Source organism: Aethalodelphis obliquidens, unplaced genomic scaffold (genome assembly GCF_003676395.1).
Source record: "Aethalodelphis obliquidens isolate GAN/ISIS:26980383/991018 unplaced genomic scaffold, ASM367639v1 scaffold16, whole genome shotgun sequence".
NCBI classification, from domain to species: domain Eukaryota; kingdom Metazoa; phylum Chordata; class Mammalia; order Artiodactyla; family Delphinidae; genus Aethalodelphis; species Aethalodelphis obliquidens.
The window spans coordinates 26,686,494-26,758,582 of record NW_020837960.1 but is presented as its reverse complement, the minus strand read 5'-3'; the positions used below and the strand labels follow the sequence as shown (position 1 = coordinate 26,758,582).

General features: G+C 46.1%; 1 pseudogene; it reads left to right on the top strand.

The window, feature by feature from the left end:
• The first annotated feature begins 18,121 nt into the window (after positions 1–18,121).
• On the top strand, positions 18,122–65,162 carry LOC113625555 (WD repeat-containing protein 49-like; annotated as a pseudogene).
• The last annotated feature ends 6,927 nt before the right edge of the window (positions 65,163–72,089 follow it).

The window sequence follows — 72,089 nt, the reverse complement described above, 5'->3', positions numbered from 1 at the left end:
TGGGATCTTCCTGGACCAGGGCTCGAACCCGTGTCCCCTGCATTGGCAGGCGGATTCTTAACCACTGCGCCACCAGGGAAGCCCCTAGGTTCATCTTTGAGTGGGTATCCTACAGGCCTTTCAAAACTGAAGTGTCAAAATACAACAGCCCTCCCCCCCTCCCCCACCCCACCCAGATTCTGCGGTGTTTCCTATGTTTTCTGTCCTGATTACAGCCTCCATCTCATCATTCAAATTGAGAACCTTGGAATTCCCTGTGGTTGCTTCCTCTCTTCCTCATCTTTTACTTCCAATCACTAATGAATTCTTGTCCCTTTTCTCCTCTCATTTCTGTAGTCACTGCCCCAGTGTGGGTGGGAGCAGTTGCTTGCATGTTCTAGTTGATTGGCTCACAGCCTCCAGTCTCTCCTCTTTGCAACTTGGCCCACAAACTCTAGACAGCTTTGATTATGCTCTGCTTACACTCTTGAACAAATATCAATGATATTGGGCCCGTATCCCAGTGGGTCGAGGCCTTTTTGGACACTGATGCTTGTCACATGATCTGCACTCCCTCCCAGCTTCTTTGAAGTACGAAAGTGATCAGAATCACCATTGTTTTCTGGGTTTCATCCAGGTTGATGTTAAGACATGCCTGGCTCTCTCAAGATATGGTTCATCCCATAATGGCATCCCCATGATGCCGCAGATGAGACTTCTCACATAAGTGACAGAATCCCAGCCACCCTTCAGTGCCTTAGTACAATCCACTGGTCCAGGTCAAGCATGCACTGAGTATAAACAGCTGCCTTCTTTCCTGAGCTGAGTTATGAATTGGGAGCCTTGATGATCCACTTATTTTATTCCTGGAAGGCTGATATCTAGAGAGGAAGAATCTAACGTCAATAACTAGGGACACGTTCAGTGTGATCTCTTATCTTACTGGCCTTTCTCTCTTTTGTCACCTAAAAACAGAAACACTGATGAGCCCTTGTGGACAGCTGTCATTGGCCTCAGTCTCCCCATCACCTTTCATAACTGGACTCCACAATCCTCTCCATTTTGAAGGGGGAAACCAGGAGATGTATTCTACGCTTTAGCTCACTGTGATCCGGACGGAAAAAATATGGAGATGGTAAGGTCATTAGGATTTAGAATACTAAGACTTGTCAGAAATTGACTCACTTATCACAATGCTTTGCAATTTAGAAAGGTTCAAAGAAATGAAATCTGGAGCCAGTCCAAGCCCTGCTGGGTGCTTCCAATTTCCTGGCCCCCCTGTTCTTTCCAGCGGCATATGCTGAGTACGCCCTGGGTCTGGGGCCCTGTCCTAAGCACTGTATGAAAGCTTCAGGTTATTAGATGTGAAAAAATGCTCTCCTGAATCCCTGGGCTGCAGCTAGTTGGATAAGATTCCTCTAAACCTAACTCTTAAATGAGATGAGAGCCTTGCTGCCCTTACTGAGATTAAAACATACAGATTAGCTAGAGAGATTTCTGAAGAAGGGAGGAAATTATCAGTCCTAAATTGGACCTTTTTTCATCTTAAAAAAAATCAAAGATAGTCCCTCTGAAAAACTCAATCCTTCTAGATTGTTATCGCCCATGTCTATCGCTGTTACTGAGGCACAATGAAATGATTCGGATGCCTCGAATTCCAGGAATTTGGTCTCTTGCCAGAGCTGCAGAGTGATATGAATAATTTCTGGGCTCTGATATTCAGGATGGATGTATTTCTGGGATTTTCTTTCTTTCTTTTTTTTTTTTTTTTTGGCAGAAATACCACTGGAGTCTCTCTCTTAGAGAAGCTGGCGATTTCGCACTTTGAGGCAGGCTCGGAGCCTCCTTCCAGGGTAAGCCACAGCAGAGCAGAGATCTCCACTTCAGGCAACTCTCTCCATTCTTTAAAGTCTTGTTGTAAGAAAAATATGCCAACATCCAAGGGCAACAATTTGTGAAAGATAAGCCAGCGGTGCACGACACTTTGTTTCCCCTGATCTTAATGTACTTAGAATAACGGAGCAAGTGTGAATCTTAGTCTGTAACCTTGGATGTGCAAGAAGGATAACTTACTTTAGTTTCCAAAACTCGAGTTCAATTCTGTTCTGAGCACCCACCATAATATCAGTCACTGCAGGGGTTCCCCCACCCACATAGTGCCAGAGTTCGGGGGGCGCACTGGTGGGAAGCCGTCACCAAGGCCCCTTCACGCCTGAGGCTGTCTCGTACACAAGACTGCACCAGGTGGCACGTCTGTCTGGAGCTCCACGCAGCCACTTTTCTCACGTTCCTGGGGAACCACTGCTCCCCAGGCAGCCCCTCTGGGAAGCTGGGCTGCGTGCCCACTAGGACCCTCAGCCCTCTCTTCCTGCCCCTCCCTTGTGGTTCTTTTGCTCTTACTCTTCCCCCAGCCCAAGGAGGCTCTCCTTCGGCTCTGGGGGAAATCCTCCTCCCTTTACTCTGTCCCCACTAGGACCCTCCTGCTTGCCCACCCTGCTCCAGGTCTCTGCATGCCTTACTGCTCTTTGCACACCCCAAGCACACGTGCACCTCAGGGCCTTTGCATTTGCCATCATCACCCCCAGGAGTGACCTTCTTTTCTGAAATCCACGTGGTTCAATCCAGTGTCACCCACTTCTCCGAGAGGCCTCTCTGACCATGAAAATACACTCTCCCACCCCCAGACCCAAATTTGCTTATTCCTTCACCCTGCTTTATTTATCTCCATAGCAATTAGCATTATCTGACACGTGATATATTGATGTGGCTGTTTGTTTATTATCTCCTGCCCATTAGAATATGAGCTCCACAACGGCAAGACCTTCTCTATTATATTCCATCAGCCTAGAACAGCACTGGGCACCTGGCATATAGCCAATAACTATTTGAAGAATGAAGGAATGAATGGCGTGGGGGGAGTGCCTAGCCAGTGACAGACACTGGGCTGGTCACCAACATTCATTCAACAGGATGACAGAGTCGAGGGCGGGCGAGAGGCTGCCCTGAGTTTGGCTGGGTGACGGAGGTCCAGAAATCAAGGAGGCCACGGGCAGTGGGGAGTGTGTGCTGGGAGCCCTGTGACGTCCAGGTGAGGCTGCGATATTGGCTGAGGCTTGGAGACAAAGCAGGCGAGGGTGAATGAGGGCCGCCCTGAGGACCGTGGGTGCAGAGTGCAGGCCAACCCACGGCATCCAGTAGTGCTGGACAGTGTTCTAGTCTAGGCTCACGGTGACAAGTGTGGGGGCTGATCACAGAGAACTCTGTAAAGGGTGCCTTCTAAGGAAGTCCCATCCACACATGCGCGCCAGGCATTGTTTGGGTGCTGGGAACCCAGCAGGAAAAGAAACAGATAAAAGCTCTGCTCTCAGGGGACTTCCATCCTCGTGGAAGGAGACAGGCAATGTACAAGCTCAATAAGGAGTGAGTTAGGGAGTGAGGGCCAAGGAGAACAAATATAGCATGGAAGGTACTAGAAAGTTCGTGGGTGGGGGGATAGGCAACGCTCACTAGACACTGCTGGGGGAGGGAAAAACACAGTGAGCCACAGGGGTTGCAGGCAAGGATGTATGACTCAGGAAGCAAGATCCTCATCTGAGAATGGACATTGGGAAGAAGCGTTGGAGATTTTCAGAGAAAAGAGGAAGTGTGACATGGTCTTGGAGAGTGGGAGATGAGGGATGGCCGCCAGGAAGCACTAAGAACTTATTTGTGGTTTGTGGTCATGGATTTGAAGTCGGACCACTCAGCACAGCGGTGTGGTTCGTCTCCAGCCACATTTTCACATGCGTGCATGCAGAGGGTGGGTGGAAAGTCAGGTTGAATCAGGGGTGTACTTTTGCCAAGAAAGAACGGCAACAACAAAAGAGAGAGTTGGGGCTATATAGAGGAAGTGGTTATAACTGACCATGGAATTTAAGCCAGATATGAAGGAAAATGAGGCATGGAAGGGTCAGGGGCAGTGAAAATGTGTTAGGATCAATGGATTGAAAGTCCTAAGTTAAAGCTGGAGTATAGTGCGAATACATTAGAAAGACTGGAGGTAGGATGTTTGAAATGGAGATCCTGGAGGGGTTCCAGGTATTACTAACAAAATCAAGGGTACGACCGTGGCAGTGAGTGGCTGAAATACGGTAGAAGATGAGACTATTAAAAGGTAGGTCAAGCAAATGAGAAACCAGTAGACTGGGCAGATTATTTATGATATTCAAATCCCAAGAATTATGAAACGTGTTGTGCTGGGGAGAATGGCAATGTGTGCAAGGAGTTGAATTTTATATTTTAAATCTTCTATAAAAATATAAGGGGCTTCCCTGGTGGCGCAGTGGTTGAGAGTCCGCCTGCCAATGCAGGGGACACGGGTTCGTGCCCCGGTACGGGAAGATCCCACATGCCGCGGAGCGGCTGGGCCCGTGAGCCATGGCTGCTGAGCCTGCGCGTCTGGAGCCTGTGCTCCGCAACGGGAGAGGCCACAACAGCGAGAGGCCCGCGTACCGAAAAAAAAAAAAAAAAAAAAAGGTATAGAGAAAAATTGGGGGCCCAAACAGGTCCTTCTGATAGCTTGGAGAGCCTCTGATCTTGGTCTTCTTGAGGGACGTGTAGGATTTATTTGTAAAATTTGTTTGTAATTTATTCAACTGCCAGTAGTTCTTAGATAGTATTTCCAACATTGTACATGGGCTGAACTGGTCTTTGCTGGGAAAAGGTATGACAAACCTTTGCAGGTGAATATGGCGTCATAACAGGAATATCTTGGCTGTGAGGAACTTGACTCTTTATACTATCTTTCTCACTTCCTCTCTGTCTAAGGAAGAAATTGACTGGTAGACCATTGATTATTCCCAGAAATAACCTTAACAAGAAATGTGTGAGATATATCTAGAGCAATAACAACCTTTCTAAAAAGAGTAAAAGAAAGCCCAAATAAAAGGGAAGCAACGGGCTTCCCTGGTGGCGCAGTGGTTGAGAGTCTGCCTGCCGATGCAGGGGACACAGGTTCGTGCCCCGGTCCGGAAAGATCCCACGTGCCGCGGAGCGGCTGGGCCCGTGAGCCATGGCCGCTGAGCCTGCGCGTCCGGAGCCTGTGCTCCGCGACGGGAGAGGCCAGAACAGTGAGAGGCCCGCGTACCGCAAAAAAAAAAAAAAAAAAAAAAGGGGGGGGAAGGAACTAGGTTCCTCAATGGGAAATTTTAATATTGTGAAGATTTTACCTCTCCCCAAATTAAATGTCAACTTCAGTGGAATTTCAATCAAAATATCTGAGATTGCTTTGAAGCTCAACAAGTTGATTCTAAAGTTCATCTGGAAGAGTAAATATGTGAAAACAGCCAAGAAAATGTTGAAAAAGAATAAGGAGAAAAGACTGGAATTACTGGGTATCAAAGCAAGCTGTTAAGTTAAAGTAAATGAAAGAGAAAAGATACTGGTACAAAGGAGAGACAAATGAGTCGATGACAGACCTATGTATAAAGGGAAGGTAGTATTTGATTAAACAAACATTTCAGATTAGTGGGAGAACAGTCTAACAGATAATTTTTAGCTTTTTGTTAAGGGAAAAAATTAAGTCCTTAAATTACAGTATACATAAAAATAGATTCCGAATAAAAATCTAAATATTTTTAAAGTAGATACTAGAAGAAAATATAAGAGAACATCTTAATAAAATGAGGGTGAAGCAAAGTCTTTTGCAAAAGCAGAACTCTAAGGACAGAAGTCCAGAAAAGATTAACCAACAGATATGAGAGCAAAACTTGAGGAAAGTTCTGTGCAATAAAAGATTAAAGTGTAAGAACTTCCAGGATAGGCAAAAATCTATTCATTTGTGTTTTTGTTTATTAATAACTGCATTGTCTAAAAGAGGATTTGGGGACACTTTCAGCAATGGATAGAGAATAGAATAAAATGTAATACGCATGCACACAGATGAATGAAGGTGAAGGGAAAAAATATATATAGGAAGACAGAGTCAATGAACAAAATATACTTCATAATACCCTAAACAATGTTTTTAAACGAAGAGCATCTTTTTCTTTGAGTTTCCTAGAAGCTAGAACAAAGAGGAAGACGGCATTCATTGGCCACTTCACAGTGTCCATAAGACAACAACTAAGGTGTTTAAGACACATACAGATTTCTGATACTGACACTGGAAAGAAATGTGTCTAGTAGGTCCCTTCTGTCTTTGGAAATAAAAAGAGCAATAAATTAAATCTAATGCAAAGTGACAAATTATTTGTCAAATTTAATGTAGCCATGTATGGGGACAGATGGTTATTAGACTTCTGGTGATCATTTCATAATGTATGCAAGTGTCAAGTCATTATGCAGTACACCTGAAACTAACATCATATTGTACATCAACTATACTCCTCAAAAAAAATGTAACGTAGCCACATAATGTCAAACAAGCCTTGTAGCTGTAGTGTTGATACTTCCCAGACACTGGCAGGCCTTCACCTCTTGTATCTACCAGGCCACTTTACTGGCTTTGACAAGAAACCCAACCACACCAAGCATTTAATGATTTTTGTAGATACTGAGATTTGAGGGGTCGCTGGGAAAGGTCACCCAGTCAAGGTCTTGCCACTTCGCTGCCCACTGTCCCCACCCCCTCCTTCTACTCTTTCTTGGCCCCTTCATCCCCTCTCCCAGCCAACTCCACCCATGCTCAAGTCTTCTTCCGTCCGCAGCTGTTTCCCTCCCTCTGGTCCTGGCACCAGCCAGTGGGCACCCTACCCGTGGAGCCAGCCATTTACCCAAAGTGGGGTGGTGTAGCATTTCCCCATGAAAATCTGGCCGCTCTCCATCTTGTACACTAGGATCGGGAAGCCAGTCTCTCCTTCCTCACTCCCTCCATCTCCCGTCTGGCAAGGGAGATGCTGACCATGTCAGGGAAGTCCCTGCCTCTCCTTCCAGGCTGGTCGATGCAGTTTGGGGTCTACGTGACAGAGGGTTCATCAGCCTAAGCATCTCTTTATGTAGTTAGCTCTCAGCTCCAGCACTGGTTTTATAAATAAATTTCTTATTTTAATTATGAACCTGCACAGTGGAAGGAGATGATTAAACGAAGAGAAATCTGAAATCACTTCTGATCTGGGCGAAGTAAACAAGTGCCTATTTGCAAGACTGTTCTGCAAATAGAACACAGACGTGACATAAAGGACACTCGTCAGATCTCCCCCTCCCCTGCGCTGTTGTTGTTCTTGATGTCTGAAGATGATTTCTTTTTTCGTTCTTTGCTTTAGTTACGAGGATCCTGACAAGTGCCTGCTTCTCTATGGTGATGATCAGGTAGGTGTGCGGGGGGCAGGAGAGGGCAGGAGGGGGCAGTCGGCACTGATTCAGAGGCCAGAAGACCATCTGCCATCCTTTCAGGGAGAAGCAAGGGGGAGGGAAGCGGGTGGGAGCATCTGTGTCTTGAAGCCGAGGTGCAAGAAGAGGAAAGAGAAGAGGAAATACTGCATTATGGCAAATATACAAAACACTGAGAAGTTAACACGTACGGCGTGCTGGCCTCTGCCCGGTGCTGTGCTCGGTGCCTTCAATCCTCACACCACCGCCACCAGGCGATGTTCTTACTGCCCTCTGTGAGAACGGAGGCAGTGAGGCACAGAGCAGTCATGCAATTTCCCGTTTACATGCTGCTAGGAGGTGACAGAGCTGGGATTTGAACCCAAGCAGTCTGATCTGAACCTGCATTTAAGCACTGTGCTTTACTGGTTTTTAAGTAAAACGAAAGGGATGTTCCAGGTACATGTGTGGAGAAATGGGGCTGGGAATGAAGGAATAACTCGGAAAGCTTTAAAGCGGGAGCACAGGGGGAAACGCACGTTTGGTTTGCCTCCCATTGGGCAGGGGAGGCTCCTGTTAATCAAGGCCAGCAGGAAAGGGGCCAGGAGGGAGGAATCCTTCTCTGGATCTTGCTTCACAATTAGAAGTAAGGTTTAAATGCAAATTCTGGTGGAAGAGGAGACAGAGTGATGTAAATGCAACTGAAGTTGACGGTGTGATGTCCTAGAATCTTTTTGAAGAGCACATTGGAACAGGAAAAAGACAAACCATCAGGACGGCGCCAGATTCTTGGATCAGAGAGTGGGACAGAGGAAGAAGGAAGAGGGACCGTGGCAGACACTGGAATGCACTGGTCCCAATTTCTGATTTTGCTCGGGTGTCACCTTTCTATTTTCCCTAGAGCCCTTTAAGGCAGGTTTTTAAAATTGAGGAGCCGTGAGAGGGCAGATGGGCACTCCTACAGAGACCCACAGTCCAGGGCCCTGCACAGCGGGAGCAGGGAATCTGCGCTCACTGCCCAACTCCAGGGGGCGCCACTCACACAGGCTGCGACATGAATGGTGTCCCTGGATGTGTGTTGTGCAGCGTCCAGGCCTGGAATTTGCCCCCAGTGGACGCTGGCACCGGGATGGGATGGGAGAGGGAAACCCACCCCATCCCCGCAGGGTCATTCGTGCCCCTGTGGTCACCAGCCCCAGGCGACTGTTAAATCCGGCTCCCGGGCTCTGTCTGTCCCCCGCGCTCTAGTCCTGGGTGCCGTCCAGCCTGGTGACTGGCGGCGGTCCAGCAGAAGCCAGGGAGGCGACGCCAGGGCCCATCCGGGCGACACTGCCTGTTCATTATAATGCAAGTTCATTGGCAAAAAATGCAAATGATTCATTTCACTTCATCCTTCTGACAGACTGTGCTGGTAGCAGTAGCTGGATGCTCCCTGCACCTGTCATCGCTGCCGCACTGCTCACTTTGCGTAGAAGGCCTGCCACACTTCAGGTGCATATATAGCAACCGTCGTGAAAGCCGCCTGGGGGAAACTCGATCATTCACTGCCCCCTAGTGGACCGGAAGTGGATGAGCCCGTACACCGTGTTCCTTTGATTTAGGTTCTAAGCAAGTCAAGAGTTGTGCTTTTGTTTCAGGAATAGTTTGCGGGGTCTGCGGCTTTCGTCGCTTTTGCTCGTGGCTGTGGTTCTTAATTAACAGCACTTTAATAAGATAAAATGTCAATCATGGGTCGCTCTTTTGTGCAGCTATATTTGAATGTTAAAAAGTCTCGACATTTTCAAACAGTATTGAGCCTTCATATGATGCTCATTTTAAAAACCAAATATTCTTTAGGCTGCAGAAAGGCTTACAGTGAAGGTAGCGTTCGAGAGCTCATGTTGCCATCTAGCAAAGTTATGAGTTGTGCCTCAGAGAGAAGTAACTTTATTTATCGAGTAGAAGCACCGGCTCTGCCTGTCTGATCACCTAAGGTCACCTAACCACCCTTTGGCAGCTTTCAAGGCCTTCACAATTTGCATATTTCTTGACGGGTGCATATCCCTGGAATCGGGGACATGCTCAGCATAAGGGAAGCTACACTGGCGACCTGCTGGCAAAGACAAGGGAAACTTGATTCATCATCGTCGTACCACAAAAGGCTGTCTCGATGAGTGACTATCCTTGGGCTTCTTTCTTTATTGCATCTGGCCCAGGATTACACACTTAAAGATCATTTGATAATACTCATCAGTGTTGCATTCAGCATACTAAGAAATCTGATTTTTTTTTTAATTTTTAAAAATTGAAGTATAGTTGCTTTACAATGTTGTACCAATCTCTGCTGTACAGCAAAGTGACTCAGTTATACACACGTATAGTCATTCTTTTTTCACATTCTTTTCCATTATTGTTTATCACAGGATATTGAATACAGTTCCCTGTGCTATACAGTAGGACCTTGTTGTTTATCCATCCTGTGTATAATAGTTTACATCTGCTAATCCCAAACTCCCAGTCATTCCTTTCCATCCCCCACTTCAAACCCCTTGGCAACCACGTCTGTTCTCTCTGTCCATGAGTCTGAAGAAACCTGTTTCTTAAGAAGGTTAATAATCTACTTTTATACCCTTTCTAAGCTATTTGCACATTGCAAGGACCTGAACAGATGTGTAACTATTTCAGAGTTAAGTGACATCATTGTTCTGATCTTTTGGCATATCTACCACTAGAATATTGTAGATACTAGAATAACTCCCTTTCCATAGCCTGGACTCTTGCCACAAAGACCTCAGTTAATAAGGTCTAGGCCAGTCACGTCCAGAGCATCCCTTGTATGGAGGGATTAGCTTTTCACCTGTGCATCTAGAATGATGCTAGCTATGTGCCATTCTTGGGAGAACTGAAAAAAAAAAAAAAGTCCCTCGAATTATTTTCGGTGCTTAGTGGTACAGATGAGGAAACTGGGCAGAGATGGTTACATAAGAAGTGGTACCTGGGTGAGATTAGCATGGGGGTAGTGCTATATTCCCCCTAGGACAGCCCTGTTCATTTAATTCATTTATTTCGGGCTGACTATAGGGTAGACATAGTCCTGATGATAGGAAACTTCTAAGAGAGAAAAATATTGGTGAGAGAGCTTTGGTGTGTCAGCATAGAGCAGAACTCAAATTTTTCCACGTCTGTGTAGATCAGAAACCGCAGTAAGTGAATGCTTCTGAGTTCCTCCTAAGCAAACTGTAGTTTTCCCCCAGAATGTCACAGGAAGTTCTGCCGCTGATTCAACAGGTTAAACTTTTCCTCCTTAGTCAGAAAAAAACGAAGCTGCTGTCCAGTGTGAAGGCCCAGTGGGTTCTGGGCCCTGGGGATGGGGTGGGGTGCAGGGGGAGCAGGAAGCAGGCTTGTTTACTGACCGGTCAGAACATTCCAGCCGTGAGACTTGAATGGCTGCTGAAGAACATAGTGAAAGCCTCAACCCATGGAAATTTTCAATCCAATAATAAAAATTAAATAGGCGCGGGGTACAACTTATCAGAGAGAAATAGGTCAGTAGAGCTGCCTTCCTGTAGGTCCTCATACCAGCCCAATGAAGCTCTGTGGCCGCCTGGTTTTTAAAGTTGGGCAAGACGCCCATCAGATGGCTCCATTTTGCCTGACCTAGTTTAAGTCAGTCAGTCAACGTGTCTCATGGACCCAGAAGCCCCAGAACTGAGTGGTCATCTGGTCTACCCCCGGCCTCCTCAGCCAATATCTCTGAGGTATCATCTCTAAGGAGGTGCCGGAGTAGGACTGAATTAGGTGCTAGAGGCAAGGAGAAGGGAAAACAAATTGGGGTCGTAGGCAAAGCTCAGAAGATTCTTTCAGCCATGTTGGGAACTTGACAACCTAACCAGAAGAACCAAGGCAAAAGACATGGGAAATGATTGAAAAGTACACCTAAAGAAGGCACATAGAACACAACCACTATTTCTGCTTTCTGACCTTATCCTGATGCTTCCTCCTATTAAGATCACCGGCCTCCCTGCACGTGGGAGGTGGGCGCAGTGGTACAGCAGGCGGAGGGGCACAGAGAGGAGCCCCCGTCCCGATCTGGCCATCATTCAGCAGAGAAGCTGGCTTTCCGTGAGGCTGCACGCACGCCATGCTGCAGACTCCTCTCCAGCTGGTCTCCGGCCAAGCTGCCTCATTGGTGATACTGAGCAGGTTTTATGTAAGAGTTTCAAAGCTGCTGCAGCAGCAGCAAGTATAACCTGGCCTTTCACGTCTCAGTCTAGACAGATGCAGGGCTGAATAAAGGCTTCCTCCAAGCCCCGTGTCACGTTGGCCATCTGGAACGGAGCCGACCACTCATTTAGCAAATTGCTCTGTTTAAATGCAGCTGCTGTGTCTCAGTGTTTGCTGCTACCAAGACAGATCGCATGATTCCTCTGCTTTCATTTATCTAAGCCGTTCCTCTCAATCTGCCTGGGAACTTAAAAAGCCTGTTAATGCATGACAAGGCACTTGACCTGCATGATTTCAAGCCCGGAAGGAGCATTCGTCTTGTGCTGGGCCGTCCTTTCCTCAAAAGCAAGGGCACCTTGCCTGTGCTCCCCGTCTTAATGAAAGCCTCCTTTATTAAGAATCCCATTAAGCTCCACCATGCCCAGCCATCCAACACTGTAAATATTACCCTTTAGAAATGCACCCAGAGGCCTGGCAGCAAGTAGGGAGGTGACCTCAGACCTCTGTGGACAGAAAGGTGTTGCTTAACAGCTTGGTGCCTCTCTCCTTTTGGAAAGAGGGATTACAGTCATTAGCAGATAATGTCAACAAAGCCCCTGGGACGGTTCGAATAAGAGTCGGAAGCAAAATGATTTCAGATGAGCAATGAGCACTCAGGTTTGGTTTTGTTTTCTTCTACGTTGGTTTTCTTTTTTTCCAAAGGAAAAGGAAAAAGGGGAACCACCACGGCTAAGCACTTTATTGTCAGGATGTCACTGGTCACCGTGGCCTGGTCTTGATTATCATCTGCAGTTTATGAAGCAAATAACCCTGCTGTGACCACTGGTTTCACCAACTGCTTAACTCATTTGGGGTCACAGTATCTTTAAGTCTAGAAGTCAGAAGCCAAAAAAGTGAGTGTTTATTAAATAAATACCATGTGCTCCACCCTTAGCTAGGCCCAGTGGAAAAGAAAAAAAAAAAAGTACAGTAAATGATCTTTGCCATCGAATCCTTTAGGAGACAAAAAGAAACAAATACAGAGTATTCAGCACAGGGCAATCTGGAGGTATGTGGGCTTTGGAGTCAAATTTCCTGGGTTCAAATCCCAGATGCAGTTTGGGGCAAATTCACCTTCTGCACCTCAGTTTTCTCATCTGCAAAACTGGGTGGACATTTATTTATCTATTGGAGTTAGTTTTAGTAGAGATTGAATCAATTTTGTACACTGTAGGAATTCAACAAACCCTACTAATGGTAGTTAAAGGATGCACAGTCTGGACCATAAATGCTAGAGGAATTCAGAGGGAATGAAGAACATTTTGGACTGGGAGAGACAAGGCAATCAATGGATGGGCGAGATCCTGAAGGAAATATAAACTCTGGGTAGAGGAAGAGATCTGATATGAGCAAGACATAGAGACGGGGCAGATCAGGAGGCGGGGCAGCTGGGCGGACTGGAGGGAAGAGCTCCCACTTTGGGGTGTAGGGGTGGAAATGTTGAATGAACGAGGAGCCCCACTGATGGAGAATCTTAAGATCAAGCTAAAGGGTTTTTACCTAATCTAATTGGTAACGGGGAACCATCGTGATTTCTTCAGCAGGAAAGTGGCCGAGGGAGAGCCGTGGGTTAGAAAGACTTAGCTGGTGCCAGGGAATAGGGTGGTTAACTGGAGAAACCGGGGCTGGGAGGCAGGGTCCAAGCCCCGCACTGTTCCAGGCCCGATGGATGAGGGGTTAAGTGGAGGTGGCCCCAGGGTGGATGGGGTAGAATAAGGCTGGTACTCCCTTCCCCACAAGACTGCCTGACGCCTAGGTAAACGCTGGGAGGGAGGGAGGGGGCGAGGGGGAAGGAAAGTGCAAGAACACCGTTTTTGTGGAGCACCCTTTACGAGCCGGGCTTCCTCAGCCCTTCTCATTTCATCCAGACCCAACCGTAGGTCCTCAAGATGCCAAGAGACTAGCAGGCCCCAGGGGCTACGGAGCCTCTCAGAAGGGGAGCTGTGTTCCAGCCCGATGGGCTAATCGGTGTGGCTTATACATGTGGAGGATGTGACGTCCTACACATGCAGGGTCGTGTGGGAAACTGCAATCCCAGCTCGGGATTCAGGGCAGAGCTGCAGTCGTGGGCACCACTAGCTTAGGGAAGACAGCTCAGCTATGATACTATAGGAGCATGAGAGAAAGAGAGAGCGTGTGTTTTGGAAGAAAAGAGCAGAGGGCTAAGACCCCAACCTTAGAGGCACAAGGAAGGAGCTGAGAGGGGCAAGGAACCAGAAGAAGCCATGGGAGGAGAGGTGTCCGGAGGAAAGAGCTCATTAGTAGCTGAACACCCAGGGAACTCGGGGACGATGAGAGACTGAGACAACTGCATTTGATGTATTAGAAATGGAGCCTGTAGCGAGAAAAATGTCAGTGGAGGAACAGGGAGACAAGCCAGATTGCAGGGCTCTGAGGAGGGAACGTGGGGGAAGAAAATGACACATTGACTAGGAGAGATGTGGAAAGAGGGCAAGAGTATACCGCGATTTCCTGAAATAAAATGAGTTTCTAAATGGTACTGTAATCGCAGGAAAAAGTGACAGAACCCAGTGACACTAATGTAATTCTCATTAATAGACTATGCACTGGAAAAATATTACAAAAGACACATGACGCAGAATTTTGGGTGTATGTCATACTAAGGTTAAAAAAAAACAAAAAAAACAACACACTGAGATGCCTTTTGTATCCAGCAAGAAAATGACATGACCTACTGTGAACTCCACAGACTGTGAACTCAGCTAAGACCATAGCTCGATCCAGCACTGATCCACCTGAGCTCAGAGACCCCGTGAAATGTAACAAGCCCAGAGCTTATACCACTTAAGACTTCTGTTACCTTGGGCATGCCATTCAAGCTCTTTCTGCCTCAGTCTTCTCATCTGTAAAATGGAAGTAATAAAATCGCCTACCCCAGAGGATTCTTGTGAAGATTTAATGAGATAAGGCATGCAAAGCAGCTCATTAGAGCAGTGCCTGGCACTTATTCAAGGAGATATTTCATCATGGGACACCATCCACAAACTAGCAGTGTTGATTTCATATGAGAGACAGCAAGCTCTGCTATTCTACACGCCTGCTGTTATGCAAGTGTTTTTCTCTGTGTCAAATGCTGTTCCAAGTGCAGGCCGCTGGGAGAAGTGTCCCAGAGTGATCAAGGTCCTCCAAGTGCATGGTCACATGCAATACGGAGCTCCCTGTGACCCCGGTCTGAGCATTTGGACAGGGCGGCCTGTCCAAGCTCATGTTCCACTCAAGGTTATGGCAGCTCCACTTGCTGGATATGAAGGCCCAGCTGTTTGGCGAGAAACAGAGACACCTGAAAACTATCTACTCCCTTTTAAATGGAAAATGATTGCTTGTTGTTTCTGCCGAGGGAACACAAGCATTTAGTGTGCAGGAAATAAATGGAATGTGTTGGCTTTTTACTTCTGAAGGGAATTTATTTTTCTTTTCTTTTTTAAACTGTGTTGCAGGGATGTGTGAACATTCTGTTTTTGGCTTCTGTCGGTGAACTATTAAGGTAAATATTGAAGTTTAAGTCTAATTTCTAAATGAAGGAGAATAGCACTTTTTTTTTTTAAAGCAAGGACATAATCTCTTTATGTAACTGTTGCCATGGGGTAAAAGAATAAACCCAGAAAATGCTCTTACATTAGCTTAGGGGTTGGCTTTGCTTTCTCTTCTTCTTTCTAATTTTCCCATTCCCACCCCCTGCTGTACTCATTTGCCTGCTCTGCTCTGATGTTCCCCTCTCCTGGATACCACTACGGACCTCCAAAGTTGGTACATTTATTCATTCATTCAAGAAACGTTTTCTGAGGATGGATCAGATCATTCTGCTGTGTTCAGAGGATAGAGCGGTGAAACCAACACTAGTCACAGAAAGTCAGGATGGACATTGCAACTAAACATAAAATCTTCAGAGTATCGGATAAAACATCATCCGCCTGTGTCAGTCAGGGTGGACACGCTGCTGTAACAAACAAGCCCCTACATTCAGTGGCTTCTCACATTAGAAATGTATTTCCGGCTCATGTAACAGCTCACTGCCTGTACTTGTGGATGGCTTCCATGTGGTGATGCAGGGACCCAGGCTTCCCTTGGGCCTTGGACCCTCTGCACCCAGGCAGCATTTGAGGAAGAGGTTGGGTCCCGTGGGGGATGGTTTGGGCTATGCCCGGAAGTGCTGTGGATCGCTTCTGCCCAGATTCCCAAAATCAGGCACGTGCCACCCCGATTGCCGTGGAGGTCAGGAAGGGTGAACAAGCACAGAGGGAGACGGGTTTGGTGAGGCGTCAGCCTGTCATTGCCAAGTAGCCTGAGAAGGAGGTACCAGAAAACAACACACCGTATGTCTCCTGGAACATTTCTGCTGCTGGCAGCGAATCCCCTGTCACCAGGGATTTCTCTCTTCCCATCACCTCTCCCTTTGCCTCTCTTTCTGCCCCTCTTTGCCACTGGCGGGCCCGCTGAGTCCATCTCCTCGCAGCCTCTGGTAGAGGTCATATTTGCCTGGCTACAAACGTCACGTTGGGAATGTGTCCTTCCCTCCATCCCAGCTTTTCAAATCCCTCTCCCACCTTCAGCGCTCAGATCAAACCCCGCCTCTTCCACGAGGCCTCCCCGATTGCCGCCCAAAGCCCTCCCTCTGCAACATCACCACCTGTCCCTGACCTGGGCCTTTCTTCTTCACCTCCTCATTGGGAGCTTTTATAGATACGCCTCATCTTTCCAACAGACTTAACGCCACTAGAGAGGATAGCACCTGCCACCCAGCAGGAGCTCAAGACATGGTTGCGAGAGAGGAGAGTGAGGTGATGGGACGCAGCAGTCTGAGCTCTGTCCTCCGAGGCTTGGCTGTAGTGAGACCCCACGGCTGCCCCCGTGTCCTCATCCAAAACCCAGAGACAGTAATGTCTGCACCACCTTTCCTCCCAGAGGGGCTCTGAGGTTCGGATGAGGTCGTTCAGGTGTATCCAGAAGGAGGGCAAGGAAGGTTAGTCCCCAGGTGATCTGACCGAGAGGCAAATGCGAAGTGTCCTGGGGGGAGGGGCGGGCTCAGGTGGGTCCCAGCACCTGCCAGGGAGCAACAAACCCCATGTGTGAGTGAGACAAGGAGGTGAAGGGGTGGCCGTCTGTGGGGCTTCTGGGAAACAGGTGTACTCTGACGTCAGTGGGAAGGGCTAAGGCCGGAAGGAACACCCCGGCTTCTGGCACTGAAGTTAGCAACGCAACAGCTTTTGCAAACAAAAGAAAGAGTCGGACATCCTAAAGACGAGCACAGGTGCGCCCAGGACCCAGACTTAAGGAAACCCGGTCACGCTCCCCTGCCAGTTTCGCCTCTGCCCCAGCCTCTGGCTCCCCTCTGGGATGTCACTCAACCTAAAGGGCGGCTCCAGGCTCGGGCAGGGAAGGGCCTGCTGAGTCCCATGCTGACCCAGCATCTGTGAGATGTGGGGCGGAGGGAGCTGCGGAGGAGAGAGGCCTTCCCCCGCTTGAAAACGTGGGAGCAAACGCAAGCGGCAGCCCAGACTTCCAGAAAAGGCTTAGAGTTAACACTGAGCCCAACACCACGGCTTAAATGTAAATCCCACCCCGCCCCCCATGGCCTCACGATGAGGCGACATGGATTCCTCTGAATGGATGTAACACTGGTTGATTTTAAACTTCTGGGGTAACGAGAAAACCACAGTCTCTACAGAACATTTCATTTCTGCTTAAGCAGAAGCCAAGTGGATTGAAATCCAAGCATCTTTGCTCTTTTGCTCATTTTTGGAAACTGCCAGAAAGAGAGGTGCCGGACGTGCCTCCTCTTGACCCCCCCCCCCCCACCACCAGTTAGTCCTAGAGATGACAAGTGTGAGCTGTGGTAAGTGGAGAATCCCAGGTGTGTGGGTGAGACCCCTGGATGGGGTGAGACCTCACGGCCATGTCCACACAGGCAGCAGTCAGCAAGACCTGGCCAGCTCCCGCTTAAGGGAGGTCACACACCCCACTCCCTCTCAGGGGATGTCACACCCCACGTCCCTCTCTGGGGGAGGTCACACACCAGGGCCCCTAAACCTGAGGTCCTTCTCAGAGGGAAGGTCACACCCCGGTTCCTTTTAGGGGGAAGGTCCCACCCCAGGTCTCCCTCAGGGGAGGTCACACCCCGGGTTCCGCTCGGGGAGGGCATATCCCGGGTTCATCTCAGGGGGAGGTCACAACTCAGGTCCCTCTCAGGAGTGAGGTCGCACCCCAGGTCCCTCTCAGGAATGTCACAGCCCAGGTCCCTCTCAGGGGAAGGTCGCACACCACACCCTCCATCGCTCAGGGAAGACGTCACTCCGGGTCACTGTGCTGTCACTCTTCGTGACTGTGGGCCCTCAGTAGATAGCTGTCTTCGGCCTGTCACAGCGACACTGGGGACACAGAAGCACGGAGGTGAGGGCCGTCCTGGTGAAGCATTCAGAGCCCATCTCACTTTCAGGTGTGGTGAATCCTGACACACGAGCTGCAGCGCAGGCACACGGAGATCTGCGGAGGCTCCCAGACACCAGCAAGCCCTCCACCGACACTCGGCACAGACGCCCCAGAGACACCCCCCAAGATTCCCGCGGGTAAACGTGCAGACACTCGTGAATGCGCCATGGTCCTCCACACCTGCAGAGACATCTTCACGTTCACCCCGCAGACGCCCTACAGATACTGTCTCACGCTCACGCACGCCACGCCTTCCCCACTGTCGCCACACAGGCGCTTTACAGACACCCACACATCCTCCACAGACACCTCAAAGTATACCCCAAGCCCCCTGCGACAGCGCTCCACAGGTCTCCCCCAGATTCCCACACTGGTCTCCCAATTGCATCCCACCGTCTCCCAACGCAGACACTCACAGACGCCCTAGAAAGCGTTCCCCGCCTCGCTGTGCACTGCGCAGGCCCAGCACTGTCACCTCCAGCACAGTCACACGCCAGGGGCACACACAGTGCCCCCCGACGCCGCGCACGTGGGCAGCCACACACCCAGGCCCTGTGCACACGCACGCACAGAGCCGTGTCCACACCCAGACACAACTCAGACACCCAAGCGTGTCCGCCCCCTCCCTGAGCTACGGCACCATCCCCTCAGACAGGCTCTCAGCCAGACCTCACAGACCTCGCAGAAACACCCCGTCAGACACGTGAACGTGGAAGCTCACAGGCCCAACAAACGCAGACGAAGACACAGACGCCTGAGCTTCATTTCTTCCATTTGTCATTTCAAGCAGTCTTCCGGCTGTCATCTTGAAAATCACTAACAGTCCTTTAAAAGCTGTTTAAAGACAACTGAGAATATGGTGCGACACTCTCTGGTCCTGGGGAAGGGGACAGAAATCCGCTGAAATGAGATCAAATGGTGCCCGTGAGAGTGTCAGCCAGGGGACACCTCCCACCACGCCCTCCAAGAGTGGCCTGCAGAGCCCGCAGACCCAGGGGTGGCTTCTGGGACACGCTGGCCCCTTTGTCCCCCAGTGGCCTTGTCAGGAAACAGTCTGTTCTGACCCCTTTCTCATGGGAGGCTTCATCCTGCCCTCAGAGACAGCCTTTCCTCCCATACAGCCCTGCAGCTGGTCTCCACACAATACAAAAGTAGAAGAAAAAAGAGGTGATGCTCTAAAAAAAATCCTCAAATTCTCTTAGAAAATAGGTGCTTCCAAAGAGGGGAAAATTGTGCCTGTTAGAAGCAGGAGGGGAGAGACAAGGAGATCAAAAAGAAAACCAAGAGGAGGGATAAAGGGACTAGAATGCAAGAAATAGCCCAGACCAGCTGGTGGCCATCTGGGAGCTGCAGAGAAAAGGAAGAACAAAGTTGCTGAGTTTCTAGCAAGTGGGTACAGTTTATCATGAGAGGAGATTACTGCTTTGAGGAAGTGGAAAGAAGCCAGGGCCGTTAAAAAAAAAAAAAAAAAAAAAATCGAGTGGTTTCCCTAAGGATTGGATTGCAGTGAGTTTGCTCCGGTCTGAAGTAAACTAGTTAAGGACATTATCATCTGGGGAAAACTTAGGAGGTTAGGAGGCATCCGAGATGTAGTGATATAGAGACTACATCTCTGGATGTCAATGTAAAAGTGGACAGTGGAGGGCTTCCCTGGTGGGGCAGCAGTTGAGAGTCCGCCTGCCGATGCAGGGGACGCGGGTTCGTGCCCCGGTCCGGGAAGATCCCACATGCCGCGGAGCGGCTGGGCCCATGAGCCATGGCCGCTGAGCCTGCGTGTCCGGAGCCTGTGCTCCACAACGGGAGAGGCCACAGCAGTGAGAGGCCCGTGTACCGCAAAAAAAAAAAAAAAAAAGGAGAGTGGAGAAAAGGGAAAGATATCTGGATATACCTCATACAGATGTTTTTTAAACCTCAAGTAAGACCATAAGGAAGGCCAATGACTATAGGATAAGCAGTAAATTATTGTAACCAACTGTTTTGATTTCGGTAAAAATTTGAGGTACATTGAATGTGTTTGCATAGGGGCTGTCCATAGATGGGAAATAAATAAATTATAAAATCAATATGTACTGTGCAATACAGAAAGACTCGCCCCACAGAGAACTGAAGGAAAGTGTGTCTGAAACTAAGCTCTTTGTGTCTTTGGCATCCACCAAAAATTAGCCGTCCTCTCTCCTCCTCCGGAGTGGAAGGCACTCCACTAAGTGGTGATGGCATCACTTAGCTCCCACATCCAAATAATTGGTCACCATGTCCTGACAACTCTGTCCCTTTAATAACTCTAACCTGGACCCTCCTTTCTCTCCCCATGGCCACTACCCCATTCAACCCGTCATCATCATCACGGCAAACTCCTAACCAGCCTCCCCGGCCCTAATATCGAATCCCTGCACAGCAACCTCCACATTTTCATAGGGTGGTTTTGTAAAAAAAAAAAAAAAAAAAAGATCTAATTTCTCTTCATTCAGTATTTGCTCTAGGTGCTGGGATACATTGGTGAACAAAGCAATGATATCTGCCCGTACAGAGTTAGAGTTTAATGGGAGGAGAAGGACAATAAACATCATGTTTTGTATGATATCTTGGAAGGTGATAAGTGCTGTGGAAAAGAGGAAAAAAACAAGCAGGGTACAGGGTATCAAGAGTGCCGAGTGTGTGTGTGTGTGTTTGTGTGTGTGTGTGTGTGTGTGTGTGTGTCTTTAAGTGGTGTGGCCAGGATAGGCCACAGTGAGAGGCTGGCACTTGCTCAGAGCAGGGGATGGAATGAACTCCATGAATATCTGGGGGAAGCACATTCCCTGTAGACACACTAGCCAGAGACACGCCCTAAGGTGGAATGTACCTGGAGGGCTCTAGGAAGGGCAAGGGCCATGTGGCTGGAGCAGAACAGATACAGGGTGAGAATGAAAGGGGGGTGAGGTCAGAGAGCTAAGGGAGGTTGGTCACATGGGCCTTGTAGCAAGTGGACCCACTGCAGGGTTTTAAGCAGTGGGTGACCTGCTCTGACTTCCATACTGAACAGTCACTCTGGTGATGATGGTGACCAGGGGTAGCAGAAGAGATTGTGAGAGACCGTGATGTGTCTGTCCGGCTCAGAATCCTGCAGTGACTCCCCTTTGCTTTCAGATAAAATCTAAACTCTTCTGTGTGACCCACAGGATGAGGACCCTGCTTCTTTCTCCAGATTTCTCTCTTCCTGGCATTTTCACACCCCCAAGCCCTGCCATGTTCTGAAGCAGATGGGCTTCTAACAGGCATCCTCATCTCTCACGGCGCCATGCATTTGGGTAGGTTTTCCCTGCCTGAACACAGTGCCCTTCTGGGCCTTCACTAAGCATTTCTCCTCAGGGAAGCCTTTCTCTCTATTGGAGCCACGCATCCCCAAAGCAGTCCGTGCGTAGTTCAAATATTGGGGTTATAGCCCTGAGTCAGAATGTCCTGTCCCCACTCTGTCTCTGTCACCAGACTGGGAAATCCTAGAGGACTGAAATAGAGCTCTTATTTCTGAGTCTCTAGTAGACATGGATGAGGGATGGATGGATGGATGGATGGATGGATGGATGCTGGCTCTTTCATCAGATCTTGAATTCTAGGGATTTCGTTTTTAGTTTAAAATTAGTTAAGCGTTAGAAATGCTTAAAAACTGTCTATAAGACATTAACTTCTCCATCGTGGAGGAGATGGCTGAAGGAGTGTGCTCAGGTAACTACTTGTGAGCACGTGTATATATCAACCGCACCTGATGGCTGTGTGGCTGGAAAGTTGAATATAAGAAAAATTTGTATAAATGGCACTAATTTGCCCATTGACCAAATATAATTTCATACAGGCTTTATTTTCTTGTCATGCTGTTCAATTAGCAGTAGCTCACGCTGTAACTTTAAGTTCCTTAATACTCATCTTTCCCCGCCAGCCACTGTCAGATATGTCATTTGGCTACAGATGATTGATTTCTGTTTGGCAGAATACTGAGGAGAACCCTTTCAGGACATGAGAGTCTTTCCACAATACAGAAGCACCTCTCAGTGCCTCTTGTTTTCTAGCGTTGTCACCGTCCAGTTTGGGTTGGCTTTAGGGTCTCCTTTTTTTATCTTGAGAAACGCTGGAACATGCAGACCATATGTGTTTGACCAGAAATGGATTTCGTCCCCACCTCTTGTTGTTTTAGGGAGGCCTAGGAGGCAGTTCCCTGACAATGACTAAAGACTGACTTATCACCTATAACCTTCTGATGACAGAACCAGAAGATGCAAGCTTGCCCCCAGGTGTCACTTCTTCACCAAGGCCATTCCTCCACAAAGTACAGAGGAAGCGGTACGGAAAATGAAACAAAAACAAAAGCACATTTTCTCAGAGATATCCGGATATGAACGCTACTCCAAACCTGGAATAAGCACAATGTAATCAGAGTTTTAAATGAGTGAGAAAGTCCCAGGTAGGCATCTTCTCTAACTTGTGAGCACCCCAGTAGAAGCAGAAGCCTCTCTGCCACGTCCCTGAGGAGCAGACGTTCCAGACTGGCTCAGGCCTCCCAGGAAAAGGGAGCCCCTACCTCACAAAGGCAGCCCTTAAAGACGTGGATTATTTCCAAATATCAGAACACAGTCCCTTAGGTGATTCCAAAGAGGCGTTCCACACTGCCAGGAAAAGAGCAGACTGAATTCTTGCATCTACTTTTATTCCCTCCTAAATAACACTCGTCTAAACAACAGGAAAGGGATTTTTTTTTCCCTTGAAGGTACAGCCCCACGAGGATGGGGTGAATGAGAGGAAACAGCAGCAATAAAATTTAGAGACTTAGGAAACCCCAAAAAAACTAAATCCTCGGATCAGCTGTGGGAAAAGCTGAGCCAACATATTTCATAAAACAGAACCCACATCCTCACCCGCCCAGGCCCCAAAACTGACAGCACTGCCTCCTAGATTGCCGACAGCCGTACTTTCCCCTTCTAGGCAGAAAACGACGACACAATACCTTTATTCTCTTTGGAGAGAAGAGATGAAATCCATTAAATACGAAGATGCCACTACAGAGGAAAATCCAGAGAAAAAAAGAATTCTTGGATATTAAAATCGTGATTTTAAAAATTTAACTTAATAGAATGGTTGGAAGATAATATTCTCCCAGAAAGTAGAATAAAAGGACCAAAAAATGTGAAATAAAAGAGAAAAGATAAGAAAACCACAGGACCAATCTGGGAAGTACAGTATCCAAATACTAAACGTACAAAAAGAGAAAAGAGAGGGCAGAAAATAATCCAATAAATAGTTTGAGAATAGTTTCCAAAACATTGAGAGCAAAGAGAAGATTCTAGAAATGTCCAGAGGAGGAAAAAATCAGTTCACCATGCATAGGATCAGGACTCAGTATGGATTTGGACTCCACCACAGCAGCACTGGGAGCTAGAAAGCAATGGAGCAATCCCTTCAAAAATGTAAAGGAAAATTGTCTCCAGTGTTGAATTTTATACCCAGATAAACTATTACTGAAATGTGGGGGTAGAATAAAGTCATTTTCAAAGATGCAAAGTTTCAAAAATGTACTTCCCGTATATGTATCCTTCTCAGGAAACCACTGAAGGATTTTCTCTATAAAATGAGGGGGGGAAACTGAAAAAAAGAAGAACCAGGATACAAGAAAACAGGAGATGCAAATGGCAGAAGGAGAAGCAGAGGAGCGAATGGCAGCCTCAGGATGATGGTGAAGGAAGGACCTGAAGGGCAGCAGAATATATTACCCCCAAATACGCCTTTTTGCCATAAGGATTATATCAGGCTGATTATTTTTAAGAAACAGCAGACACAGGAGAAGCTCTGAAAGCCAAGTAGAAGTTACCCTTTTGTAAGAGCATTTTACATTTATAAGGGAAATCTTCATTTGTAGGGGTATCTCCTTCTCTGTACTGGCAAGGGGAGGATGACTCTAAAACCCTAGAAACACTCACCAGGAGGAAGCAATGATTTAAACCTACGTAATGACCTTACCCTTGTTTACTGTTCTTTGCCTGATCATCTCCCATCACTGGCTCCTCCACCCACATCTTCTTTTGTCTTTAGCTGAAGACGGTATTGAAGGTGATGACTTGGGCCATCTGGGGTAGAATTTACTCAGTTTTTCTGGGTGTCTCCCACGTATAGGGAGGTATGCATGTTATTAAATTTGTCTGGTTTTCTTCTGTTAATCTGCCTTTTATTGTGGTAGGGAAGGTGGGGTCTCAGCTAAGAACCTACATGGATCTAGGAAAAATGATTTTTCCTCTCCCGCAGACCCAAGATGGCAACTGTGTACCAGGCATAGGGCGGCCAGGGCCCTTCAGAAGGCATAACCATTGGAGTGAATATCTGGTGGAGCCGACTATCTTGAGAGGAGATTGACATGGTTGGTAAATATGAACGCTAAGCACTCAGAAGTCTAAGCAAATGAAAGTCCAGAGTCCAAAGATCATACCCCTAACTGAAAAACCAAGAAGAAGCAGTGCAAACGTGCTATTTAGAGACATGGAATAGATACCAAATAATCATCTAAAAGAAGGAAATGTGGAGGCCTTTGGGGACAGAAAGGAAGAAAGGGGTCCAGCTTCTTGCAGAACTGTTTGACTCTTCAAGCAACTGCATGTAACTTAGATTAAAATAAAAATAAATTTTAAAAAAAGGAAAAGAAAAACAAGCAAAACTTCCCAAAAAAATTCCAGATTTTCAACTATTTGAAGATGACTATTAAGTTTTCCCTTCTCCCAGGTAAACTGTTCTAGTTTTCTTAACTGTCCTTCATCTGACCTCATTTCAAGATATCTTGTCATCCTGGCATCTCTTCTGGACAATGTCCCAAGTGCTCAGAACTGAGTACCACAAGGTATCACACAGCCCACCAATGCTTGACCCACTGGCATATTACAATACCTCCCACTTTAAAGCCATGTATTCCTCATCCTTTCCTTATAAATTAATATTCTGAACCTAAATCCAGGGCTTTCATTCTTACTAAACTTCATTTCATTGATTTTTTTTCATCCTTATCGTATTTGGTTAAAATAATTTTAAATTCTGATAATACCATCCAGTAGATTAGCTCTGTCTCTCCCTCAGCTTTGGGTCGTCAATAAATTTAACAGTATTTCTGTGTATTTATCCAAGTCTTAGAGGAGATCATTGAACTAGTCACAGTGAGAAGAGAGTCCTGAGTTACTAAACTTTCCCCTGGGTGGGATTCACCTGGCATCACGCACTTTGCTTTGAGTAGAGGTATTCATTCATTTGCTCGAAGATGTAATACAAGGACACTTTTGGGAGAGGAATGGAAAAGAAAAGGTACTGGTAATAATTCTAGGAATTATTCCTTCTAAAGGGTCACAGCAAGACAAATTCATAGTACCCTTCAGTTGCATCTGAGTGAAAGAGAATGAATTTTTCGGAGTTTTGCCCTATAATAGAAAGCCACATACACACACAGAATTGAGTGAAACAATTTCTCTGTGCATTTGCTAGAAGATAGAGTCCCATGTAGCATAAGCCTTCCATAGCCATGGAGCCAGGAGGCTGTGCCCTTGTGAGGTATGGAAAGGTACCACACTTCACCACCTCTCAGGGGTCCCTGGATGGGGGCAGCAGATTTGAGGTTCCAGTTGCAATGACAGCCTCCTCCAGTCTCTGCTTCTTTGGTGATTCATGCTGGTGCTTGGACAAGTGTTAGATTACTTTTTGACAAGCTGAAAGATGAAGTTCAAGGTGAACAATTGGCTGATGACCCAAATGTACTCAAATTCGACAAGCCAGCACCATACAGAACTGTTACCTGGGTTAATCAAACCCATTTCAGAGTAGATGAAAAACTGATAGAGGAAAGACTATTTAAATCTCCCCTGTAGACGCCTTCAAAAAAGAACAGCTTTTGTCATAAGTATCCCAGGAAATCTCTCTGTTTTATGCTTGGCGGAGATTAAAAAAACATAATATGATTCTTGTCTGAATTAAGAAAATATTGGTGGATAATACAGAAACTATTATGAGAATGAACTATAAATTACAATCAAGTCCTTATTTTAAAGACTTTGCCTCCATCAATTAATTCATGCACAAGAGACTGAATCCATATTTCCAAGCAGTAATTCCAAGGAGTTTAAAGGTTTTTTCCTAAAGTTTTCTCTCTTGAGGTATGAATGCATGTTTCAAGTCAGTTACTTTGATTACTGATTACCATCACCATCTCCTTAATCTAAGTCTGTAAACTTGTCCAGTTTTTCTCTTCTGCCCCATTTTCGGTCATGAAAATTCCTTCCCAGAGGTTAAGTGTATCCCAAGAAAGGTAACATAGACGACGTATGGTATTATGGAGAGGCTAATGGGAGTGGGTCAGAAAAGTTTTTCTTTGAGGGAAGTTTAAACAAGAGAAGATTAATTGACAGAAAAAGTGAGTTGAAGGATTCTCTAAGTACCGCAAAGAAATATGCAGGCTGAGGAGAAGCACTTGTTATTTGCTTTGTTGTTGGAGAACAGACACTTCATAAAGTAACAATAGCAGACCTTTTAAGCTGCTTCTCGAAAACTGCTTTTTTTTGTTGTTTTTTTGTTTTTGTTTTTTGCGGTACACGGGCCTCTCACTGTTGTGGCCTCTCCCGTTGCGGAGCACAGGCTCCGGACGCGCAGGCTCAGCGGCCATGGCTCGCGGACCCAGCCGCTCCGCGGCATGTGGGATCTTCCCGGACCGGGGCATGAACCCGTGTCCCCTGCATCGGCAGGCGGACTCTCAACCACTGCGCCACCAGGGAAGCCCAAAAACTGCTTTTTAAAGAGAGAAGTTCCAATAACCAGTGAGATCAGATTCACTGGGGTTTTGTTATGGAAGCCCAGTGAATCTAAACCATAACATAAATCTTAAAAAGACAAGACCGCAGGCAAAATGGAGACTGTCTGGTAGTCAGGATTGGTTTCTGAAGTGCCTGTAATCTGAAAACGGACACAAAATGAGTAACAGGTCTTGGGAGTTCTGAAGTTTGGGGATTGAAATCTACTCAGTCTATAACTGTCTGACTCTTTGGCTTAGGTGGGTAGAGGATAAGGAAGCTTGGATGGAAAGTTCGAGAAAACTCAGTAGTCAAGAGCTTCTTCAGGCAAAGATGGATGAAAAGGTGTGTCCAAGACATGGGGTACCCCGACAGAAGTTCCTTTGGAGAGAAAGTGAGTCCTCACATAGACTCTCCCTCACCCCTCTACAATGCGTGACAGTCCAGAGAGGGTTATAACCAGACCGAGAGGAGTGCTCAGCGATTGCCAGTTTAGAGGGTCTCTTATTGTCCAGATAGGACCACTCTTTGCAAAAGATTCTCAAGAAATAACTTTTGAGTGTTTTGAAATTTACAAACTTAATACTTGAAAAGTAGTCAGAAGTAATGAAAAGATATACTGCCATGCTAGCAATTAAAACGTGCAGGGAGAATTTTATTATGACATAACTAATAATTTAAAAACATTACCAGGGGAAAAACAAACGGTATTGGGACTGCTTTGGGAAAGCCAATGCACTTCTATAATTGCTGGCAGTATGTACAGAAACATCTTGCCTACAGGTTCAGTGATACGTAGATCACCATTCCAGGTTCATCTACTCTAATATTTTCAAAGTCATCTCAATGAATGCCTCCCAGCTTTAAATAGTTCCATAATTCTGTGATTTGTTAAACTGTGAGAATATCAATTGTTGACTATTGTGTACAGTTATCCATTAACAATGCTTCAAAGGGGACTTCCCTGGTGGCGCAGTGGTTAAGAATCCATCTGTCAATGCAGAGGACACAGGTTTGAGCCCTGGTCCAGGAAGATCCCACGTGCCGTGGAGCAACTAAGCCTATGTGCCACAACTACTGAGCCTGCGCTCTAGAGCCCATGAGAAGCAACTACTGAAGCCCACGTGACTAGAGCCCATGTTCCACAGCAAGAGAAGCCACTGCAATAAGAAGTTCTCCCACCACAATGAAGAGTAGCCCCCGCTTGCCGCAACTAAAGAAAGCCCGTGAGCAACAACGAAAACCCAATGCAGCCAAAAATAAATAAATTAAACAATACAAAAAAGTGAGAATACTAATATGCCTATCTCATAAGGTTATGTAAAGGAGTAAATGAGTTAATAAGTATAAAGTGCTTGGACAGTGCTTGACACATAAGAAGTTGATAAATGTTTGCTATTACAATAACATAAAAAATGACTAACAGGATAAAGGAGTTTATCTTTCTTTCATTAACAAAAATATCAAGCTATAGGTGATTGCTGCATTGGTTTAGCTTATCAATGGTGTCATCAAGAGCCTTCAATCTCCATCATGTCACTTAACCATCTTTAGCAGGCTGGCTTTTTGTCTTTCAGCCCATGGCCACATGGTCTCATAATGGCTGCTGTAGCTCCAAATATCTCACATCTCAACTGTGTTTAAAATCAGAAAGAACAACGCCATCCAGAGAAGAGGGAAAAGTGAGAAAGAAAAATGAGAGAGATAGAGAAAAAGAGACGATCTCACACTATTTTCACATTTTATGAAGGAGCAAAATTATTTTCCCAGAGCTCCTCTGATTTCACCTGATCTCATTGGCCAGAACTGAGTAACATGACACCCCTGAAATCAAGGGCTCTCTGCCTTGGTTTTGTTGGCAGGAAAGAAGAGAGAGAGTGTCTTAGACAACTCACAGGACCTCCACAGTTAATCATTCCTCTGTTATACCAGCTGCTTTGTTCCTGCTGGGCTGTGGGAAGGACAGTCTGTCCCCCAGAGTTTTTGTGTGAATGGATCGATAATTACAGAGCTTTTATAACATGGAGATCACTGATGCCACCTCTAAGTTCTTCCCATCTGTCTTCATGCCTGATGCCTATGAGCGATGTCTACTTCTTTATGAGACAGACCTCAAAAGCCCAATATCTTCTTCTAAAGGCTGTTCAAACCCCGACTGGAACACACAAGGGTACCCATTGGAGTCCACAGCTGGTCAGCTTTGGTTGAGCCCTGCTCTCTACCGGGCCTTGTGTGGCTCCGAAGGAAGCACCCTGGCCTTCGGGTTGTCCACATCTGGATGAGAAAATAAGAACAGCACGCACCAAGCATCAATTCCATGCTTGGCTCTCCTGGAGTCCAGAAGAGGGAGCGGTCAAATGGTCTGGCACATAGTGAGGTTCCCTTGGAGGAGTTACTGAGGCCACAGTGAATGGGAAGCATTTATATGAGCCAAGGAGAGGAGGGGGCCATTCCTGACCAGAAGGCTAGCCTACAAAAAGGCTGCTGATTGGGGTGAGCAGGATATGGGAGGGACATTCATTCTTATCCTTTCGAGATTTGTATGTTTTTCTCCTTAGAACTTGGAAGACACTGCCCAAAGTTGAGAACATGCCAAACATTAACATTACTAGTGCTGTCAACTTTCCAAATGTAAAGTATATCTGCTGGAAAGTGCACGGAGACTGGGTTACTCAGGTTAAAAAAAAAAAAAGTTTAAGTGAATGTAAATTGTAATGTGCCAGCCAACCTCTTTCCCCAGGGGTATCACACAAGCAGTCAAATAAATAACAGTACATATATTCTTTAATGAGTCCTCACTGGTCCTGAGACAACTTTATTAACCTAGCTGAAAACAAAGAAAAATAAATGTCACATGAGAGACCCAGAATGGCACAAAGAATGCTAAATATCTGGTTTCTAAAAGTGAGTGAAAATAATCAATTTGAACTTCCTGGCATGTTTGGGGAGTTTCCATCCCAGGTATCATTTGGGTCTGAAGAGAGTAGATTGTTCTCTTTCCTCTGGTAGGAGTGAGGACCAACTCAAATGACCCAAGTGTCTTAGGACCCATAATGGGACTGTAGACATGAGGGTTGTTTCCCTGAGATTTCTACTGGCCCTGAGAAGTGAAATTAGTGCTTCCCAAGTGCATAAAATATCAAGACATTGTCCTTTATGTTAAGACAGCCCAGTATAACCAGGAAAAATGAAGACATATGTCCACACAAAAACTAATTCATGAATGTTCATAGCAGGCACTATTCATAATAGTCAAAAAGTAGAAACAATCCACATATCCATCAACTGGTAAACAGATAAACAAGCTGTGATATATCCATACAATGAAATATTATTTGACAATAGAAGGAATGAAGTAGCGATACAAGCTATAACGTGAATGACACGCAAAAGCATTATGCTAAGTGAAAAAAGCCCGTCACAAAAGACTCCAAATTATATGATTCCATTTACATGAAATGTCCAGGATACGTAAGTCCATAGGGACAAACAACAGATTAGTGGTTGCCTAAGGATGAGGAGATGGTGCGAGAATGGGGAATGGCTGTCAGTGGGTATGGGGTTTCTTTTCAACGTGATGAAAATGTTTTAAAATTGATAATGGTGATGGTGTACAGCTGTGAATTTACTAAAAGCCATTAAACTGTACACTTTAAATTGAAAGAAAAAAAGACAGTCCAGAAACCAAATGCAGAAGGAACATGCAGGAGGGAGAGCCGGGGACCTCCAGGATTGATGGGAATCCTCCACTGGGGGAGGATAAACATCTCTTGTCTCTTTTTAAACACATCAGGTTTAAACTAGGTAGAGAAGATTTTTTTTTTTTTTTTTGTGGTACGTGGGCCTCTCACTGTTGTGGCCTCTCCCGTTGCGGAGCACAGGCTCCGGACGCACTGGCCCAGCGGCCATGGCTCACGGGCCCAGCCGCTCTGTGGCATGTGGGATCTTCCCAGACCGGGGCACGAACCCGTGTCCCCTGCATCGGCAGGCGGACTCTCAACCACTGCGCCACTAGGGAAGCCTGAGAAGATTTTTAATAAGGAAAACTTATGCAAGACTTATGCAAGAAAGGAAAGGTAGGCAATATTATTGGGTGAATAGAAAAGAATCAAACTTATTTGCTAAGTGAAAAGGAAAATTAAAGGTGAAGAAAAATTGGACTAGGAAAATGGCATCTGCCTAAAAGATGAAGACCAACAAATTCTCAAACACAAAGAGAAGAAAAGAGAATACCAGTCCCAGGACTTCCCTGGTGGTGCAGTAGTTAAGAATCCACCTGCCAATGTAGGAAACACGGATTCAATCCCTGGTCCAGGAAGATCCCACATGCCGTGGAGCAACTAAGCCCATGAGCCACAACTGCTGAAGCCCGCGTGCCTAGAGCCCATGCTCCGCAACAAGAAAAGCCACCGCAATGAGAAGCCCGCGCGCTGCAATGAAGAGTAGCCCCTGCTCGCCACAACTAGAGAAAGCCCATGCGCAGCAACAAAGACCCAACGTGGCAAAATTAATTAATTAAAAATTTAGAAAAAGAATACCACTGCTACAGTAGAAAGGAAATGGGAATTAAGAAAGCTAGATACAAAAAGAAAACGGTAATCTGACTGAATAAGCACACGTAAAATTGCCGTGTAATACCATGTGTTTCTCGAAGGTGGTTGGAACCAGATTCTTTCCTTCAGTTTGTTTGAAGTACAATTTACCTATCATAAAATTCACCCATTTTAAGTGTACAATTAATGAGTTTTGGTTAAGTTTACTGAGTTGTGCAATTATCACCATAATCTAGTTTAAGAACATTTCCATCACTCCTATAAAATCCCTCTTAACCATATACAGTTATTTCCAATTCCTACTTCCAGCCCCAGGAAACCACTAATCCACTCTCTGTACCTATAGATTTGCCTTTTTTGGCCATTTTCTGTAAATAAAATCATACGATATACGACCCTTTGTGCCTGGCTTCTTCCACTTAGCCAAGTGGAGCTATGCTTCTGTAGAGTGTGGACATTGTTTCCCACTGAATTACCAGCCCCCAGACCCTGCTTTCTCGGCCAGCCCATCTTCTCTTGCTTTTTTCAGTCCTCTGTGCCTTGGAAAGTGGAAGGAACAATACTGAGATCCAGAGCCAGTGCTGACCAAGGGGTGACCACACACGGAGGGGTGGAGGGAGGAGAAAACAAAGCTGGCGCGGGCCCTACAGAAACGGCGCCCAGCAGAGAAGAACCGTCTGTTGGGTAGAATTCCCCAGGGGCTCCTGTCCTTCCTTCTTGCCCTGCACCTCAGAGGGTACGTTCAGGGCCTTCCCGAGAGGTCAGCCTTGTGAGCTGCCTCTGGGGAGCCTGTTCCCAGGGAGAAAAGGCAGAGGACCGTTCTGGGCTCAGTGGGTTGCTCTGGCCACTGACTCTTGGTCCCTGTGCCACACCCAGCTCCGGGAACCCACCCTCCCTCCTCTGGAGCCTCGGGTCTGTGGTTTCTGCACTCCGTAAGGGTTAGGGTTATCTTCGTCTCCGCCTCTGAACTAAGCATAATGCCTCGAAGGTCTAAACGAGAAGGAATCACCCTTTGTAACTAACGTGGTGCTCTTTCAACACTGCTGTGGCTTTATCCCATTTTTCCATCCTCTTTTTTGGCCTCGCCAAGAGGCATGTGGGATCTTAGGGGATCTTAATTCTCTGACCAGGGATCGAACCGGCGCCCCCTGCAGTGGAAGCACCAGAGTCTTAACCACTGGACCGCCAGGGGAGTCCTCCGTCCTCCATCCTCCATCCTCATATTCTTACTAACGGCTTCTGCAGGGGGAGAAGGAGGCCTGAGAGAACTCCTCAAATTCCACCCAGTCTGCTTCCTTGCCCCCAAGACTGGCCCTGAACCCCACACAGCGTCCTGACAAAAGCTCTGCTTCCCCAATCCCAGCACATCTGCTTCAGAGCCCGGCGCACCATTTCCAAAGCCAGGGGAAAAGAGGCCATTACCCTTCCCGGTACCACACTCAGCATGGCTTCCAACTGCCATCTGATTTACAGTGAAGTATACACTGTCTTCTCTGTGAAACCGCTGTGGCTATGCAGGCAGCATTCTGATTTTCTCAGAAATATCCAAACGAGGTAGTAGAAATTTCCTCACGGTCTATCAGACACGACACCCAGGAGTTGCTTGTTCTGGTATCAGCCTGGAGTTGGTGTAAAGGGAAGCGAGCCCCCCGCGCTCCGTACCCACCACGCCGCCCCACACAAATGTGGTTTCACAAAGACGCACCTGTCCTGTGAACAGGGGGCTCCTTTCTCCCTCTTGAAATGTGTGTCCAAAGAACGCCTTGAATATTGTTACAAACTCTTACTTGACCTGCTGTGTGTTAATTAGCTTTTTTTTTCTTCATTTCTAGCTGAACTACTACAATTCGATCAAAGCCGTCATTTCAAGCTCCATGCATGAGCCCCTGCTGCAGTCATAGGTGCTGCTTAAGCTTCTCTTAAGTTTGCCATGTTCTCTCTTTGTGTGTCAGGTCCTTGGCTGTCTCCCACCTTTAGAATTTCTGCATTGCAACAGGCATCCCACGCTTTGGTAATAATTCCCAGTGCAGCTCAAAATGGGACATCCTCCCACTGCTGAGTTCTATAAGCTGCACTTTAGGCTGAAGGGGAGGCGGAGGGAGGGAGGACAGGCCTATCACAGGCTTCGCCCAGGCCGAGAGCTCGATCAATATTTGTTGAGTTGAAATAAGAGCAAAGTCCACTTCAAGCGATCTCAGGCTGTACCATCTGAGCAGCCCTAACGTGCCACATGATAGATATTAAATATACAGTGATATCGACATAAAACAGTGGCCTTGGGGCCTTTGTATAAAGTGGGATTTGGGAATTTTTTAAGACTTCAAAAGGCATGCTGGATATAACAACTGTCAGCGATGGCAGCAGGAAGACCCAGAAACTGAAGACGTTTGGATTTTCTGGAAGTTGGACTTGGATCAAGTGAATTCAGAGAAAGGAGAACCCAGGTCCCAGTTCAGCCTGCCCTTTTCAGCCCCAAATGCACAGCAGTCTGGGCGCGGACTTGACCAAGCAGGTCTTGGGTCTTTGGAGCAGGGAATGTGACAAGTCTGTGCCCTTCACAAGCGAGTCATTTTGTCTGGACCAGACAGAAGCTGTACATCCTGGCACTGGATGAACTCCAAGAGGTCGGTGATTCAGATTAGAACCGGGAACCAATCTCTTTACATTGGATCATTCCCTGGTCACCAGCTCATGGTCTGAAGTAGATGCAACCTCTGACTGACCCAGGGGCATTCTAACTAGAACACCTAGTGCCAGGCACTGTACTAAGCTCCTTCCATGTATTCTTTTATTTAATCTCCATAATTGCCTTATGATTAGATTCCACGACTAGCCCCATCTCACAGGTGAGTAAGCTAAAGCACAGAGTAAGTAACTTGTCCTCAGGTATTGTTCAGGGCTTTTTTTTTTTTTTCCTGTATTGAAAGAAACCCAAACTCAAATTGACATAAGCAAAAAGACAATATTTTGGATGTCTTATATAACACGAGAAGGACAGGAAAGCAGCTTGGTGTCCCCCAAGATGGCAACGAACCCGGCCTCGCACGGCCTCACCACCAACAGAGTCTGGCTGATACTCCAGCACCCCAGTCCAACCACCCCTGGGAAGGTTCTCATTGGCCAGTTTGGCCCATCTTTGGGACCACAATGATCCACCTGATAGAGGAAGGGCAGGGGCAAAAAAAACCTGGCAGTGCCCATTCAAACCACGTGATTAGTGTACGGGAAGCGGTGCTTTCCAGAAGTGGGAACAGGAAGAGGGGGATTACTGATTACAAAAAGTGAAGAATGGCTACTGCCCTGAGCCACGCAACTTGGAAATGGAAAGCCAGGAGCTTGAACCCAGGTCTGCCTCCAAAGCCTGTGCTTGTAATCCCTAGACCCACAGTGAAGGCATCACTTAGGAGTGTGTCAGAAACGCAAAGTCTCAGCCACCTCTGGAACTACTGAATCTGTCTGCCTTTGAAAAGAGCTGAGGGTGACTTGTGCCCATGTCAAGTCCGAGGGGCATTCTTTAATCACGATAATACTATTTTTTTGCTAATTTTCTCCCTATCTTTTCTATATTAGTCTATTTTTTTAATTAAGTTTTTTTAATTGAAGTATAGTTGATTTACAAAGTTGTGTTAATTTCTGCTGTACAGCAGTGATTCAGTTGTACATACATATACATTCTTTTTTATATTCTTTTCTGTTATGGTTTAGGACCTTGTTGTTTATCCATTCTATATATAATAGCTTACATCTGCTAAACCCAATCTCCCACTCCATCCCTCCCCCAACCCCCTCCATCCTGGCAACCACAAGTCTGTTCTCTCTGTCTGAGTCTGTTTCTGTTTTGTAGATAGGTTCATTTGTGCCATATCTTAGATTCCACATATGAGTGATACCATGTGGTATTTGTCTTTCTCTTTCTGACTTACTCCACTTAGTATGATAATCTCTAGTTGCATGCATGTTGCTGCAAATGGTATTATTTCATTCTTTTTTACAGCTGAGTAGTATTCCATTGTGTATGTGTGTGTGTGTGTATATATATATATACACACCAGACCTTCTTTATCCAATCATTCGTCAGTGGACATTTAGGTTGTTTCCATGTCTTGGCTATTTTAATAGTGCTGTTATGAACATAGGGGTGCCTATCTTTTCAAATTATAGTTTTGTCCAGATATGTGCCCAGGAGTGGGACTGCTGGATCATATGGTAGCTCTATTTTTAGTTTTCTGAGGAACCTCCATACTGTTCTCCACAGTGGCTGCACCAACTTACGTTCCCCCCAACAGTGTAGGAGGGTTCCCACTTCTCCACACCCTCTCCAGCATTTGTTATTTGTAGACTTTTTAACAGTCTATTTTTATCATTGTTTTGTAATAACTTGCCACTTGAAGATCTTCTTAACTCTTCACACTTACTTTATGAAACTTCATCCTTATTGTGTGAAGCTCTTGAGAGCATGCTGCAAAGGCCCACCCAATAGTTCAACATCACCACTATCATACTGAATTTGCAAGCTGGTACTGGTGACGATTCCTCACCTGTGTTGGGCACGTACTAATTTATAAAGCATTTTCACATTTATCAGTGGTTCTGAGCCGTGGCTGCCCTTAGAGACCTTCCGGGGGACTTTATAAAATCTGATCACTACCTGGGTCTTGCCCTCAGAGATTCTGACCTAATTGGTCTGGGATAAAGCCTGGGCATTAGGGCTTTTAAAAGCTCTCCCAGGGATTGTAGTGTGTGGTCAAGATTAAAAGTACTGTTCAAGGCGTGTGGTCCAGGTATTTGTATCTTTTAGACATTTCCCAGTGACTTTAATTTGCAGCCACGGTCGAGAACCACTCACATATAGTTATTATTTGATCTTCATGGTAGCAGGTGAGGTATGCATGTGTGCACTCCCATTTTACAGGTGAGGACGTGTTAGGTCTGGCGAAGTTTGCCCATCAGGTCACTTAGCTGGAAGAAGTGGAACTGGGACTCGACTCCAGTTTCTCTGACCCAACGCCTGTCTTCTACCTGCCATACCCTAGACTTGGCTTGGTAAAGCCCTATCCCACAGGCCCTGGGGCTTGTTTGGGGCCAGCCTCATTTCAAAAGGAGATTCTGACCCTTGAGCAGAATAAACCTCTGAACCATCATCATTCACCCTAGGGTGGTGAGAAAGTTGCAGCCGGTAGAGTCTGCCTCGATTTTCTTTGTGATCTCTGGGTGGGGTCCCTGCACATCTGGGTGGTAGCAGTAGAAGCAGCAGCAGCCTGAGAAAAGAACAAGTGAGGAGGCCAGACACAGACACGCATGTCCACTACCCAGCCCGGCCCAGCAGACAGGAGGAGTGGAAGGCTGGGAAGACAGGGCTTGTGTGTTCATTACCCAGAGGGTAGTTATGACTTGGGTCTCTTCCTACACGAAATCTTCTCCAGGTATTTCATTTGCTGGGATGACCTTTACCTTTTTCTCTTGGCCCTCCTAACTGCCCTCACCTTTTCTCACTCTTCCAGCTCCATCTCCAGCCCCACTCTTGGATTTTAAGGGCCTGATTTCACCAAACAGCGCATTTGTAATGAATAAGATATTTAACACCATCTTCAGCAACTCAGAAGTCGGCCACCCACGTCGCGACAGCCATTTCTTTTATGAAGCCTTTCAGCTGAGCTGCGCCCGAGCACTTCTGAGCTTTGGGAAAGCTGAAATCTTAGGGTTTTTTCCCTCCTTTCCTTTAGAATCTTGTTTCAGTGGCCACTGAACATCATGGAAAATCAGCAATGAGTCGTGTCCAAGGTCTCAGCCACCTATGAAACACCACCTTGCCTCTTTCTTGACAGGAATCTGACAGAGGCCCCGTCCACCTCCGATTCATAGCTTTGGAACTCACATTTATCTTTCAAGGAAAGCTTCCTTTATCAATTTCTGATTCACTGACATTTAAATCACCAAAATGTTAGAAAGAGATGTGCTGTGAGTATGAAGTTTCTTGGGAATTTTCATCAGACTTTCCTGGAACTAGGGAATTGTGGTTTTCTAGAACGGTAACGGATAGGAATCCTAAGAAACTGAAAGTCAGCATTCAGACACTGAAGACGCTCAGAATTCAGCGTTTGTTGTGACAGAACAAAAATCAGTGAATCCGGAAGGAGGGTCTCTGGGTTCTAGCCCTGGCTCTGCCACTCTCAGAGTAGTGACCTCAGGCCTCAGTTTCCTCTCCAGTTCAATATGGAAGCTGGACACCAGCTCAAATTCACAGATCCTCATTCTGCTGTAAGGCCCCTGTCCACCCCCTCCTTCTCACATCACGGAAAGCCTGGGACACGACAGCTGCTGAGAGCTCTGAGCCACTGTGAAGTTTCTCTCAGACCTAGATAACGCTACTGTAGAAAGAACCACTCCACCCCAACCCCCAGTCATCATCACTGTACTGATAGTTTCTCTGTGTTGGGTGCTCATGATGTGTCCGGCATCGTACCAAGATGAGAATATGGGGCCGCCTTTGGAGCAAAACTCCTGGAAGAGTTGCCTCTACTTGCCCTTCCCTATGCCTGCCCTCCCAGCCTGTCTAAAACACACTCGAACCCGGTTTTGTCCCTGCCATGCCACCAACATCCCTCCTGTAAGGCCCACCAGTGCCCCTCGTGTGGCTACATCAGTGACCGACCCTCATCCCACTTGCTCTCTTAACATTTGAAGCCGCAGGTCACTTGGCTTCCTTCCCGTACTTCTCTCTCTTGGCTTGAGGACTCCAGCCACTCTTGGTTTCCCTTTCATCCCACTTGTTGCTCCTTTTCTGAGGGCCTCACTTGCTTCTCTGCATGACGTAATGTCCAGGACGTAATGCTGCAGCCCCCAGAGCTCAGTCCTTGGTCCTCTTCTCTTCCACATCTGCGTCACTCGCTTGATGATGTTGTCAATTCCCAAATGCACATCTCCAGTCTGGCCCCTCCCTGAACTTCAGTCTGGTATTTCCAGCTGCCTTGGATCTATCCCTAAAGGATTTCTCCAACTTGGGTATCTCACAGACATCAAAATGAAACCCAAACCTGAATCCAGATCTTCTTCCTCACACTGTCTTGCCCGTCTCAGCTGGCTCTAAGTCCATCCTTCCAGTTGCTCTCCCCAGAATCCAGTAGTCACCCTAGACTCCTCTTTCTTACAACCTGTTCTGACCTGTTGGCCCTGCCTTCGTAATACACCTGAAATCTGGCCTCTTCTTCCCAGCCCCACTGCTACCATCAAGTGAGAACCACTATGGTCCCTTCCCTGGATCACTGCACGAGCCTCGCTGCTCTCCCTGCTTCCATCCTGCCCCTGTAGTCTATTCTCTATGCATCAACCAGAGATATGCTTTAAAACGAAAAGTCAGATCTGTCCAAATCCTCCAGGGCCCTTTGTGTCAGCCCGACCCTCACGTCTCTGACTTGTCCCCCACTTCCTTCCTTCCTTCCTTCACTCTGTGCCAGTCACACAATTTCCTTGAATATATTTAGGATTTTTTTCACTGCTTCGTCCCTGTTCCTGGAAGGTTCTCCCTGCAAATGTCTGCATCGCTCACTCCCTCAGCCCCTTGAAGTCTTTGTTCAAATGTCATTTCTCAGTGAGGCTCCCTTGTCCACTTTATTATATATTGGAACAGCCCAGCCCCTGCCCTTGGCAGTCCCTATTTTTCTTACCGCGCTCTGCCCTTGTTTAAATCCATGCACCTAATCCCCTTCTAATATACGGTCTAATTCATCTATTCTGTTTGTTGTTGGTGATCTGCCTTCCCTCATCAGAAGGCAAGCCCCTCGAAAGCAGGGGTTTTATCTGTTTTGATCACTGTTTTGTCCCACACACTTAGAATAGCACATGGCACGTAAACAGGTGCTCGATAAACCTTTATGGAGTGGGTTCCTTTATGAAGTCAGAATTCATAACAAATCAAAGTAGTGCTCTGAAGCATTTCACACCAGGAGAGCTGAGATTCTGTAATGACAAGCTCTCCAAGCGTTTCCTCCTGTGCCCTTCTCCTCCCGTCTCCCCATCCGCCCCCCCCCAGACACATTCCCCACAGCGTCCTACACCTGTGTCATGCTCAGTCGGGTGTGTATTGTGTTCCCTCACATGCTGCCCCACACACTCATCCACTCCACCATATGCTATAGCCCCAGCACCCCCAGCCCTGAGTGGTCACTAGAGACCATAACCCTGTCAGGAGAAAAGGTAGATGGCTCACCCCATCCCACAACCCCCGCAAATCAGTTCCAATCTCCACTTCTGGTCGGTCCCCTTCCACAGCCCCTTAGGGACCCCCCTTTACATACTCCTGGACTTCAAAACTCAGCTTCAGATCAGCCAGCTATTCCCAAACGGGATCATCTCCAGCAAGAGGGCAAAACCATAACAGAAGAGACCAAGAATGGCACAGAGGCTCTGCGGCATAGGAAGTGCTTTCAAGTGCATTTGTTTACTTGCAGTGATGGAAGGCGGGACTTTCTTGCTTTACTTTGCTTATTCATGAACATGAAAGGGGACATGTCTTGGTCAAGGTCATAGACCAGGCTGGGCCTCGAACGTCCTCTCTCCTGCAGACCTAAGCAGGGTCCCATTTTGTGACAGCAGATCTGTGGGCTCCTGCCACACTGAGGAAATGGATGGAGTGGAGGGAGCGAAATATAGGGAGAGGTAAGCAGGAGAGGCCCGAAGGGCATCTCAGAACAGGAAGAGTAAAGGTCTGAGCTTTGGGGGGACACCCTCACCTCAGTGCTAACCCCCTGGGATGCTCTGAGCCCGTGACTGTGGCCTCTGGGTCAGCCCTGAAGCTGCAGTGGCTTGTCAGAATTCACCCTCCACCAGGACCCCAGAACCTGAAGACTTAGCTGCTAGTTAGTGTTCTGGGATCTGAACCCGCCTTGAATCTGCTCTAGGTTTCCATGGTGATTGCTTAAACTTTTCATCATCCAGTCTTTCAGACCTTGGGGGAGAGCAATGCGCTCTGGTTTCCATGACAACCACTTAAACATGTATCTCTGTCTGGCTCCGTTGGTAAAGAACTGCCAGAGATCATGCAAATGAACTGGCTGCTCTCCCTTCGCTTAAAAAAATAAAAATAAAGTGACACACCTGCTTAGACGTTTCAGATCTCTGCTCATAACAAGAGGGGTGAAAGTGTCAAACTGGTGTTTGTGAAGGGTTTCCTGCACTGCTTTGACATTTCGAGTGCCCACCCAGATACACAGGCTCAGTGTTGCCATGTGAAGTAATTATCTACACTCAGCACTTGCCCTCCTCTCCCCTCTGCCCGGCAGATGAAAGAGCTGCAAATTCAAGGCTGTTTACCTTCCCGCTGCACGCTAAAGGGGGAAGGAAGGACTGGGCCAGAGCCACTACCCGACCCAGCCCTTGGCCCCTGTGGGGAGGAGCCATGGAGAGCAGGGTCCCCCCCTCAACTCACTGTCCATAAACCGGCCAGGGGTGGCTCCGGTCTCGGGGGACAGCCCCAAATAACGTGCAAGTCACAGACCCCAGTCGCTCGGCAATGACTCTGCTTCTCTGTTGGAATTCATGGAAGGGAGAACAGCCATGTGACTCTGAAGAAAAGCTCACAAGGGGAAAGATGAGGGCTCGTTCCCCCACCCCACACACCTGCCCAATCCTCCCGACACACCCTAAACCAGAGGCCCTGAGAGGCAGGCATGGGCCCAGCAGCCACAGACAGGTGTGAAGCGTGTTCTGAAGCTGGGTACCAACACGTACAATTCTGGCGGTTTCCAGTGAAAGCTAGAGATTTCCCACTTTTCCGGGAAAATACGCAGGCCTACCTCAGTCCTACCTCACCTGGGTCCGCTGGGTGGCAGTAGCTCCACCCTCGGGAGGTGAAGCCTGCACCTGCTTTGAGTGAACTTTCCTGAGTACCACACTCCTCTCCCTGAGTCCCGGAAAAGAGTTGCGCTTATAATTTGTGACAACAGGCACAAGACACAGACCAAACCAACGATCCTTCGGCCAGTTGCCGAAGTCACAAACGACGGAAGAGGATTCTTATTTGGGGGCAGAGGGACGGAGGGGGGGTGAAGACAAATGTTCTTCCACCTTCGTCCTCCGAGATCCTTTAGGCACCTTCAAGGCTGAGGTCGGAGGGGGAAAGCCAGACGAGTGGACAGGAGATGCGCTGGTGAAGGGTATGCTCATCTTCAGGTGACACTGTTACCAGCCCGGGTCCCTGGACTCTTTAATCAATAGATATTTCTAAGAGGCCCAATGAGGAATTCAGGCAAGGCTGTATTGGGACTGCAGGAAGGGAGCGAAAACAAGTAACAGGTGCCCTTGCTCGCTTCCCGAAGCGGGGGGGAGATGGTTCCTTAAATGGGGGGTGGGGTAGGGGCAGAGATCAGTGGGTCAGGCCCACAGTGGTGGCTTAGGTGGTCTGCCCACCCCGTTGGTGGTGCTGTGTGCAGGGAGCTTGCGCATACCCTGCTTTGCTCTCCCCACCTCAGAAATGTCAGTTGATGGCCTTTTTGTATCTTATTGTTCACGACTGCCCCAGCTGGGCACCCAGGTAGTTATTTTTAGTCCCTTATAGTTACTTTGTATTTTTTTTCGGGAGGAGACTTTTATCTAAGTGCAAGCACTCCAGTAAAGGGTCCCAGGTCCCAACCTGTCTCAAGACCAACATCTAAAACCTACAGAAAGGCCCTTGATCGTTTCTGTATGATGCTACAATTTTGACTCTACTGTTCAATAGATTCAGAAGCCCAAAAGTCATTTGACTAAAAATATCTGTCAAAATAATTGTAGGATGAAATTGGCTGGTTGGCCGATGAAAACAGACAGGCCCTGATTTAGGAGGCAGACGGTGCTCCTTGGCCCTACTGTTTTTAACCTCTCCAGGTGTAAGTTTTCTTACCTACAAGGTAGCGGTAACGGTGCTTGCCCCACTGAGCTTCTGTGAGATTCAAACAAGATTGTGTGTGGACAGGCTCTGGCCCAGCGCCTGGCACGCAGTATAGATCTGGGAAAAACCTTGCTTTTCCTACAACATCATTTTCATTCTTCAGACTGTCTATAGTTTAACACCTGGGGTTGAAAAAGAAGAAAGCACTAGTCAACACTGAAAGTGAGCCTGAGACCTTTCTTGTCAGAAAATTGACTGATCATGTTAAGAAACTGTATTTTGTTTTTCTGTGAATATTTTTAGGATGCACTATGGGAACAATAAACTACCAGGCGAAAGATGAAAGGGACAAAGGATGTTAGAAAAGATGTCAAAGCAAGAAAAGGCCAAGCATTCCTCGGTTTGCCCCGAAGGCGAGCAGAACGTGATCAAACAGTTTTTCTCATCTATAAAAGAGCCAAGGTATTTTCTGTAAAGGAAAGAACTTGCTGCTGATGGGAGGAATGGATCGAATAATTAGAGTCTAGGATCCTTATCTGCCTGGGTAAGTCTTTCTCCAACCAATGGTGCCCTTGACCTAGTAAGTACAGGAGAGCAGGACTACTTCCCCTTTAGAATAACTTAAGAACCCCTGTCCAAAACTGATCTCCCAGACACACAGAGCCTGGAAAACTGCTTGCGGCTGTTACAGAGTCATTCTTTGGGGTTAATAAGGAACTCACTTAAAACGCAAATACTTTGCAAGGACGAAGAGATTGTGTGGAGCCATCGTTCACTCACGATCGGAAGGATTCTTTGATCAGACTACCTTCCCTACAATGAACGATGATCAGTTGTAGAGAGCGATTGGGGATTGTGATGTATAGTCAATGTCCTTTCTGTGCACCTCACTCAGATGGCCCTAAGCTTACACTCACTTACACTCACTTCTCCACTGGAGTTGTTTAACCCCAACTGAATTAAGGACTCTACCACCCCTGAGGTGTAGCAGAACTGACCTAAGAAAACAGGGATTGTTCTGGAAAGCCTGGAATTGAGATAGCGGGGTAGCAAACTGTTGCCATCACCCCCTCAATGTGTAATCATCCTCCTCCTTAGAATTGGGCCCCTACCTCTCACGTGTGCCCCTCCAGAGCAAGTCTCAGTAATGCTTTCTTGGCAATAACAGTAACTGTCATTTTACTGAGCACCTACTTTGTACCGGGCATTATGCACCATATCCATTCTCTCTAATCCTCACATCAACTCCATTTACCAAGGAAAAACCTGAAGCTCAGAGGAGTTAAGTAACTTTTTGGAAGTAGTGGCAGACAGGTTTCAAACGCAACCTGGCTTCTAAAAGCCTTGTTATTTCTGTTGATAAGTGTTGGAGAAGGAAGGAGAGGGGGAAATGGAGAGTGGATAGTGGGATTTGGGATAAGAACCAGTCATCTAGGGAAAGCCAAGCTTCCTTGCTGAGCCTCTGTACAGCCATCACTTAGGAACTGCAAGGTGACCCTTGTCCCTCTCAGCCTTGGGGCAGTGCTGCATGGCAGTGAAGCATGTGGGATCTAGTCCCGCCGCTGTCCCTTTCTAGCTGAGTGATCCTGAGCAAGGGCTGCAGCCGCCATGCCCTCCGCTATAAAGGCAATAACAAGAATACCCACTCCTGGAGTAATATAAAGATAGCAAATGAGATGTTCCATGTAGAGCACTCAGCACAATGTCAGATGTCTAATAAGAAAGAAAGAAACATGATTTTTCTACTCACTTCTATTACCTTAGACTCCCATGTGTCTGGAGACTGAGAACAATTTGCTTACTTTCCAGTGACTTGGTTATAAAAAGACATTGTTCTCTCCCCCTCGACCTCAGCCTGCTTCCCTTCTCCTTACCTCCTCACCCGCCCACTACATACCCAGCCCTGAGCCCCTCGGGGCACTGTGATCCCTCAGAGCTCCTTAAAATAAACTCTTATTAAAAAGACATTCACGCCAGATCTGAATACTGCATAAAGCAACAACCTGCGTGGAATCTGTTCCAACCCCACGCTGCGCTCTTCCGTGTTTATTCCTTTTATAGTGATATTGTCAGCCACGGGAGAAACCAAGCCCAGGGCTTCATCTCACACGGAGTTGTGTTGCTATAACTGGGTACTGTCTGCTTCAGACCTTTTATCGCACAAGATAGATACCTGTGTCGTTTCAGAGGGAGACATAACCCTCCTCAGGCTGAACAGAGCTGCCAAGTCTGGGACAAGTTTAGTCTTGCATTTTTATTTAGAAATCGCAGATAGAACTGCTCGGTGTTCATCTGTTCTTCTTGCGTTCTAGAAAGCCAACAGGTATGCTGAAAAGCCACACAGCTCCAGTGAGCTACATCCATGTGTCTGCTGAGGATAACAAAATAGTTTCCATGCCCGCTGACAACACTATTAAGGTCTTTGCCCTCTTATGTTCTGATGCATTATCCAATGCGGTTTCAGACAGAGAAGGTGTTCCCTTCATGTTTTCCTTCCCCTCTCTGTAGCCTTTGGGGCCTCTGGATTAGCAGATACTCAAGTGTTATTTACTTTTGTGGATTCGCTTTGGAAAAGGAGAATATGTAGGCAGTGGAAGGGCAGCCTCTTAGAGAACTTTCTATACCTGGTGTTTTGTTGGGAGGAGTTAACATTATTGCATTGAAGGCCCCTGCTTGCGTTCTGTCCAAAGACTCCCTTTGTCTTTGGAGAGTGCAGGTTGGGGGATGGAGAAGGGGATCTGGGGACAGAATGGGGACATAGGGAGGCACAGTCCCTTGCCACTAGAGGTTATCACCTTATCTTGTAACACACTAGGGCGAGTGGGCCCTTTCTGAAACGTTGTCTATAAAGCTTAGAATTTAAACCTTTCTGACCCTGGCAGAGGTAGTGACATTACCACCTTCATTCTGTTTGCCTTCACACCTCTTTTTCTAGCGAGGGTCCTGTCTACCTCTAAAACTCAGTCACTCTGTTATCTCTGGAATACACTATTTTTCATATAAAAGAACAAAAACAAAAAAACCTCACTGATTTATTTCATCCATCATCTCATATGCTTTTCCAGTGAATATGACACGTTTTCATGACTCATCCACCTTCTTTTCTGGACTGTCACAGGGCCACAGGGTGGGGATTTAGAGCAGCATGAGTCAGAGGAATGCTGGAACCTTGGGAAGGAGATCAGATTCACTGCTTTGTACAGATGCATAAAACAGCTCACTCACCACTCACATAAGAAAGGACTGATAGATGTTAAGGGCTGAATCGTGTCCCTTCAAAATTCCTATGTTGAGGTCTTAACCCCCAGTACCTTAGAATGTGACTGTACTTAGAGACAGTGCCTATAAAGAAGTACTGAAGGTTAAATGAGGTCATACTGGTGGGCCCTAATCCAATGTGACCGGTGTCCTTACAAGAAGAGGAAGTCAGGACACTTAGACTGAGAGGCAACCATGCAAAGACACAGCAAGAAGGTGGTTATCTGCAAGCCAAGGAGAGAGGCCTCTGAAGGAACCAAACTTATCCACACCTTGACTTTGGAGTTGAATATCTTGCTTCACGCTATATAAAAAGGTTAACTCCAAATGGATCACAGACCTCAATGTAATAAGAGCTACGTCTACAAAACTCTTAGAAGAAAACATAGGAGTAAATCTTCATGACTTTGGACTAGGCAATGATTTCTTAGACATGATATCAAAAGCACAGGAGACTAAAGGGGGAAAAAAAATGAGTTGGACTTTCTCAAAAATAAAAACTTGTGCTTCAAAGGACACTATTAAGAAAGTGATTAGACAACTTACAGAATGGGATAAAATATTTTCAAATCGTATTTCTGATGACGGACTTGCATTTAGCATACAAAACTCAGCAATAAAAGCACAAATAGCTTCATTTTAAAATGGGCAAAGGACCTGGACAGAAGTTTCTTCAAAGAAAATATTCAAATGGCCAATAAACACAGGCCAAGATGCACAGCATCATTAGTCCCTATGAAAATGCAAACTAAAACCACAGTGAGATACCACTTCACACCCATCAGAGTGGCTAAAATCAAAAGAGAGACGATAGCAAGTGTTGGCAAGGATGTAGAGAAATCGGAGCCCTCAGGCGTCGCTGGTGGGAATTTAAAATGATGCAGCCACTTTGGAAAATATCTGGCAGTTCCTCAAACGTTAACCAGAGTTAACATACGACCTAGCAATTCCACTCCTAGGTTTACACCCAAAAGAACTGAAAACATCTGTTCACACAAACACTTGCATATGAATATTCATAGGAGCATTATTCATGATAGCCAAAAAGTAGAAATAAACCAAATGTCCATGAACTTAGGAATGGATAAATGAAATCAGGTACATCCATACAACGAAATATTATTCAGCAAGAAAGAAAAAATGAAGCCCTATCACACGCTACAACACGGAAAAGCTTGAGAAGCTTCAAGTGTTAAGTGAAAGCCAGTCACAAAAGGCCGTGTATTGTATGATTCCATTTATATAAAGTGTCCAGAATGGGCAAATCCACAGAGATGGAAGTGAGTTTAGTACTTGCCAGGGGATGGGGTGAGGTGGGAACAGGGAGTGGCTGCTAATGGGCATGGCGTTTCTTTTTGGAGGAATGAAAACTTTTTGAAATTAGATAGTGGCAAAGGTTGCACAACTCTGTGAATATGCTAAAAGCCACTGAATTGTATGCTTAAAAATACAAATTTTGTAGAATGTGGGTTAAATAGCAATAAAGCTGTTATATTTTTTTTTAAAGGAGAGAGGGGAGAGAGAGGGAGAGGGGAGTCAAGGATGGCACCAAGTTTAGGCCTCAGCTGAACACCGCAGTGAGGAAGATGGTGGGTGAGAGGAGCATAGGGTCAGAAGCCCAGTTGTGGATGTGCTGGAGAGAGTCATCCTGAGTTGAGGGGAGATGTCAGGGCTGGAGATATAAATGTGGGAAGAATCAGCATTTAGATGGAATTTTAAACCATGAAGTGGATGAGATCATAAAGGGAGCCAAAGTGGGCAAAGGAGAGAAAAGCCCCCAGGACTGAGCACAGGGACCCTGTGACGCTCTGGGATTTTACTGTCTGTAGGGTCCAACATGGCTCCTGTGTAGTGAACTTAGAGTCTATCTCGTGGCAATGAAGAGGTTATTTTATACACAACTAGGTGTTGAGATCACAGTCAGGGGTACAACAGGACCCAAACTCAATTCAGTTCTCCAAGAACATTTGATTAAAATGGTAAGATTTATGGACTTTAGTTTCTGATTTATTTTGAAAATCAAATTTATGCAAAGACATCCACCAAGGCCACAAAGTTGGAGATATCACTTTTTTTTTTTGAAATTTGCCACCATCAGATAATCACAATTCTGTATGTGAGGACATGTTTTCTATCCTATTTTCTTTTCCTAGTGCCTCTCCATTTTCTCCCAATCTAAACTCATGATTACAAGATTAGCATCTTGCCTGTGATGATTCAGGCATATTGAATCACTTCCCAAAGTGTGTTTTAAAATATATTGAAATCCTATCTTGGAAATAGGGTGTGTAATTTATTTCAGAATATATTATTTCTATCAAATAAAAACTAATCAACTAGGAACTAAACAGCTAAATTTCCAGCATGCCTGATCAAATAGTCTTCGTTCTTTGATTTATTTTTTTAGCCCAAATATTTCATGTCTCTAAATCATGGGGACACACGAAACGTTTCAGGAGTCTGCTGGTTTCTGGCATTCTCTAAAGAAGAGTAAAGTGACAGATTGAGATTTCCATTTTCACTTGTTATTTTCTGTGAATTTAATATCGCACACCACAAAGAGAGCTGTTTTGTGTCAACAGGAATTAGGACAGAAAGAAAGTTATTTCTTGGAAGGAAGATAGCATGGTGTATTAGTTAAGGTAAGGCTTGCCACTGTAACAAACTCTATATTTTCCATAGGTTGAAACAACAGAAGTTTATTTCTGTCTACTGAGGGGCACTTTTTCTCCCTTCAAGAACAGGGCTGTCTCCATATGGGGGTCCCACCTTACTTAGGTTCTCAGATTCCTCTTAATCCAGGTGCAATGGGTATGAGAATAGAGAAGGCATATCTGCCTCTTAAAAAAATCCCAGCCATAAATGATACATCACTTTCTCTCACATTCTATTGCTGAGTTCATGACTCTGGGTGAATGGGAAGCTGGGAAATGCCTTAGTCCAGTAGCTGCTTCCCAGTAACTTTACTGGGACAGACAGATTTGAGTTTAAATTCTGAAATTACCACAAACTGTACGACCTCGGGTGAAGTACTCAATCCTTCTGAACTAAGTTACTGAATTCTTTGAGACATTGGTTTACTCTTCTGCAATATGGGAGAAAGGGTCGTCTTGTAGATTAGTTGTGTTCATAAAAGATAATTTATGAACTGTGCTCACCACAGAGTAGTTTTATCTGGTAAGATTCTTTTTTTTTTTTTTTTAATTTACTTTTGGCTGCGTTGGGTCATCGTTGCTGCGCATGGGCTTCTCTAGTTACGGCGAGCCAGGTCTACTCTTCGTTGTGGTGCACAGGCTTCTCACTGCGGTGGCTTCTCTTGTTGTGGAGCACGGGCTCTAAATGCACGGGCTTCAGCAGTTGTGGCACATGGGCTCAGTAGTTGTGGTGCACAGGCTTAGCTGCTCCTCGGCATATGGGATCTTCCCAGACCAGGGATCCAACCCATGTCCCCTGCATTGGCAGGTGGATTCTTAACCACTGTGCCACCAGGGAAGTTGCTTACCTGGTGAGATTCTTTTGAGTCAAAGGGGACAAAAATCTAACTGAAACAATTTAAGCTGAAAAGGGAGAATTTGAAGGACTCAGTGCACTATTGCTGGTTTAAAGACAGAGGAGGCAACAGGATAAGGGATGTAAGTGTGTAAGAAGCTGAGAGAGAGAGGCCAACAACCAGCAAACAGACAGGAACCCATCCCTCCAAACACAAGCAAGAGGGTTGAAGACGGCAGCACAGGAATATCCTGAACTTACGTCCTCCCACAGACACAAACCTACAACTGCAAATGGAACAATTCCCTCAGAAAGAGATCTGAAAACTGGATGAACAGAGCCTCGCGAGAAAAGGTGAAAGGACAGCACTGAGACGCGTGGGAGAGACAGAGATACGGGCTCACCAGGGAAAACCACACCCCAGCTGCACAATTGGGAGGGACCCCAAAGAGGTGGAGCTTTTCCCTGAGGAGTGAGGGATTCGAGCTCCACATCAGGCACCCCAGCCCCCAGATTCTGCATAGGAGAGATAAGCTCCCAAATCACCCGGCTTTGAAAACCAATGGAGAATAAACCCAGGTAAACTATAGAACTGCAGGCAACAAAAACCCCGCTCTTAAAAGGCTCATGCCCGGGGGGGCTTCCGTGGCACAGTGGTTGAGAATCTGCCTGCCAATGTGGGGCACACGGGTTCGAGCCCTGGTCCGGGAAGATCCCACATGCCGCAGAGCAACTAAGCCCGTGTGCCACAACTGCTGAGCCTGCGCTCTAGAGCCCGCGAGCCACAACTACTGAGCCTGCATGCCACAACTTCTGAAGCCTGCGTGCCTAGAGCCCGTGCTCTGCAACAAGAGAAGCCACTGCAGTGAGAAGCCTGCACAACGCAATGAAGAGTAGCCCCCGATTACCACAACTAGAGAAAGCCCACGCACAGTAACTAAGAGCCAGCAACGAAGACCCAATGCAGCCAAAAATAAGTAAATACATAAATAAATTTATAAAAAAAGGCTCATGCACGGACTCACCCAACCTGAAAACCAGCACAAAAACACCAGGTTGAAAAGTGTATGTGTCATAGGTGAAGGGCACCCATTTACTAATCTTCAAGTGTCTGCTGAAGAAGCAGGAGTCATTTGGGATGCTTCCTGGGGATAGAGCCACTGGCAGGAGGCATTTACGTGACCTCAGGCTTCCTTGCTAATGCCAGTGCTGGTGGGCACCATTTTGGAATTCTCCATGTGACCCGGTATCGCCAATGGGCACGTCCCACTGACAGCCCCGCCCACCCTGCATCCTGGCAGCCTCTCGCAGCCAGGTGAATGACAGCCAGCCCACCAGCACTCCAAGGCAGCCACAGCCCCATGACAACAGGAGGGCACACACAGCCCACGTAGGGGACACCCCTTAAGCACCTGGCTGTAGTGGCCAGGCAGGATTGCACTTCTGAGCCCCACAGGACAGCTCCTAAATAAGACCATGCCTTCAAGACTGGGAGAGACAGCTAATTCTTAATACGTATATATATACTTAATACACAGAGAATTAGGCAAAATGAGGAGACAAAAGAATATGTTCCAATTGAAAGAACGAGACAAAACCTCAGAAAAGATGTTCAGCATCTCTTATTATTAGAGAAAGGCAAATCAAAACCACAATGAGCTATCACTTCACACCTGTTGAAATGGCTATTATCAAAAGGACAAGAAATGACTAATGCTGGAGAAGATGTGGGGAAAAGGGAACCCTTGCACACTGTTGGTGGGACTGTAAACTGGTGCAGCCACTATGCAGGATGGTATAGAGACTCCTCACAACAACTAAGAATAGAACTACTATATGACACAGCTATTTCACTTCTGGGTATTTATCCAAAAATCATGAAAAAATTAATTCAAAGAGATATATGCACCCCTGTGTTCACTGCAGCATTATTTACAATAACCAAGACATGGAAACAACATAAGTGTCCATTAACTTCTTTAATGGATAAAGAAGATGCCACACACACACACACACACACACACACACACACACACACGCGGAATACTACTCTGCCATAAAAAATAACAAAATCCTGCCATTTTTAATAACATGCATGGATGCAGAGGGTGTTATGCTAAGTGAAATAAGTCAGGTGGAGAAAGACGAATACCATATGATTCCACTCATATGTGGAATCTAAAAAAAAAAATGAAACAAAAACAAAATAAAACAAAAGCAAACTCATAGACACAGAGAACAGATTAGTGGTTACCAGAGGGGAAGGAGGTTGGGAGGTGGGTGAAATGCAAAGGGTCAACTGCCTGGTGATGGATGGCAATTAGGCTTGTGATGGAGATCACTCTGTAGTGTACACAGATGTCAAATTGTAATACTATATACCTGAAACTTATATAATGAAAAGGGGGGAGAAATTATTGGTTATTGAAACCAGATCCTAGGACAGATGGACTCATGGGCAGCTGAGCTCACAGATGGCACTGTTGTTCCCATGCTGTATGCCTGCACTTTGCATTTCTGCTCCTTGGTTCACATTGGTCTCATCAACACCTACTGCTGAATGGCTTTCTCCTTCCAAATGGCCAGGACCCATCCAAGCCCAGAGCCTGAACTCACATCCCAACTCTACTCTTCCTAGCAGCTCCAGCCAGAAAAACCTAAAGGAAGGACACAGACTGACCAGGCTCAGATACAGTCAGAGAAGCAGTTCTCTTCACAGAAGATAGGAGTGTGCTGGACAGACAGTAGCTACATCCGGGGTGCTTAATTTATTGTAGCTGTTTTTATTTGGGGGACATCACTATGAAGAGCTTCTCCCTACCTTTTCCTTTCACTGACCTTGTCAGGGTCCCTCCATAGCATCCCAACTGAGATCACTCTTCCCAGGCTCCAGAATTCCCTCTGTCCTCCCCTCATCAAAACCCTCTTTCTCTCAGTAATGTTAGCTCATGAACTGAGAAGACATTAACATGTAAATGGATTCCCATTGTGGTACAAGTGACTGATAAGAAGGATGTGTGTTACCTTTCTACCAGTAGGAAGTTGTCCTAGAAGCCCCAGGGTCTGCTTATTCAGTCCTAAGGCACCAGCCTACTTGCAGTCCGTCAGCTGCAGTGGTGCTCACATCCAAGACCCCATCCCCCAAGCAGGGCAGCCACCCAGGGACACGCAGGGGCACTGCCAGGCCATCATTACAGCCAGGCCTGGAGGCAGGCTCCTCACTCAAGATGCCAAAACAGCCAGCTGAAAACCGGGAACGTCAGTCAATCAAACTTCTCTTTGTTCTACGTGATATCACCGTGTAGGACAAACAGCCGGTTGGATTCATTTTCTTTCTTTCTTTTTTTTGGACCCAAGTATCTGAAATTCCACCTCATGGAAAAAACAGCTGCATTTCTAGCGCCAGCACTTAGGTGCCAGATACCGTCTGCTGATCCCCGCTCTGTCACTCGGGAGCCCGTGATCTTGACCAAGTGAGCCGACCCTCCTCAGCCTCCTGCTGTTTCCTCATCTGTGAAGTGGGCAGACTGTGGTCCCGAAAGTTCTAATCGTCCTCACGCCAAGTCCTGTTCTTCCTTGAAGAGGATTCACCCACACCAAGAATCTTCTGGCACTCAGTCTGAGGTTTCAGAGCTCCCAGATGTCTACTAGTGGCCCAGGCTTATGGCTGGCCGTCGCAGGGCACTACAGAGAGCGAAGCCTGACCACCAACATTCGGTTAGTCGGTGCCTACTGCATGCCAGCCTCCTCCAGACATTCTACATCCTTTCTCACACTTCCTCTTCACAAAATTTCCATAAAGGATTCCATTTTACAGATGAGGAAATGAGTTCGAAGGACTTGGGTGGCTTCACTCCAAGGGCTGTCCGTTCTGTGTGCTGACCTCCCAGACGTGGCTCAGGGGACGAAGTCCAAGGGCACAGGTGGGTCCTTTGCACCTGGGTACTCATAGGAGGCATGCTGCAGGGCCCCCCCGGGACCTGGCCTGGCCTCGTCCCTGCTGTGAGGGAGAAGCGCTGCCATTCAGAATGGGATGATATGGTTTGTGTGTGTTGGGGGGAAGATAGACATTAATAGGGAAGAAGGTCCACTCTGCAATCTCACGAAATCACACTCCTCCTACCCCAACAAGGAGACGTGGTATCAGTTTTCACGGTTAGTGGCTACTCTTCATTGCACGTCCACTATGTTATGTGAGGCTCTGTGCTAAGGACGTTACATCAGCCCTCCCTATCCATGGGTTCTGCATCAGCACATTCAACCAACCATGGATGGAAAAAAAAATTATTTTTGATTCCAGAAGTTTCCAAAAAGCTGAAGTTGAATTTGCCACATACTGGCAACTATATACATAGCATTTAAATTGTAGTGGATATTATAAGTAATCTGGAGATGTATATGAAAGGATGTGCATAGGTTATTTGCAAATACTATGCCATTTTATATAAGGGACTGGAGCATCCGTGGATTTTGGTATTCTAGGGGTTCCTCAAACCAATCCCCCAGAGATGTGGAGGTACCACTGTATATATGTTTTCTCATCTAATCCTCAAAACAATGCTTTAAAGTAGATACCATTATCCCCATTTAACAGATAAGAAAATTACAGTTTTGAGCAGCTAAGTGACTTGCCCAAGGTCACAGACCCATCATTTGAACTCAAGACTACCCTCTTAACCATTCTTTAATAAAGCAATCGATGCCTCATCCTGGGTATGCGTGTCACACACTCAGTTTGGGTTTTCATTCTCTCTCTCTCTCTCTGTTTTTCACAAGCAAGGTCTCCCCTTGAGCCTCACCCAGTGGCTTCCCACAAAGAGCCCACGGTGTGCTGCCAGCACAACCGCACCTTCAGGCAGGTGGTCAGCTACCCGGAAGCATCTGTAAGTGTCAAATCTTGGTCTCTTTAGCAATGATGTATTTGCAAGTGGGGTCCCACTGTCTTCACCTCGGTGGGGAGCAGAGTGTTCTGGGGACCTTCTGTCCCTGGAAGTAGAGAATGGGTGGTTCAGTTCTACTTTGCTGATCACCTAGTAGTGTTCGGACACTCTCATGTGAACGCCACATGGAAGAGCTCACAGATTCTGCGGGGGCTTGTGGTGTGAGTAATTTGGAAGGACCGTCTGGTCCTGTGGAAAGGTATTATTTCAAGGCGATTTTCTTGTGTGGTGTAGGATGATCAATTCAACGACCCTAATCCACTGTAACTCTAATCCAGGAAGGAGGGTTCAGAGCATGCCACGTCCACTTCCCTCTCACCTGGGCTCGTGAGGACCATGCTGGCCCCAGCCTAGAGGACCGGCACAGTGTCTAGTCCACAGCAGGGACCATAATCAGTAATCACTGCTCCTTGAATAAGGAACTAGAGCAGGGAAACACGCACATCCCATAACTCATGTTCTCCTGTCCTTGTGGTAACGGGAGGGCACATCCCAAATACACCCACGATGCTGAAAAGTTCTGAAAGCTTCTAATATTCAGTTCAGTTACTTCCTGCATCAGTGGCCTAGGTTCCAGCATCGCAAGTGAGTGTCCTGGGCCATGTGGCCGCGCCCTCTTTCCTTTTTCCTGCCAGAGCCTGACACACCCTGTCTTTAGGATTTACAGCAGGGGACATCACAGACCAGACACGTCCTCTTCACGTGCACACTTACTTGAGCTGCACTCCCAGTGACGCTCGACTGTCTTTGCATCTGTTCTTGTCTAGCTTCTGCTCCAGAAATTAGCGGTCACCCATGGTTAAATACCAAAAGAAGTAGATCAAACATTTTTTATGATGACTCAGTCTCAATTCATCTCAAAGAAGGCGGGTTCCTGCATAGTTTGGGTTCAAACTTGTAAAGAAGCATTTATCCTCCAAATTTATCAGAGTCACCTCTGAGTCCAAGGAAGCCAATCTCTTCACCTACTCAGCATCCTGCACGTTCCTGCCCCTGGCTCTGTGCAACCTTTTCTCATCTCCACCCCAGAATTTCCTGCTTCCTCCTCTTTTCTTTTTTCTTTTTTTTTTTTTTACATCTTTATTGGAGTATAATTGCTTTACAATGGTGTGTTAGTTTCTGCTTTATAACAAAGTGAATCAGTTATACATATACATATGTTCCCATATCTCTTCCCTCTTGCATCTCCCTCCCTCCCACTCTCCCTATCCCACCCCTCTAGGTGGTCACAAAGCACTGAGTTGATCTCCCTGTGCTATGCGGTTGCTTCCCACTAGCTATCTATTTTATGTTTGGTAGTGTATATATGTCCATGCCACTCTCTCGCTTTGTCACAGCTTACCCTTCCCCCTCCCCATTCCTCCTCTTTTCTTACACACACCTGAGCAATCCTTCAAGGTCAAACTCAAGTCCTCTCTGTGCCAGGAAACACTTGCCTTCACCGCCCTGACTCATGCAGGCACCTCCCACTTCCTGATGACTCACAGTTAGTGCCTCCCATGGCTGCTGGGGTGCGTTCTCACCTGCCCTGCTCTGTTTCACCTGTGTGAGCCTCGCCTCTAAACAATTTCTGCAGGCACTTGAGAGCAGGGATCAGAGCATCTATGTTTCCCTCTTCTTTCCTTCCTGATCTCTCAAAACCATTCTTATTCTTTAAGGCACAACTCAGATACCAGCTCCTCTAAGAAAGCATCCTAGATCCCCTCCCACACCCAGGCAGAATGAATGGCTCCGTTAGCATCTGGGCTCCTAATTCCATGGTAACACAGTCTGTCTCCCTCAATAGCATTATTTTGATATGCACGTCTCCCCCAGCGGTGGGTGGTAGGTAGGTGTTGAATTGAGATATAAACACCCTCACAGCTATCATACTGTATTAGGCACATGCTGGTAATAAACTCTCCAATACTTACTGAATTAAATTATTGATTTGAGTGTTCGCTCACCTTGCAGATCTGTTGCTGTGTGAAATCTCTGGATCATCATCATGCCGACCGTCACAATTCATGACATCCAAACCACATTACACTTGATATTTGTGGAGGAGAGAATATAGTCCAAGCTCTCGATGAAGCCTGAATTTACGAATACCACTATACCACACTGTGTTCATTCAGTTGTATAAGCAGAGTGCTAGGGACCACCGACCTTGCCTCTGAAAATCCTTGTAAACTGTAAAATGAAAATTAATAAATGCTCGATTAAATGTTTACAGCACATTACTTATGAGCTGCAACTTAACACACACATAGTTATATGTAATACCAAAGTTTATAAGAATAACAATTTTTTATCAACTGAGCTTAAAACTGTATTCTTTAAATTATTTTAAAATTTGCTAGCAAAATTCTATTATATTTAATTGGGGACATGGTTGCATTTTGATATATTTAAATAGATGGGATCTCCAAAAGGAAGAACAACATGGGGCAGTGAAATTCTTTTTTTTTAATATTTATTTATTTATTTGGCTCCGCTGGGTCTTAGTTGCGGCATGCGGGATCTAGTTCCCTAACCAGGGATAGAACCCGGGCCCCCTGCATTGGGAGCACGGAGTCTTAACCACTGGACCACCAGGGAAGTCCCTGGGACAGTGAAATTCTTAAAGGAGCCCTGCTATGGCATGAAATTCCCTCCACAAAATGTAAGTGAGGTAGGTATACCTGAAAAGTATACACAGCACCTCTAGACTTTTCTTGATTCTGTACATAGAACCCTAAAGTCATTTTCAGAGATGTTTCCCTTGCTGACTTCAGTCTTCAATCTTTTCACTTCCATTACCAGCAGTAGCAAGTGGCTTTCTTGGGGAAATAAAAAAAAAATTTTTAAAAAAAAGCTGTGTTTAATCACACAGCAGCAAGGCAGGTCCTCCCTCGGGTGTTGACCCTTTGTTGTCCGCCCAGCTCATGCTCTGTCTGCTCATTCGTCCACGCCATCAGGTACTTAAATCAATTCTGGATCTCAACCATATCACAAATCACTGCATGTTATGGAACTCTGGGATATTTGCAAAGATTGAAACCACTAAAGTAAAGTAAAGATTAAAACCACTAAAGTAACACTAAGGGTTTATTGAAATACTCAGAAGAACAGATGAACGCCCCTGAGCTGTACACACCCCTGGGAACGCTGGCCTTACAGAAGGACAGAGGAAAGGAAGCAAAGTGTACCCTACTGATCTCAGCAACTTGCAGTCAACAACAGTGCTGTCTGGTTTTTGGCTTGGAGACCCAGAAGTTCCTCTAATGTCAATGGGGCAGCCTTTTTTACAAAGTGGCAGGCTAGAAGGACCGTTCAATAGTCCTGAGAAAGACTGCTGTCCTCAAGCGTTTCTCCTCTGACACTGTCACTGCCTCTGGGTGCAGGATCCAGAAAGTCTGCCCCAGAGGACGTCCTTCCTGGGGGGGCAGCGGGCACCTACCCCAACCAGTCATGACAGATGCTATTCACATCCCTTTAAAGATGATTCTCATTCAAAAGCTGCTCAAAGGTTGGAGCTAAAAGAAAGTAACTACAAGACTGGAACGAGTTGGACTGAGTGAAGTCTTAAAGCTGAGGGTTTAAATAGCCTCCCCAGAAAATGGGTCATCTATCCATTCAGCTTTGCTTTGATGGTGAATAAATTTTGCTGCTCAAAATTCAATCCACACCTATCTTCTCTGAGTCTAGGTGGCCAGGAGATTTTCATCCAATATTTCTAAATTTTCTAATCTTCTCAGAGAGTGCTATAGACTGAATTGTGTTTCCCCCAAATTCATGTGTTGAAGTCCTAACGCCCAGTACCTCAGAATGTGTCTGTATTTGGAGATGGAGTCTTTAAAGAGGTCATCAACTTAAAATGAAGCTGTTAGGGTGGGCCCTAATCCAGTCTGACTGGTCTTGTTAGAGCCAGAGGAAATGTAGACACATAAAGAGATGCTGGGTTGCACAGGCACAGAGGAAAGAGCTTGTGAGGACACGGTGAGAAGGCGGCCATCCGCAAGCCAAGGAGAGACGCCTCAGAAGAGACCAAACCCTGCTGGCAACTTGATCGTGGACGTCCAGCCTCCAGAACTGTGAGAAAATAAATGTCTGTTGTTTGAGCTCCCCAGTCTATGGTATTTTCTTATTGCAGCCCTAGCTAATGAATACACTCAGGTAACCAACTTGTATTCAAAGTACAGAAACTTTTGGGGTAAACTTTCATCTTTCATATCTATGACACTAGACCTCTAAATGTAAATTCTCTTCAATTTGATGGCCAGTGTCTCCAGGCTACTTTTTCCAACTTCCTGATACAGGTGGTGAAAGTATGGGACTTTGAAACAGGAATACTGTTGTGCGATTTTATTGAGGCTCAAGGCAATGCTGGAATCCGTTGTCTGACCTTTGACTCCAGTGGAAGAGGGTATGTGCCTTCTCCAGAATCTTTTATTTAAATTTTATTTATTTATTTTATTTATTTATTTTTGGCTGCATTGGGTCTTCGTTGCTGTGCGCGGGCTTTCTCTAGTTGTGGCGAGCGAGGGCTTCTCCTCGTTGTGGTGTGCGGGCTTCTCATTGTGGTGGCTTCTCTTGTTGCGGAGTGTGGGCTCTAGGTGTGTGGGCTTCAGTAGTTGTGGCACGCGGGCTCAGTAGTTGTGGCGCACGGGCTTAGTTGCTCTGCGGCACGTGGGATCTTCCCCGATCAGGGCTCGAACCCGTGTCCCCTGCATTGGCAGGCGGGTTCTTAACCACTGTGCCACCATGGAAGTCCCGCCAGAATCTTTTACCGTTAGGCAGGGTGACCCCGACATGCAGTCATGACGAGGGTCTCTGTTTCCTAGTCTAGTTACTGGGGGCAGAGATGGCTGTCTGAAAATATGGGAGCTACAACAACGGACCTTGTCTTCACACCTGGAAACATGGTGAGTCACCTCCTACCAAAGGTCCCCATAAAATAATAATGCAAGATTAGGCATTTGTAGTAAGTGTAGAAGAAATCAAATGAGATAAAATCTAGGATGCATGTAACAGTCCTACATCCTTTTTCTCTGGCATTTCATTGCCAGTGACTCTAAACTTCTATGTAGGAAGGACATACATTATATATATGTTTGTTCTCCCATCTATAGCCCATGCATTTGTTCCCTCACTGCGTGGTATAGGCCTCATTTCTTAAAAGAGTTTAGCTTTTTAAAACATTTTAAAAATCACATAAGTCAAACATCACAAAGTCTAGATGAACTAAAAGCTACTCTCTTTTGTGTGTCATTGTGATTTTTTTCAAGGCTGCTTATTCCATTTGTTCATGTGCTGTGTCTGTTCTTGGTAAAATTTCCGCAGTTCTGGCCTGTGAAACTATGGAGAAGATCAGAGGCAAACTTTCTTCAACTATCAGTACAAATGAAGTCCAAGTAAATAAGATAAAAATTACTCAGAGTAGGTGGGCTTCCCTGGTGGCGCGGTGGTTGGGAGTCTGCCTGCCAATGCAGGGGACATGGGTTCGAGCCCTGGCGTGGGAGGATCCCACATGCCGCGAAGCAACTAGGCCCGTGAGCCACAACTACTGAGCCTGCGCGTCTGGAGCCTGTGCTCCGCAACAGGAGAGGCCACGATAGTGAGAGGCCCGCGCACCGCGATGAAGAGTGGCCCCCACTTGCCACACCTAGAGAAGGCCCTCGCGCAGAAAGGAAGACCCAACACAGCCAAAAATAAATAAATAAAATAATGAATACATAACTACTTAAAAAACAAATTACTCAGAGTAGGGACTTCCCTGGTGGTCCAGTGGTTAAGACTCCGTGCTTCCACCGCAGGGGGCACGGGTTGGATCCCTGGTCTGGTAACTAAGATCCCGCACGCCTAACGGCTCTGCCAAAAAATAAAAATTACACAGAGTAATGAGTGTGTGATTCCTAGTTCTGCCTTTGACCTCAGGCATTCTTTTGCTCATTCACTCAGTCAGTAAGGGCCAGGAACTGTGCAGGGTCCTGTCAGGAAGAAGGTGAGCCTCTTCCCATAGCTGAGCGAGGGCTTCATCAGCCTTTTAGGGCAGTGAAAGTGGCATCAGCTGTGTTTTGATGGCTTGAAAGACACCTAACTGTGGTCTGAAAACTAAAAAGTAAGTGCTGAAGTTTCCCCAGTCATCAGTTGGGTTAAGTCAATATATGTAAACTGACTCAAGAACTAATAAAGAAAAATGCTTACTCTAAGTTGATAGTATTATCTTTCTAGATGAAAAGCAAAGTGAAGTCTGTGATTATACCTACTTGAAGTTAAGCCAAAATAAGTGAGTTCCAGTCAGCTTGAATATGAGGGTCATCTTGGAGATTTAGTGGGACATATTTTTCGATACAAACTTTGTCCTGGAGGAGGACACCAAGATACTAAAGGGAATTTTCCGGAAGCAAATGTGTCAAAGAATTCCCCAAATTGTGGTTGCTCCCTGATGGCAATTTAGGCAACTAGCCTCTTCCAGAATATTAGAAACAATTCTCTGCACATTTTGATAATGGTTTAGAGGTAGAGATAGGAAACAGGGTATCTCTCCACCGAATGCTTTATTAAGGGATAAATCACAAGCTAGGGTAGTTAAATTCAGCAGCCGTAAGTCAAAGAATAAAAATCCAATAAATTCTCTCCTGAACATGAAAATGTTAAAAACAATCCTTGATCAATTTCTGCTTGTGCCCTTGCCTCCGTGGTTCAGCCATGCTCTCGGGATCAAATAATCCTCCGGAAGGCAAGCTGCTCTGAGCAGACCATGAAAACAAACCAGGGTATCCTGTTTCTGCTCCCTAATCCTTTAAGAACCACTTAAAAAACTGAGCCTAGTTTATCAAATCACATTTTATCTTGCTCTCCCTAAAAAACAGAAGTGGTGATTTTCTTGTTCTCTTCATTTATCACACCGACACAGCAAAATGAGGCCACAGTACTGATTCTATGCAAAAATTAAACAGATGATAAGCTAAAGTAAATGTAAAAAGCTAAAATGTAATAGTCTGTATTGTTCTAGGTGTATCATAGCTGTTGGATGGGATAGAAGAATAAATGTGTACTTTGTAAGTGAAATGTACAAAATTATGATATTTCAAAACCCTGCTTCAGACTGACATGCTTCTCCCCACCCCCATGCCCTGTTGATTCCTTTCTCACTAAAAACAGATTTTGGAGAAATTCTTTATACCTCTATCTGGTATAAGCTAAGCAATGATATGGGCAAAAGAGTTTCCTCCTTCCCTCTCTCCCCCTTTCCCTCCCATCTTTCTTTCCTCCCTCCCTTTAAAAAACCTTTTTAGTATTTGTTTCAGTTTTTTAAATTCTTTTCTATGGGAAGAAGTGTAATGACTCTGTACCCAATTCCGACACGTGGAGGTTTTTCCCACACCAACAAGCAATTCTCCGACACCAGCTGGTACCCTACAATTCCACTCGATTCTGACTCTATCTACCTGGAGAGAGCATCAGATTCCACGGGGTCAGGGTTCAGTCCTACAAGACACAAGACTCCTGCCCCCCTCCCCTCTGCCCTGCCCCGCAGACACCATTTGCAAGTCCTGTCCAACTGGCTATAGATCAGAGGTTCCAACAACGCCCTCCTTGGGTTATATTAATTTTCTAGAGCATCTCACAGAACTTAGAGAAATATTTCACTTACTGGATTTTCCTCCCACCTTGTCTTTATGCCGTAGTCCCTGTCTAAATGGGAAGAGGAGATGAAATGCCATCCATAAGCATCTCTGTGGAAAAAAGAAATCTTTTTTTACGGCTTAGAGATGGGAAAAGGGATTAAGAGACAGGGGAAGATGAAAATGCTGACTACAACTACGTTTTAAATCTACCTGTGGCATTTTATGTTCCCTGCTTGCTCTGCTGGGTGGTCCTGGATTTCCAAAGCCTTTAAACATGGTAGGTTCGTTATTCATTTGAAAGTATGCTGTATGTCAGAGCCTAAGCCTAGCACCCTCAGATGATTTGAGACATGACTGCCTGAGAGGTCTTGGCGTTGAATTTGTCCTTTGGTATTACAGGTTCCTGGGCTGACGGCTTTTGTTTTAGCTCATGCATCGCTACGGGTCTTATTACAGAGGCGAAACTATGCAGACCATCCGAGAAGAGCTTGTCAGCTGGCATATGATTTGCTGAAACGCAATCACCCAAACGTCAGGAGTGGATTGCTGTTTATTCCCACTGGCACTCGGGGAATTTGCTTTGACATTTCAAAAATCTGCATCACGGATGGGGTGAGGGGTAGGCCTGTAAAATGTGCCAGCGCCTCTCTCTGAAATCGTGAGTGTGTTGGCAGCTCATTTTACTGCTTGTACAACATCTCCTGTTTGGCTTTGGATACAGGACACACCTTGTGACTTTCACCACTTCCAGAAGCCATAGCCACACTGGCAGGATGACGTGGTGAGCCCTGGTCCACTGTCCGACTCTCCACCCAAACAGTGACACTTGATGGGGATGTCCTTCACTCCTGGGGCTCACCCCTATTCTTCTGGGCCTGCCTAGGGTGGTCACAGCATCTCAAGAGCCTCTGCTGTGGGGGGATTCATGATTGGGGTCCAGGTAGAGTAAGGAGCACTGAGCTCCAGGCAGCTGCCTCTGCTCCAGGAAGAGTGATGGCCTTTGTTCAGGCTGGGGCAGGAGGCCGAGGAGGAAATCCCCACAGTTCTCCTTGAGCTCAGCCTGCAGCCCTGTAGTGTAGGAATGGCAGCCCAGGATGTGACGCATGTGACTTTCTTCAAAGAAGCATCCACTTCCTCTTCTGCTTGGCATGCAAAACTGTATGTATTCACTCTGCCATCCTTGGGTGGCCAGGGAACCTAGCAGATGACATTCCTGCTGCCCTGTGGCTTGTTAGGGGCTCATAACCAGGGGACTTCTTGCGATTCTTATTAGCCCCCAAATTTCTACAGCTTCCCAGGGTTGAATGATCTCCCTCAAAACTGTCTGGATGTCAAGCCATGAAGACAAGCAGTAAGAAAGGAAGGTCATTGTGCACAACCATTTCCCACCACCTAGCCGTACCTTATGCCTCTGTAAATATTCCAAAAGCCACAAGTCACTAGAATACAAACTCAATGAAGACAGACCTTGTCTGTTTTCTCCACTGTATTCCCGGGATGTAGCTCAGGGCCTGGTTTATAGTAGCTGCCCAACTAATACGCTTCCATTCAACTAGCATGTGTCAAATGTGGGCCCAGCCTGTGCTGTTCACTGAACATCAGTGACGAGCAAAGTGGTCATCACACGATCCCTGCCTTCATGGAGTTTGCAGATGAGTGATTGTTTTTTTGTTTTTTTGCGGTACGCGGGCCTCTCACTGTTGCGGCCTCTCCTGTTGCGGAGCACAGGCTCCGGACGCGCAGGCTCAGTGGCCATGGCTCACGGGCCCAGCCGCTCCACGGCATGTGGGATCCTCCCGGACTGGGGCACGAACCCGTGTCCCCTGCATCGGCAGGCGGACTGTCAACCACTGCGCCACCAGGGAAGCCCTGGATGAGTGATTGTTGAGTGAAAGAACAGAATTTGCAGAAAATGTCCCCAGGAAAGCCATGGCCATTGCAAGGGCAGAAGTCATGCAAGAGTCAGTGAAGTGTTAGTTCATTCAAATGTTTTTTCAGTCACTTATCAATTCTTTCAACCCCCTATTTATCAAGCACTGACATAGTGCCATCCTTAGTGGGTAGGCACAGAAAATACAAACATGAATAAAATGTGATTCCCGGCCCAGAATCTCACAGACTGGCAAGGAGATAAACTAAGGAAGTAATCATCATACGATGCAACAGATGATATAATAATGTATTAGTTAATGTAATAATGTTTTAATAATAATATAAAATGCTGGAGAAACCCAGAGGTGGGAACTACTAACTTTTGCTCTAACACTGTACAGGATATTAAAAGATTACTAGGATTTTTCTGGGAGGCCAAGGTAGGGAAAGGCAGTCTAGATGAGGGGAAAGGAGGAGAGCGTGAACCAAGTCTGAGAAGCATGTTGTTTGGAAGGACTATGAATATTTTGAGGGGCTGGAGGACCACGTACAGGAGGGAAGTGAGCTTGGAAAGCTAATCAGAACCTGAAAGCCATGCCAAGGCACGTAAACTTCATTCCGCAGGCAGTGGGGCCAGGGAAGGAGAAGCCCAGACACAAGCGCTCACAGATTTCAGAAGGAGGCAGAAGATCGTGGGGAGGAGAGGGCCACTGACCTGCTCTTTTCCAACTGTCCTACCCACTGTCCTCCCAGCTGCTTTCAAGCAGAAGGGGCTTCTTAGGTGACCACGGATAGGTCCTCAAGGGACTCTCTGTGGGAAGTACCTGAGGGCAAGGGAGAAAGATCTTTACAGCCCTGGGAAAAACCAATTCTTTTCACAAAGAAACTGTACCCCGGTGAGAAAGTTGAAAGGATAATGGCCAGGGACTCTTTGAACTCTGCAGCACTGGTCTCAAAAACAAAAACATTTTCATTTCGTTTCTTATCTTTCTTAAGGATCCATATTCCTAAATCCTCCTTTCAAGGAGAATAGGCAATTCCAATTCCTAACAGCACTTGTAAGCCACAGTGCGGGGCAGATGGGAGCCCTGGAGGAATTGAGTTGAGGGACTCCACACCCTGGAATTTAGACCTGGGGCTCTTGGGAGGCCAGACCCCCTTGGCCAGTGCTTGGGTTCCATTGTCACATTACCATCAAGATTTCAGCCCCGAAGAGGGTTCCTTGTGAATAACCTCCTTGCCAGCATTATGGGGAGGTAAGGAAGCTGCTAGGAGTAACACCTCCCTGGGGAAGGTGATAAAACTGACCCAAGGAGATGCAGCACCTCTCTGGCTGACCTGCAAGCAGACTCCTACCTGGAGGGATGCCCCTGACCCCCAGGACTGGGCCGGGCCACCAGGTTCCGCAAGAGTCCTTAATGGGGGGCAGCCACAGGAGGGGCCCCTCTGTCTCCTCTGTCTTAGGCATCCAATGAAGGGGAGCGAGCTGTGGGTGACTGGGGACTGGATTTCTTACTCTGTCCCTCTCTGTCCCTCTCTCTCTCTCTTTCCCAGAACCACGGGCAAAAGGAGGACATCCTCTGTGTAGCTCAATGCCCGCCTATTCTCCTTGCCACCTCCAGCTACGACAGGGAGATTATCATTTGGAATGTCATCTCAGGGCACATGCACTGCAAGCTGAATACCCCCAGCCCCTGTAATGGCACAGAACATAGAGAACGTAGGGGCAGCGCGGCCTCCACAGCCACTCTGCCCAGGCCCGCAGCCTCTGACTCCTGGCATGTTGTCTAAAGGAAACTCAGTTCTGGACTGCTTCCCGGTTATAAGGGATTGGCCTAGTTTCAGGCATAACTTGTCAGATGAAGATTGCCAGAGCTGGGGCGGGGGGGGGGGGGGGGGGCGGAGCTTGAGAGTTCAACTAGCTCAGTCCACATCTCCAGGCACCCATCCATCAAAGCCCATCTCACATTCACCTGAAACTAACACAACACTGTAAATCAACTATACTCCAACACACTATGGAGAACAGTATGGAGTTCCTTAAAAAAATAAAAATAGAACTACCGTATGACCCAGCAATCCCACTACTGGGCATATACCCTGAGAAAACCATAATTCAAAAAGAGTCATGTACCACAATATTCATTGCAGCACTATTTACAATAGCCAGGACATTGAAGCACCCTAAATGTCCATCAACAGATGAATGGATGAAGAAGATGTGGCACATATATACAATGGAATATTACTCAGGTATAAAAAGAAACGAAATTGAGTTATCTGCAGTGAGGTGGATGGACATAGAGTCTGTCATACAGAATGAAGTAAGTCAGAAAGAGAAAAACAGAGGCTTCCGGGAAGATGGCGGAAGCGTAAGACGCGAAGATCACCTTCCTCCCCACAGATACACCAGAAATACATCTACACGTGGAACAACTCCTACAGAACACCTACTGAACGCTGGCAGAAGACCTCAGACCTCCCAAAAGGCAAGAAACCCCCCACGTACCTGGGTAGGGCAAAAGAAAAATGAATAAACAGAGACAAGAGAACAGGGATGGGACCTGCACCAGTGGGAGGGAGCCGTGAAGGAGGAAAGGTTCCCACACACTAGAAGCCCCTTCGCGGGCGGAGACTGCGGGTGGCGGAGGGGGGAAGCTTCGGAGCCGCGGAGGAGAGCACAGCAACAGGGGTGCGGTGGGCAAAGCAGAGAGATTCCCGCACAGAGGATCGTGCCGACCGGCACTCACCAGCCGAGAGGCTTGTCTGCTCCCCCGCCGGGGCGGGCAGGGCTGGGAGCTGAGGCTCGGGCATCGGTCAGATCGCAGGGAGAGGACTGGGGTTTGCGGCGTGAACACAGCCTGAAGGGGGCTAGTGCGCCACGGCTAGCCGGGAGGGAGTCCGGGGAAAAGTCAGGACCTGCCGAAGAGGCAAGAGACTTTTTCTTACCTCTTTGTTTCCTGGTGCGCGAGGAGAGGGGATTAAGAGCGCTGCTTAAAGGAGCTCCAGAGACGGGCGCGTGCTGCGGCTAAAAGCGTGGAACCCAGACATGGGCGGGAGACGCTAAGGCTGCTGCTGCCGCCGCCAAGAAGCCTGTGTGCGAGCGCAGGTCCCTATCCACATCCCCCCTCCAGGGAGCCTGTGCAGCCCGCCACTGCCAGGGTCCCGGGATCCAAGGACAACTTCCCCGGAAGGACGCACGGCGCGCCTCAGGCTGGTGCAACGTCACGACGGCGCAGCGTCACGCCGGCGCAACGTCACGCTGGCCTCTGCCGCCAAAGGCTCGCCCCGCCCTCCATGCCCCTCCCTCTCCGCAGCCTGAGTGAGCCAGAGCCCCCAATCAGCTGCTCCTTTAACCCCATCCTGTCTGAGCGAAGAACAGACGCCCTCCAGCGACCTACACGCAGAGGCGGGGCCAAATCCAAAGCTGAGCCCCTGAGAGCTGTGAGAACAAAGAAGAGAAAGGGAAATATCTCCCTGCAGCCTCAGAAGCAGCGAATTAAAGCTCCACAATCAACTTGATGTCCCTGCATCGGTGGAATACCTGAATAGACAACTAATCATCCCAAATTGAGGAGGTGGACTTTGAGAGCAAGATTTATGATTTTTTCCCCTTTTCCTCTTTTTGTGAGTGTGTATGCGGATGCTTCTGTGTGAGATTTTGTCTGTATAGCTTTTCTTCCACCATTTGTCCTAGGGTTCTATCCATCCAGTTTTTTTTTGTTTGTTTTTTTAATTTTTTTCTCTTAATAATTACTTTTTTATTTTAATAACTTTATTATATTTTACCTTACTTTATTTTATTTTACTTTATCTTCTTTCTCTCTTTTTTCCTTCCTTCCCTCCTTCCTTCCTTCCTCCCTCCCTCCCTCCTTTCTTTCTTTCTTTCTCTCTTTCTACTTCTACTAATTCTTTCTTTCTGCTTTTTCTCTCTTTTATTCTGAGCCGTGTGGATGAAAGGCTCTTGGTGCAGCAGCCAGGAGTCAGGGCTGTGCCTCTGAGGTGGGAGACCCAAGCTCAGGACACTGGTCCACAAGAGACCTCCCAGCTCCACATAATATCAAACGGTGAAAATATCCCAGAGATCTCCATCTCAACACCAGCACCCAGCTTCACTCAACGACCAGCAAACTACAGTGCTGGACATCCTATGCCAAACAACTAGCAAGACAGGAACACAACCCCACCATTAGCAGAGAGGCTGCCTAAAATCATAATAAGTCCACAGGCACTCCAAAACACACCACCAGACGTGGACCTGCCCACCAGAAAGACAAGATCCAGCCTCATCCACCAGAACACAGGCACTAGTCCCCTCCACCAGGAAGCCTACACAACCCACTGAACCAGCCTTAACCACTGGGGACAGACACCAAAAACAACGGGAACTACGAACCTGCAACCTGCAAAAAGGAGACCCCAAACACAGTAAGATAAGCAAAATGAAAAGACAGAAAAACGCACAGCAGATGAAGGAGCAAGATAAAAACCCACCAGACCTAACAAATGAAGAGGAAATAGGAAGTCTACCTGAAAAAGAATTCAGAATAATGATAGTAAAGATGATCCAAAATCTTGGAAATAGAGTAGAAAAAATGCAAGAAACATTTAACAAGGACCTAGAAGAACTAAAGAGCAAACAAACAATGATGAACAACACAATAAATGAAATTAAAAATTCTCTAGAAGGAATCAATAACAGAATAACTGAGGCAGAAGAATGGATAAGTGACCTGGAAGATAAAACAGTGGAAATAACTACTGCAGAGCAGAATAAAGAAAAAAGAATGAAAAGAACTGAGGACAGTCTCAGAGACTTCTGGAACAACATCAAACGCACCAACATTCGAATTATAGGGGTGCCAGAAGAAGAGAAAAAGAAAGGGACTGAGAAAATATTTGAAGAGATTATAGTTGAAAACTTCCCTAATATGGAAAAGGACATAGTCTATCAAGTCCAGGAAGTGCACACAGAGAGTCCTATACAAGTAAAAACCAAGGAGAAACACGCCAAGACTCATATTAATCAAACTATCAAAACTTAGATTCAAAGAAAAAATATTAAAAGCAGCAAGGGAAAAACAACAACATACAAGGGAATCCCCAAAAGGTTAACAGCTGATCTTTCAGCAGAAACTCTGCAAGCCAGAAGGGACTGGCAGGACATATTTAAAGTGATGAAGGAGAAAAACCTGCAACCAAATTACTCTACCCAGCAAGGATCTCATTCAGATTTGATGGAGAAATTAAAACCTTTACAGACAAGCAAAAGCTGAGAGTGTTCAGCACCACCAAACCAGCTTTACAACAACTGCTAAAGGAACTTCTCTAGGCAAGAAACACAAGAGGAGGAAAAGACCTACAATAACAAACCCAAAACAATTAAGAAAATGGGAATAGGAACATACATATTGATAATTACCTTAAATGTAAATGGACTAAATGCTCCCACCAAAAGACACAGATTGGCTGAATGGATATAAAAACAAGACCCATATATTTGCTGTCTACAAGAGACCCACTTCGGACCTAGAGACACATACAGACTGAAAGTGAGGGGATGGAAAAAGATATTTCATGCAAATGGAAACCAAAAGAAAGCTGGAGTAGCAATTCTCATATCAGACAAAATAGACTTTAAAATAAAGACTATTAGAAAAGACAAAGAAGGACACTACATAATGATCAAGGGATCAATCCAAGAAGAAGATATAACAATTGTAAATATTTATGCACCCAACATAGGAGCAGCTCAATACATAAGGCAAGTACTAACAGCCATAAAAGGCAAAATCGACAGTAACACATTCATAGTAGGGGACTTTAACACCCCACTTTCACCAATGGACACATCATCCAAAATGAAAATAAATAAGGAGACACAAGCTTTAAATGATACATTAAACAAGATGGACTTAATTGATATTTATAGGACATTCCATCCAAAAACAACAGAATACACATTTTTCTCAAGTGCTCATGGAACATTCTCCAGGATAGATCATATCTTGGGTCACAAATCAAGCCTTGGTAAATTTAAGAAAATTGAAATCGTTTCAAGTATCTTTTCCGACCACAACGCTATGAGACTAGATATCAGTTACAGGAAAAAAATCTGTAAAATATACAAACACATGGAGGCTAAACAATACACTACTTAATAACCAAGGGATCACTGAAGAAATGAAAGAGGAAATGAAAAAATACCTAGAAACAAATGACAATGGAAACACGATGATCCAAAACCTATGGGATGCAGCAAAAGCAGTTCTAAGAGGGAAGTTTACAGCAATACAATCCTACCTCAAGAAACAAGAAACATCTCAAACAACCTAACTTTACACCAAAAGGAATTAGAGAAAGAACCAAAAAACCCAAAGTTAGCAGAAGGAAAGAAATCATAAAGATCAGATCAGAAATAAATGAAAAAGAAATGTAGGAAACGACAGCAAAGATCAATAAAAGTAAAAGCTGGTTCTTTGAGAAGATAAACAAAATTGATAAACCATTAGCCAGACTCATCAAGAAAAAAAGGGAGAAGACTCAAATCAATAGAACTAGAAGTGAAAAAGGAGAAGTAACAACTGACACTGCAGAAATACAAAAGATCATGAGAGATTACTACAAGCAGCTCTATGCCAATAAAATGGACAACCTGGAAGAAATGGACAAATTCTTAGAAATGCACAACGTGCCCAGACTGAATCAGGAAGAAATAGAAAATATGAACAGACCAATCACAAGCACTGAAATTGAAACTGTGATTAAAAATCTTCCAACAAACAAAAGCCCAGGACCAGATGGCTTCACAGGTGACTTCTATCAAACATTTAGAGAAGAGCTAACAGCTATCCTTCTCAAACTCTTCCAAACTATAGCAGAGGGAGGAACACTCCCAAACTCATTCTACGAGGCCACCATAACCCTGAAACCAAAACCAGACAGAGATGTCACGAAAAAAGAAAACTACAGGCCAATATCACTGATGAACATAGGTACAAAAATCCTCAACAAAATACTAGCAAACAGAATCCAACAGCACATTAAATGGATCATACACGACGATCAAGTGGGGTTTATTCCAGGAATGCAAGGATTCTTCAATATACGCAAATCAATCAACGTGATACACCATATTAACAAATTGAAGGAGAAAAACCATAGGATCATCTCAATAGATGCAGAGAAAGCTTTCGACAAAATTCAACACCCATTTATGATAAAAACCCTGCAGAATGTAGGCATAGAAGGAACTTTCCTCAACATAATAAAGGCCATATATGACAAACCCACAGCCAACATCGTCCTCAATGGTGAAAAACTGAAAGCATTTCCACTAAGATCAGGAAAAAGACAAGGTTGCCCACTCTCACCACTCTTATTCAACATAGTTTTGGAAGTTTTAGCCACAGCAGTCAGAGTAGAAAAGGAAATAAAAGGAATCCAAATCGGAAAAGAAGAAGTAAAGCTGTCACTGTTTGCAGATGACATGATACTCTACATAGAGAATCCTAAAGATGCTACCAGAAAACTACTAGAGCTAATCAATGAATTTGGTAAAGTAGCAGGATACAAAATTAATGCACAGAAATCTCTGGCATTCCTATACACTAATGATGAAAAATCTGAAAGTGAAATCAAGAAAACACTCCCATTTACCATTGCAACAAAAAGAATAAAATATCTAGGAATAAACCTACCTAAGGAGACAAAAGACCTGTATGCAGAAAACTATAAGACACTGATGAAAGAAATTAAATATGATACAAATAGATGGAGAGATATACCATATTCTTGGATTGAAAGAATCAACATTGTGAAAATGACTCTACTACCCAAAGCAATCTACAGATTCAATGCAATCCCTATCAAACTACCACTGGCATTTTTCACAGAACTAGAACAAAAACGTTCACAATTTGTATGGAAACACAAAAGACCCTGAATAGCCAAAGCAATCTTGAGAACGAAATGTTCCTAGAGAAAGAAATTTTCCTAGAGAAATGGAAATAAAAACAAAAATAAACAAATGGGACCTAATGAAACTTCAAAGCTTTTGCACAGCAAAGCAAACCATAAACAAGACCAAAAGACAACCCTCAGAATGGGAGAAAATATTTGCAAATGAAGCAGCTGACAAAGGATTAATCTCCAAAATTTATAAGCAGCTCATGCAGCTCAATAACAAAAAAACAAACAACCCAATCCAAAAGTGGGCAGAAGACCTAAATAGACATTTCTCCAAAGAAGATATACAGATTGCCAACAAACACACGAAAGAATGCTCAATGTCATTAATCATTAGAGAAATGCAAATCAAAACTACAATGAGATATCATCTCACACCAGTCAGAATGGCCATCATCAAACACTCTAGAAACAATAAATGCTGGAGAGGGTGTGGAGAGAAGGGCACACTCTTGCACTGCTGGTGGGAATGGGAATTGGTACAGCCACTATGGAGAACAGTATGGAGGTTCCTTAAAAAACTACAAATAGAACTACCATATGACCCAGCAATCCCACTACTGGGCATATACCCTGAGAAAATCATAATTCAAAAAGAATCATGTACCGAAATGTTCGTTGCAGCTCTATTTACAATAGCTGGCAGATGGAAACAACCTAAGTGTCCATCATCGGATGAATGGATAAAGAAGATGTGGCACATATATACAATGGAATATTACTCAGCCATAAAAAGAAACGAAATTGAGCTATTTGTAATGCAGTGGATAGACCTAGAGTCTGTCATACAGAGTGAAGTAAGTCAGAAAGAGAAA